We start from the raw sequence: 72,089 nt of genomic DNA on the forward strand, positions 1-72,089 counted from the left end.
CTGCACATACACCAGGGACTACAGACAGATGTAACAGCCACAGCATCACTAGAGGGCAGTATCAGAGACGGGTATAAAGGGTCCAGCCCAAGGGAGGATCTGCCTCTTTCAGAAGCACAGGGCCAGTGAGCAGCAGCAGACAGACAGCTCAGCATAGGCAGTTTACCTTAGCTTCACTGATCATACCTCTTGACTGTATCTAGTTAAGCTCTGGAAACAGAATGAACCCACTGAATAAAGTATTTGTGTTAACTGGAAGTCTACAATCTTTATTCAGACTTAGAGAATAACATAACTACAAATGCCAACTCTAGACTCAAGACATTGTTGTGCCTTGAACAAGCAAATGTCCACCTTGAACAGATCGGATGAACAAGTGAATAGGGACTTTCAGTGAGTCAGTCACCTTCTGCAGTCTGCTTTCCTGACAGTTCAGTGGCAGTGCTAAGCCCTGGCCCCATATCAATGTCAGTGATGCAATGGAATTGGCAAGTGTTGACCACTCAGGAGATCAGTATGTATATTCCCTTGCTGCACTCGATACCCTGTACGGGGCCAAATGGGCAGAAATGCCCAGCAATATAGGAACATAAGAATTAGGAGCAGAAGTAAGCAATTTAGCCCTTTGAGCCTGCTCTGCCATTCAATCCGATCATGGCTGATCATGGCAGCAAACGCTCAAGTAAAGCAAACTGCTGCTGTTCCCTCTCTGCCCGAGCATCCAAGAGTTTCTGTGCTGAAGCCAGATGGGGAGCATCTCATAGGGCCATCGCAGTGAGCAAACATTTTAATCAGAAAAATACCATGGGCGAGATATTCCACTCCAGAGACTAAGTACAGTGGCGACTGGGAAAAGCGGTGTTTTTCCTGTCAAACGCAATGGCGACTTTTCATGCCCGATGGTATACCTCATTAAATATGCATCAACAGGAAATGTGTTGAATTGCGGCCATGCAGCTTGAGATTTTTCCACATTGCCATGACATAAGCAGATCATCGAAGTGGCGCCAAATTTAAACTTACCTGCGCACAGACTCCTCAATGTCTGCAGTCCCCGACTGATGCAACAGAGAGATGACCCCCGAAGGGAAGAAGACGGCAGCCTCCAAGTTTAGCAATAGATCACTGGGGCACCTTCTCGATGCCATTGAGGATTGGTGGTAGGCACGCTACCCCCGTGATGGCAGAAGGTCCATAAATATCTCAACTGTGGCTTGGGAGGAGATGGCCAGGGTGGTGGGTGCCAACCCAGCCCAAAGGCAGATCAGCCATTCAATGCAGGAAGAGATTAAATGATTTCATCCATTCCAGGACCACAGTAAAACAACGATGCCATCACTCGCAACTCAGACTTTCACACACCCATCAGACATTGGCAGGATGAGGTTCCATGGGGATCTCACATGTTGTTAACTCAAGTGACATCAAAATTCAGTTTCTCTCACACATCTAGACATCTCCATCTGGGCTAACATCCTTTGCAGCTCGTTTACTCATCCAAGCACGACTCCACTTAGCACTTACACAAGCCAGGTACCTTATCATCTGCCTTGGCATGCGTTCCTGCTCACACTCTCACAATCTGTCTTTATGCAGGAAAAGTTCATCCACTAGAAGAGGGGGAGATCCCGACCAATGGTGGGATGCCTGAGGTCATGTCCCTCACTCCTATGAGGAACGTGCTGTTGAGCTGGCTGGACAGAATCAGCCGGCGGAAATGGTGAGGCCTGCAACACAGGTTCAAGTGAGGACCCCTCATCGGCTGCTCCTTCAGGCAGCGCACTGTGAGTGCATTGTGTTTTTTATGCTGTCAAACGTATCTCTATTCTCTTTAATAGTCAGCACAGCTAAATGGTGCAAGGACACTGGGAGCCAGCCCCTCATCTCCAGCCCCAGGGACACCTCGGAAGAGGATCATGATAGCATGCTGTTAGAAGACACGTCACAGTGCTCACCCAGTCCAGCGCAAGGCATATACCTTGGTGGAACCTTGATCTGGAGCAGGCCCGCTGTCACAGGCTGGTGAGCACAACACTGATTCTGGTCCACAGCAAGCAGAGGCAGGGATATCCCAGGTCTCCAACACTCAGAGAGGCAAGGCTGGAGGCTACAATTCTGCTGAGTCTAATTCAGATGATGAGCCTGTGAATTCAGTCCTAAATCAGGTGTTGGACCTGCACTGACAGTCATGGGAATACCATGCAGGGTTGCTCGATTCATTCCATTGCAACGTATGATGGAGGAGTCCGTCTGCGTTCAGTCTGATCTCATTGCATCAGCATACCTATGCACTGAGGTCAATACTGATAGGATGGCAGTTCTATGGAGACGTGGTACTTGTGCTGCTGCAGGAGTTGCACTCCATCACTGTCGGCATCGGTAGCAGCTAGCATTGGCTGTGCGAAAGGAGGCCAGAGCACCTTTATCTCATCCCAGCTGTCCCGGCTCCTCAATGAGCCAGCCAGGGGCCCTCGAGCACTCAGAGGGATGAAGACCAGCAGCTGGCCACCCCAGGACCATCTGCTCTGGTGACTCTTGGAGCGTCCAGTTGATCCCAATCCCCTCTGCCTGTGACAACATAAACTGCAGCTCCCCTGAGGAGGACACACCTGCCCCACAGCAGGATGCCTAAAGCAGACCAGGGCCCTCCAGGTCTCTGCCCTCCAGAGGGCGGCCACAAAAGTTATCACAGACAACAGGGCATAGCAGTCAGCAGGCTGCCTCCACCACCATTGTGGATGTCAGCTATGCACCAAGATATAGAGGTAGGGTTAGAAGAATCAATAAATACTAGGAACACAACGGTTGCATAGGTTTTCACCATATGTACAGAATTTCCAACAGCATAAATAGAATTGCACCCATTTTACATCTCTCTCTTGTCTGCCTCCTCTTTCTGCTGAGCTAGGTGGCAGTCAATCAGGTCTCGCACCTTGTTCTCTCCTCCTCACTTAGTGCAAATGTTGCATCATCTCATAATAGTGAGTGTTGATTCTCACTTCACCTGACATCAGTGAAGTGTCACCCTCATTGTAAATTGTGCTTGTACAAAGCTTCCTGCAAGAAGGCTTCTTGCAGATGATACAAAGTTGGGTGGTAATGTAAGCTGTGAGGAGGATGCAGAAATACTTTAGCGGAATTTAGACAGGCTGAGTGAATGGGCACATGCATGGCAGATGCAGTAAAATGTGGATAAATGTGAGGTTATCCACTTCGGTATCAAAAATAGGAAAGCAGATTATTATTCGAATGGGTGTAAACTGAGAGAAGTGGATACTCAGCGAGACCTTGGTGTCCTTGTGAATCAGTCGCTGAAAGTAAGTGTGCAGGTACAGCAGGCAGTAAAGAAGGCAAATGATATGTTGGCCTTCATAGCAAGAGGATTTTAGTATCAGATTAGGGATGTTTACCTGCAATTGTATCGGTCATTGGTGAGGCCACACCTGGAGTATTGTGTGCAGTTTTGGTGTCCTTATCTGATGAAGGATGTTCTTGCTATGGATGGAGTGCAGGCTGATTCTTGCGATGTTGCGACTGTCATATGAGGAGAGACTAAGTCGGTTAGAATTATATTCATTGTAGTTTAAAAGAGTGAGAGGGAATCTTATAGAGACTTATAAAATTCTAACATTGTGCCTAAACCACAGTGTGCCATAACCCGTATGCGGTGGACAAATGATTACAAGTTTGTTTCATGCAATAGTACAGTGTTTATTTGCATTCACACAATGTTAAAGTTATTCAGTCACACACACACAGAAGTTTAACTACAAAGCTAGTACATACAAGACCTTAACTTAACTTTCAAGTGACTAACAAGTACCGGGCAGATATGGCCTTTATCTGGAATCCACAGTCTTCAGTTCTTGGTGGTCAGTTGCTGGTCGTCCTTGTCCATGGCTCTGGTCTTCCTTCCATTGGTGGCGTGGATGGTCTTCTTCTTCTTTGGCCGGTGAAGAGTCACCATTGTTGGTCGCTGTCAAGAGAGCGATTGGGAGGTTGCCCAGCACCTTTCATCCCTGGGACTTCTGCGCTCTTTTGGCCGGTCCCAGATGAACTTTCGATCAATCGATTAGGGCTCGATTATCCTGATCAATTAAGTCCAATCAAGATCCGCCACCTTGATGGTGGGCATGTCCTTACCGGCCATGTGTCCGAGGCACGTAGGCCTTTCCAAATAAGGGAACAGAAACAGATGTCACTGAGTCTGTTACTTTGTAGGTGATTTGCATTTAAGCCCATTGTCCCGGGATGGCCTTTTGATGGCCTTTTTCCTATGTTATTTTGCAAAGCCTGGACTGCAGCCTTTTGTTTATTTAGGAGCTGTAGCCTGCTTGTTCTTGAACTTGGCCACATTTCCCAGCATCCTTTCAGGTGGTCACAAACATGATTAGACAGGGTAGATTCAGAAAGAATGTTCCTGATGGTGGAGGAGTCATGGAACTAGGGGTCATAGTTTGAGGATACGGGGTAAACCTTTTAGGACTGAGGTGAGGAGAAATTTTTTCAGCTAGAGAGTGGTGAATCTGTGAAATTCACTACCACAGAAAATAGTTGAGGCAAAAATGTAATGTGATTTCAAAAAGGAATTAGATATAGCCCTTGGGCGAAAGGGATCAAGGCAGATGGTGGTGGGGAGCAGGACCAGGGTATTGAATTTGATGATCAAAATGAATGGCGGAGGAAGCTCGAAGGGCTGGATGGCTTCCTCCAGCTTATATTATGTTGCTGTGTATGTTTCTCTTTGACATGCTGCGCAAGTTCAAATGATTATCATTGCTGGCTGAGTAAGATGGGAGGTGGTGGTATAGTGGTATTGTCACTGGACTAGTAAACTAGAGACCCAGGGTATGTTATAGGGCCCAAGTTCAAACCTGCCACTGTAGATGGTGAAATTTGAATTCAATAAAAATCTGGATTTAAAAGTCTATTGATGACCATTGTCGATTGTCATAAAAACTCATCTGGTTCACTAATGTCCTTTTTGGGAAGGAAATCTGCCATCCTTGCTTGGTTTGGCCTACATGTGACTCCAGATCCACAGCAATGTGGTTGGCTCTTAACTGCTCCGTCAATGGCAATTAGGGATGGGCAATAAATACTGGCCCAGTCTGCGACACCCACATCTCATGAAGGAATTTTTAAAAAGCTAAGTCCTTTGCGAGTAGCCTTTATCTCATGAGGAGTCAGCCCTGGATGTGGTCTGAGCCCTTGAAGATGTCCAGAATCTGCTATTTACTCAAGATGGAAGAGCCAAAGACAGCCTTTGCAAGCTCAGCAATCTAAACTCATGCACTTCTTTATTCGGCTTCCTGCCCATTCTGGCCTCAAATGATTTTTGGGCTTCAGCCCTGGAGTCACTTCCCATCCTGGCCCTGAGGACGTTCACCACCCTCCACCCAATTGCATGTCGAGGTGCACCCTTCCCCAATATCCCCGTCCTCAGTTAGGCCTATGTCATCCAGCCTCTTCAATTGCCTCCTCTGTCTTGTCTTCCCCCAGCCCTCTTCTCAGTCAAGCCTTTGCTAAACAACCCTCTCCTCAGTCAATCCTTTGCCACCCCACCTCCCCCCCAACTCACCTCCAGCCTTAATGCTGGTTCTGAAACCACCCTGAATTCATGGTGCTGTTTCCTGTACATACTGGTGCAGTCAGAGGAACCACAAACATGCACAATGTAACCTCAAAGTCACAAGTGAAGTGCAGTTCACCAGGTGCACACCCCTTATATCCAATTGTGAATGATGCTGGTCTAATTAGACACCATCGCGGCCTTTAGATCCAGCACGGGGCCTGAATCTAATGAGCTGCCTTCATAATGATATTCAAGGTATTAAAATGTTGTTTTTCACTTGAGACAGCAGGAAATGTGCTCCGCCATTGAAGACTGAACGATCACAACCTCTTTCATGTCAATGGGAAACTGACTTTTACACTTGCCTAATATTTCCCCTTGCCCGGCGCCATTATGCATGTCACTGATGGGAGTGGAAAATGCCGCCAAATAGTTTGAACATTTAGGTGTCAAAAGATGCCTTGAAACGTTTTTGTTCAATCTTCTATTTGCAAATTCCTTGTCCTTTTTTGACATTTAGGAATTTGGGGGACAGTCTTTTTTCATTGCAGCTGGTTAGTGTGCATTGGTCAGATGTCCCCTTTGAAGAATAAAGGGATTAAGGGTTATGGTGTTCGGGCCGGAAAGTGGAGCTGAGTCCACAAAAGATCAGCCATGATCTAATTGAATGGCGGAGCAGGCTCGAGGGGCCAGATGGCCTACTCCTGCTCCTAGTTCTTATGTTCTTATGTTCTTATGTCATTGACATAAAGGTTGACTGAATGGTTTCACTGTTCTTCAAATATATAAAGAAGGGAGTCATGAGGGTGGATGAGTAACAAAGGCTGTTAATGCAGAGGGGTTTCTTACCACGTTTCAGTTGAGTGGATTGAGAAGGCTGATCCCTGGCTGCATCTCTCTTGCTGTGCTGTAACAGGATCAGCTGCTGCTTTACTGCTGCTGCTAGTTTCCCTCCAACTGTCCCTCCAACCAGAGCACATAAGCAACATTGGCACTCATGACAAACTGCTTAATTACGGCAAGTAAAGCCAAATGTGGTAGCTTACCAGTGCCCCCCAGGGTCGGATCCCCCTGCACCCCCATGAGGACCGCACCAGCCAACTTACCTGCCAGGTCCCACCGTGTGGGACTATGTCCATTCCACACTGGTGGGACTGGCCAAAAACAGGCGGGCGCTCATCCCATCAGGGCCCGGAGAATTGCCGGAGGGGCCGCTGCCAACGGCCCCCGACTGACGTGGCGTGATCCTGCCCCCGTCCGAAAACCGGTGCCGGAGAATACGGCAGCCGGCATCAGTGCGGCGGGGCGGGATTCACGCCGCCCCCTGGGGATTCTCCGACCCTGCCGGGGGTTGGAGAATCCCGCCCCTGATTAATCATTAACTTCCCATATAAACCTTTACGTCCTCAGTCCTCTCAAATTCCAAACCTCAGGTCTCCAAGTAACCAATCTCCATGACTTCTCCAAGACTCTAAGGCGGAATTCTAGGGCACAGCCGCAGCGGTGGGGGGATGGAAAATGTGACCAGCCGTCTATGAGACTGAAAAACCTCCTGGCGAGAGAGGCCGTAAACATCCACCCCAAGTCCCAGTGGTCTTTTGTTTGCTCCGTGTAAGACATTAACACTTAACCCTTTGCCCGCTCCTTTCCAATTTATCGCCCTGCTTCATCCCATGCATTCTCTTTCTGACCTCTGCTTTTTTGAGGAACTTCCAGCTGCTCTCTCCCGACCTAACTTTGCTATCCACCTTAAAGCCAAGAGACTTTGGCTGCAACCTGTTGCATATGTGGGATTTTAAAACAATTAAAAACAGGAATTGAGCTCAATTGTAAATGAGAAAATGGGAGATTCATTCATTGGGAAAGACAACGATCAAAACGAAATAAATGAAGAGTTTGAAGGTGCACAATAAAAATATTAATGGCAGAAAGAGACCTTCATTGTGAGAAATGATACAAGAGATAACCTAGTATTGGCAAAAAAACATGTTTAAAATCATTCTGACCTGTCGAGCCACAAAATTTTGAAACCAGGAGATGGGGCTAACGTTAAACTGATTCACATAAGGTAATTGCAATAGATCACAGGTCAGAGTGTGTAAGAACTCAGTAGTGCTGACTCTCTGCTCTATGCTTCCTTACAGTGAGGCTCCCTTGTTAGCGTGTGAGATCTGTGAATTCAGCATTGTTCCTACGTTAATTCAAAATTTTCTTGGAATTGCAACGCCGCTTCCCTCCCCCCCCACTCAGTATCCCTTTTCTCTCATGATCCACAAGCTTTTTCAAACTTAAGTTTGCTGCCATCTAATTCTTATTTCCTAATTAGACTCACCTTTCAATTTTTTTCCAACATTTCCGTCTCCAAGAGAAAGAACCCCTTCACTTCAATTAAATTGAATGTAATAATACGCAGACAGAATACAATGTGTTATGTTCATTCTTAGTGATGTTTCCATTTTTGCAAAAGAGGTGCCTTTTTAATAAAATGACACCAGTAGCTCATTGCTAAAATTGCACAGAGAGCAGTCATTTAACCATTGATTTGTTCACGTCATAATGTAAAGTAAATCCATATGGTTAAGTAAATGGATCCAATGAATAACTGTATGGATTTTACTGCATAGTACAATGATTATATCAGGGTTAAACTTAATCCATAAAATCTAGAAATAAATTGTTGCTGGAATCCGGCCTGTAATTATATTCCCCCCCTTCCCAAAAAAGACTCATACTTAGAATTTGGATTGTGCTCTGCACTGAGTGAGTTTAATTCAGCAGCCAGCTGACAAACCAATAGACTTTATAATGATCATTTGAAAGAATGTGTGATACATACTGGAGCACCCCTGTATAGCACCTTGGATTGCAGGATATGGGTAATTATCCCTGATTTCCTTAAATTAACTTTCTGGAGTACTCCAGACCTCTGCCCTTAATTTGTATGATGAACAATTCGAGTAGCAGTTCTTAAATGCAGCAATTTATGCTGAATAGAAGTCGGAGCTTAATTTTAATATCATAATCAGCCACTTTGACATCACTTTGGCATGCTCTCCTCTTCATTCCTCTCTTTTCAAGGTCTTTCACATTTTTCTTGGCCCTCGAATCACCTGAAATATTAATTCTGTTTTCTTCCACCCCAGATGCTGCCTGATCTGCTGACTATTTCCGGCATTTTGTTATAATTTCTGATTTCCGAAATCTGCAGAATTTTGCTTTAGTGTTAATGCTTTCTCCAAAAATGCTCACCTTGGTAAAGTCTGCTCTTCTGTCGGACTGAGTTTCCCTTTGTCTCTTTCGCCTTGTTCAGCTTAATTTGCATTCTATTTCTGCTCACATCGGATCAGGATCCGTTAAAACATCATTTTCACAGTCACATCTGTCATGTTCTGTGGACTGGCCGAAGTAAATGATAAACTGCAGAACATCAAAGTTAAATCATTTATTGTTGGACAACTATGATTAAGATACCTAAGATAAATAAAATAATAAACTACCAACACTAATTAACTATTGTAGAGCAACTGCAAAATACATCTGTCTCCTAGCACGATCTACTCCTAACTCCCAGAACCAGAATCACGTGGTATGTTAACACTGCCACCTAGTGGTTGGAAGTTGTGCATGACATTATATACATAACTGATTTATTTATGCATATCGTCACAACATCTCCTTCCACAGCAACCCTCTCCTGCCCCAACTTATTGCACGTTAATTCCTTTTGTGTTTCACATTGATCCGGGACTTTTGTCTGTGCGACTTTCAACATTCCTTGAGTGATTGTTCCTGTGAGTTCTGATGGAAGGTCATCAGTCTGAAAAATTAATTCTGTGTTTCTTTCCACAGATGCTGCCTGACCTGATGAGTGCTTCCAACATTTGTTTGTTTTTATTGCTATAATGTTGAGCCAACGTCAACATTTTATTTTTTTAAATATCATTCTGCAATGTGAGCATCACTGGAAAAACCAGCATTCATTGCCCATCCCTGGTTGATCTAAGAAGGTGAAATTCAGCTGCATTCCTGAACCACAGCAGTCCTATATATCTGTGAGTTACAACTGAATGGCTCAGAGACCAGTTAAAAGCCAGCTTACTTAGTCCTTGGTACTGCACTGGGATCACATGGAGGCCTAATGGGGAAACGGCAGCAGATTTCTTTCCAAAACGGACATCAGATAAACAGTTTCCATGACAACCCAAAAGCTTTGCTGTAACTTTCCGATATAATAATAATCATCTTTATTGTCACAAGTAGGCTTACGTTAACACTGCAATGAAGTTACTGTGAAAAGCCCCCAGTCGCCACATTCCGGTGCCTGTTCGGCCACACTGAGGGAGAATTCAAAATGTCCAAATTACCAACAGCGCGTCTTTCGGGACTTATGGGAGGAAACTGGAGCACCCGAAGGAAACCCACGCAGTCACAGGGAGAACATGCAGACTCCGCCCATACAGTGACCCAAGCCGGGAATCGAACCTGGGACCCTGGAGCTGTGAAGCAACTGTGCTAATCACTGTGCTACCATGCCGCCTACATATGAGCTACTTAATATTGTTTAACAGAAGTCAAACTCCCAAACTGCGAGGATAGGATTTGAACATTCTCTGGATTACTGAGCCAGACCTCTGGAATAACTCCTCCATTAAAATGTCACTAATACCCACTTCAATTTGATAAATTTGATTGACTCTGCCACTGCCACCATCTATGGTGTGCACATGCTTTAAAGCTGCTTCACTAAGTATCATTGTGAAACAAATTATTCGTACTAACCTCCTTTGTACAGTTTGGCTCAGAATTTTGCTGTTTCTATTTACACAAAAATTAGAATGAAATGTATGTTAGTTTTTCTGTTCATGAAATCCATAAAAACCATGCAGAGTGGAAGGAGGCCATTCGGCCCATCGAGTCTGCCCTGACCCAACCTAGTCCTACTTCCCCATCCTATGCCCGCAACCTTTGGACACAAAGGGACAATTTATCATGGCCAATCCACTGAACCTGCATATCTTTGGACTGTGGGAGGAAAGCGGAGCACCCGGAGGAAACCCACGCAGGCAAGGGGAGAAAGTGAAAACTCCACACAGACAGTCACCCAAGGCCGGAATCGAAGCCAGATCCCTGGCATCATGAGGCGGCATGGGGTGAAGCCCTTCTATAAATAAACATCCAAGGCTTTTGACAGAGGCAGTGCAGACAAGGAAGAAATTCACATGAAACAAAAACAGCTGTTACAATCTGTATCTCTGTATGGTGCCTTTAATATAGTAAAGCACATGGGCAGCATGAGGCACAGTGGTTAGCACTGGGATTGCGGCACTGAGGACTCGGGTTCGAATCGCAGACCTAGGTCACTGTCCGTGTGGAGTTTGCACATTCCCCCCATGTCTGCATGTGTTTTACCCCCACAAACCAAAGATGTGCTGGTTAGGGTGGATTGGCCATGCTAAATTGACGCGTAATTGATAAAAAAAAATTTGGTACTCTAAATTTAAAAAATATATATAGTAAAGCACAGCAAAGTATTTCACAGGAGTGATTATGAAAGAAAGTTTGACACCAAGTTAGAAAAGAAGATATCAGTGCAGATGACCAAGAGCTTGATCATAAAGGTCTGTTTTAAAAGACTCCAATGCTGAAGCTTTTAAAGTTGGGGATGCGCAAGATGTCAGAATTGGAGGAGCCTAAATATTTTGGACAGGTGTAGGGCTGGAGGATGTCTCAGAGATACAGAGGTGTAATTTAACCAGAAAAGATCTATTTCAGTTTTGGGCGCATTCAGCTGGTGTTTCTCAATGGCTGCAAAGCCGAGAAACACCCAGCTATTCATTGGCACTTTGACGTTGGTTTTGGCCACGGGGAGCTTCTCTCTACCAAGGCTGCACTTAAATAATTTCCTGCTGGTAAGGCTTCTCTCATATCGGGGCGCCATTTTGTCTGGCTCTCCCAATCCCCCCCCCCCCCCCCTTTCAGCCCCACCCCATTTTTAAATGCCACCCCCCTCCCCCAAACTTGGGGAGTCCCCGGGAACACCCATCACCTAGTAAGGGCCCTCTCAGGCCAGATCCCTGGCAGTGCCATCCTGACACCCTGACAGTGCCCCTTCCAGCCTGGAAGTGTCAACTGGGCACCCTGGCGGTGCCAGGGTGGCACTGCCAGGGTGACCAGGTGGGACTTCCAGGGTGCCAGGTTGGTAGTGCCAATGTTCCCAGGTGCCAAGAGGAGTGCAAGGATGCCACACCACACAGCCACTGACTACCCAAAGGTCACTAATGGCCTAAGACCCACCCCCCCCCCACAGATGCCATTATGACTGATCAACATTTGTGGAAACCAGTACTAAATGGCACCCTAACGAGGTCTCCATGTGTGGCTGATAGGACCCAGGCACCGTGAGAATCCCACTAACTCATATTTAACTGAGCCTAATGGATCATTTAAATATGCTGATCCAGATCAGACCAGAGAGGGCGGGATCCAGATCACAATGTCCCATCAGACTCCGTTTAATCTGGCACGGATTTTTCAACGTAGCAAATTCTTCGAACGTTGCAAATCGCCTCTTGTGAGATTCAAGGCCTTGCCCCAACACCTAGTCCGGTGCCACAAGTCCGTTGAACGCATCCAGGGAGGTGTGAATCCATGATGTGATTTGAAAAGAAGGATCCAAATTTGAAGATCGAGCCTTTGCTCAAACAGAAGTCAATAGAGGTCAGTGATCGTAGTGGTGGTGAATGACTGAGACTTGGTATACATGTTTCAGATTAATGTCGCCTAAATCCTGTGCAAAGTTCTTTCCATATAAAATGATCTATGTTGTTCTTATTCTAGTTTAAAGTGAAAAGTTTCACGAAATTTTGGGCCATAGGCATGTGATATTCTGTAGACGATGTTCCCATAATGGGTATTTTTATTGAGGAGAATTACTGTTTATATTCTCTACATGCATGGAAATTTACCAATGGCAGCCTCTTTACAAATAGGATTCATTATCAAAGGTTCCTTAAATATTGGGAGTTGACTGTTGAGAAATGTATTTTCTTGGAAGACTCCTTCCTGTTATTTCGTTTGTTCCCATTTCTTTAATTTAATTTTTGTTATTTTTCGTCCATGGGCCCATAACCGGGGTGTGCTTTTGAACAGAAGCGTGCTTGCCAGGAAAGTATGTTGCAGGGTTAGTATTTTGGAGAGGAGGAACAGACTCTTTGGCACCGAGTGAATCTTAGGAACTGGTTTTGGAGGCATAATGTGGAAGTTCTGTCACATAGACATGCGCGCTTAAACTATCGGTCCGGTTTTTTACACCTGATTTTCATGATGCATTGTGCTAAACCAGCTGACTGAAAATGTAAGGGACAGTGCTAGCGTAGCTGGCTTGCCCCAATGTTAGATAAATTCATAAGCTTTTTTATTTGCACTTTTTCTTTTGGTCCAGAATCATCGAGCAGGGGTGGGAGACATAGCAGACCATTTTTTGGTGGTTCATGTTTTCTAATATTAATGTTTAGTGTTTAAAATGTATAGAAAGTTTAAGAATTATATATTATTTTTGACTTTAGTTTGCTGTGAGGCTGTTAATTCCATTAAGATGTATTTTAATGTATAACGTGAGTTTGGTGTCACAGAAAGTGAAATAAAGATTTATTTAAACTTTAAAGGAACTCGAAAGTATAGAATCTTCGGCGATCACTCACTAACGAGTATGAGTGTCAATCTATGGAACTCCATATTACTGGCCATGGATTCTGTAGGTCCTTACATGACTGATGAGCCCAAGCATCTTTGCCCGTACACTTGGCAGGTGTTTCCAGAAGGTGGTATAGGTCCTTATGCCCTAGATTGCGGGTATTCCTTTCTCAGGGTCATTCTCTAAGCCTCCTCTTGCCATTAGGTGTCCTCGAAGAATTGTATCCCTTCAATCAGGAAGATCTTCCATGTAGGTCTATGATCCATTTCTTGAGGTAAGCCTTCAGGGTGTCTGAGCAGAGCTTTCTTTGTCCTCCTCTTGTTTGGGATCCTTCCTTAAACTGGGCAAAGAGGATTTTTTTTGGCATATCCTTTGCACATGGCCAGCCCAGCGGAGTTGGTTTCAGATAATCATTGCCTCGACAATGGTTGTTTTGACTTCTTCAAGGGCACTAATGTTAATGTGCTTCCGCTGCCAACTGAGGCAGAGCTAAAGTACATTTGGATTTTGCAATGTATTTTAAGCTGTGTTGTTGACCTAAGTCTCCCTGATGTAATGTTGATCCTTACAAGCCTCAGTGATTACTTCAAATGCTTTAGCAAAGTTTATTGCCTTTGTTGACATATACAAGCCTCCTGTAAACTAATGTGAACTATCTCTCTGATAGGTATTGCAGAATCCAGGGTAGATAAAAATCTGTAGTCATGTTCCACCTCCACTGGGGAATCACACTTATAGCTTGGTTTCTTAAAATACTTGAAGTTCTTTTGAGGTTTACATAGGCGCAGAGTCAGGCTACATCGCCACCTGGCTAGGAAGCAAATCAATTAGCCACCCCTAAGAGTGTACAGGAAAAGGACATCATAATTTAATTGTACTTGTGTTGCGATTCATGCTGAAATTGATCACGCACTCGTCCAGCATGTCATGACATAATTTTGGGGGGCCTGGGATCTTTGGAACTGTAGGCAACAATGATTTGGGGGAAAGTACATATTAATGAGGCAGCAGATTTTAATAGCATAACTGGAAGACTTTGGAAGCTGCTAAAGCCTTTCTTCAGACAAAGTCCTTGGCATTGGTTTGGTTGCAAGGACTTCAAAAAGACAACTTTATTGAATTGGCAAGTGAATTAAAAATAGAATTATCAGTTAAAGCTAAGGAGATAGACATGCGATGTAGTATTGAATGCTTGGCTCTGTCAGAAACACAGGAGAGCTCATGAGCATGATGTCCAGAAAGTGTAGCATCAGATGCACTTTTTGGTGGGGAAACTAATCTGGAGAGAATTCAGTTGAAGCTGGAGCATGAGAGGAATTTTTAAAAATGGACATGCTAGGAAGAGAGTTGGAGTTGTGGAAATAAGATGAGGAGTTTCAAAGAGCATTTGAAATGAGAAAACTTGATGTAAGATTAGCACGAGAATAGCAACTTAAAAGATTGCAGTTAAAGTCAAGATGGAGGAGTAATCTTTCCCAGCCAAAATCCGAGTGGGGATATTTTTCAACATCAACAGACCCTACCAAAATTTGAGGAACAGAATGTACAGATATTCTTCACTGCATTTGAGAAAATAGCAAATCAAATGGAGTGGCTGAGGGAAAAGTGGATATTACCCGCAAAGTAAACTGATGGGACAGATGCAGGAAGTTTGTGCTGTTAGAGGGGATGTCTAGGGATTACGACAAGGTTAAAAATAAACTATTCTGGCTGCATGTAAATTAGTTCCGGAGTGACACAGATAAAAGTTTTGGAATTTGAGCAGATTATCAAGAACAAAGGTATGTTGAATTTGAACGGCTTGAGCAGAACAATTTTAATAGATGGGTACAAGCATTTGGAGTTGAAACTATTTATGAGGCTCTAAGAGAAATCATTCTCTTGTGTCATGTGAGAGTACCTTTAAGAAATGGATGTTTAAGCAATGTACCTTTAAGAAATGGGGCAGCACGGTAGCATGGTGGTTAGCATAAATGCTTCACAGCTCCAGGGTCCCAGGTTCGATTCACGGCTGGGTCACTGTCTGTGTGGAGTCTGCACGTCCTCCCCGTGTGTGCGTGGGTTTCCTCCGGGTGCTCCGGTTTCCTCCCACAGTCCAAAGATGTGCGGGTTAGGTGGATTAGCCATGCTAAATTGCCCGTAGTGTCCTAAAAAAGTAAGGTTAAGGGGGGGGGGGGTTGTTGGGTTACGGGTATGGGGTGGATACATGGGTTTGGGTAGGGTGATCATTGCTCGGCACAACATCGAGGGCTGAAGGGCCTGTTCTGTGCTGTACTGTTCTATGTTCTATGTTCTAAATGGAGCAGCTCATATTACTGAAGTGATGTCAGAGGGTGGGGGGAGCTGAGCTCACTTCTGCTTTTAGTTTCAATTTGAGAGAGAGCAGCTGAAAAGTGCCTGGCTGGTTTGCTGAGAGCTGCATGGAGGAAAAGAGCTTGGGTGTGTCTGGGTTTTTGCAGTGAGCTGGATTCTGCTGCGATCTCTGCCATGAAAGACTATCTTTGAATCATTTGGGTGATTTAAACTCATAATAGTAATGTCTTTAATCTGATGGGTTTCTGTTTAAAGATGTTAGGTCTTTTGGAGGTTTGAAGGAACATTTTGAGGGATTATTTAGTGTTGTATAATTTTCTGAGTTATCTTTGAAGTAATGTTTATTTAAAAGGTTAAGTTGAATACATAGAATAAACATTGTTTTGTGTTTAAAAACCCACGTGTTAATAATTGTAATACCACACCTGGAGACAAAGCCGTGTGCTTCAAAAGCAACAATACATTAAAAGGAGAGGTTGGTTGAACTCCATGATACATTTTGGGAATCTGAAAACACCGCTCCCATAACACTTGTAAGAATGTAAGAATTCACTATCTTCTATGATAAGAATCCACGTTAAACACCAATGGGTTATGACTGCGAGACAAACAGAAATAATGGCTGGTGGTTATGACCTGATCCATAAATATAGACCTTTGTTTCGTCAGTCATAACATTGAAAAGAACAGGAAGTGGGAGAGTGAAAGGAAGGGAGGTTGCCAAGGTAAGGAATGGTAGCTGGGATCACTCAGAGATCTCCTCTTCAGACAAGGAAGGAAGGTATTGAGTGTGGAGGTGAGATTTGAAGGCTGAAATGTTCCGGTTGCAAAAAGTGAGACACATTCAGTCAGCATGTTGGAGGTTGCCAGAAAGACTCATGGGACTTGTTGGGGTCGATAAGGAGGATTCTAAAATGGGAATGAAATTGGACAATACTACAGGGCAGACTAGCTCTATCTAGAAGTAGGAGGCATGAGTAAACCTGGGGGGCACGTGTGGCAAATGAGGTAGATATGAAAGATGCAGGGTTTTATTCGAAGGGGAAGATCACTCCATTTTCATCAAATGATGTAGCGAAACTCATAACTATTTTAAGTGATAGGTGCTATGTACTGGAGAAAGAGTAGCTTTACTCTCCAGTGAGATAAATGAAAGCCAAGGTGTTAGTGAATAGGATAAATGGAGATTATATCCCAGTTCCATTATATAAAGTGCAATTGGAGTGTGATTTATTATCAGGTCCAATAGTTACCGGAGTGGTTAAGAAGTTACCAACAGATAGAGTGACATGAGTGAAGGTTATAGATTCACCCTTGATCACAGGGTGTCCGAGCAAAGATAAGGAGATAGAATAGTTACAGGAACAGTTGCCAGACATTTTTCCATCATGTGTGGTGACCAGGGCAATGGCTAAACAAAGTCCATCACCAAAGATGGGAACCATACCACCATCGGGTGGTTGAATAGTCAAAACTATCCTTGAGGATGAGGATAGTTCCAAGGAAGTGTTTGGTAGGACTTCATTAATTGAGGCCCAAGAGGCAGACCCAGAATTACATTGATTAACACAATCAGCTCTAAAGAAGTTGAGACTGAGGGGATTTCAGAGTGCTATTAGGTTAAGAACGGAGTCATGAGAAGCAAGTGGAGATACCCTCATAGACCTGGGTATGAGGAATGGACCATTGTTCATCATTTGTGGTACCACTCAAATATCATATGGAAATGGTTAATAATAATAAGCTTTATTAGTGTCACAAGTAGGCTTACATTAACACTGCAATTAAGTTACTGTGAAAATCCCCTAGTCGCCACTTTCCGGCGCCTGTTTGGGTACACAGAGGGAGTATTCAGAATGTCCAATTCCCGAACAAGCACGACTTTCAGGACTTGTGGGAGGAAACCGGAGCATCCAGAGGAAACCCACGCAGACACGGGAAGAACGTGCAGACTCCGCACAGACAGTGACCCAAGCCGGGAATCGAACCCAGGTCTCTGGCGCTATGAAGCAACAGTGCTAACCACTGTGCTACCATGCTGCCAAAAGAACCATTTAGTCAGTTATTGGTAGATTGTGTAGGACCATAGCCTAAAATGAAGGCAGGGCATCAGTATATTCTTACAGTGTTGGGGATGACCACCCGATTTCCGAAAGCTGTACCTTTAAAAACAATTACAGGTTACAGGTAAGGTAGTAGTGGGAAATCTGATGCAGTTCATCACATGCTATGGCCTACCCTTAGAAGTACAACCTGACCAGGGTTCTATCATTATGTCTAAAATTTTCCAGGACATAATTCACAGTTTAGGTATCAAGCAGCTAAAGTCAACAGCCAATCACAAAGTTACGGAACTTTCGAGAAATATCATCAGACTCTTAAAACCACCATTAAGACGTTTTGCCACGAATATCCAAGAGATTGGGACAAGGGATTGGACTTTTTACTGTTTCCCAACAGTGAGTCTCTGAACGATTCTACTGGGTTTAGGACATGAATTGTCTATGGTGATGAAGTATGGGGGCCATTAAAGTTGATGAGAAAGAGGTTTTTACACAAAAAGTTGATTTCTCAATGTTGGATTACACGTCCATATTCCTGGAAAGATTCACAGGAGTTTGTCAGGTAGTCCAAGTCCATTTAAAGGTTTTGGGAGCAAGAATGAAAATGTGAGCAGACAAACATGCCAGGTCCAAAACATTCCAAGCTGGAGATGAGGTGCTGGTACTGTTGCCTTTGCAGGACTAATCACTGACAATGAAATTCAGCAGCCCCAATAAGGTAGTTAGGAGGGCGAGTAAGGTGACTTACTTAATAGACAAGAAGGACCGATTATGCCATATAGATATGTTGAAGAAATATCATTGTAGGGAAAAAGGTAGGAAGGTACCAGCGTGTCAGATGGCAGAAGTAGTGAAAGAGGACAGAGATTGTAAGGGTGAGGCAGGGGAAGAGGTTACAGAGTGACCCTCCTGTAGTATAACTGGTAAATAAAATAATACAAGAATAGTTAGATATTGAGTTTGCATACCAAACAATCTCATAAGGCTACTGCAAAAGCAGAAGAAAATTTGTAGGGACACACTGAGTTGCACTACATTAACTGAATATGATGCAAACGGAGGTGATTCCAACTCAATAAACAGCACCCATATCGACTAAACCCACAGAAGCAAGCCCAGATAGAAGTGTAATCCAATGCATGTTGGAGAATCATTTAACTGAGCTAAGTATGAGTATCTGTTGGCCGTCCCTGGTATTTCCGAACCCTTTAAAATGGCCACGTGACCTGAGGGTAGGAAGTGTTGTCACAGGATGACAAGTCAGAAATAGAGAGACCGGTGGGATACTTTAAAAAAACTAAACTTCACACCAAATAAAGTACTCCACCATTGAGAAGGAAGCCTTGGCATTGCGACTAGCCCTTCAGGATTTTGACGTTTATGTCCAGCATGATGATAAGCAAAGCCTCGTCCATACCAATCATAACCCACTTGCGTTTGTAGAACAATTAAAAACCCATAAAGCAAGATTGCTCCATTGGAGCTATTACTGCAACTGTTCAATGTAAAAATTATACATATTCCCAGAAGGGAGAATATTACTGTGGATGCATTGTCAGGGATTTAAATGTTGATATTTTGCAGATATAAGAATATGGGAAAATTAGTGGGAAAGGAAGGATGAATGGATGTGCGTTTTGTGTTTTAAGTTTTGTCACATACTTTGTAATAGAACGTCCTTGTAATAATGTTTCATATGTCTAAGGGGGGAAGTATGTAAGAGTCCTTCCTGTTGTTTCCTTTGTTCCCATTCATTTAATGTATTTTTTATTATTTTTGGTCCTTGGACCCATAATCTGCCTTTAAGCTTAAGAATGCTTTCCAGGACAGTGCGTTCCTTAGTTTTGTGTTTTGGAAAAGAGAAACCTGGGGCGGGATTCTCCCCTACACGGAGGGGCGGGGGGTCCCGGCGTGTTGGAGTGGCGTGAACCACTCCGGCGTCGGGCCGCCCCAAAGGTGCGGACGTCTCCGCACCTTTAGGAGCCATGCCCTAACATTGAGGGGCTAGGCCCGCGCCCCGGCCGGCGGCAACAACCTTTGGCGCCATGCAAGCCAGGGCCGAAGGGACTTCGCCGGCCGGCGGAAGTCCGTGCATGCACCAGAGCGTCAGCGGCTGCTGACGTCATCCTCGCGCATGCGCAGGGGAGGGGTTCACTTTCGCCTCCGCCATCGTGTAGACTATGGCGAACGCGGAAGGAAAAGAGTGCCCCCACGGCACAGGCCCGCCCGCCGATCGGTGGGCCCCAATCGCGGGCCAGGCCACCGTGGGGGCACCCCCCGGGGGCCAGGTCGCCCCGCACCTCCCCCAGGACCCCGGAGCCCGCCCACGCTGCCTGGTCCCGCCGGTAAGGTAGGTGGTTTGATCCCCCCCGGCAGAACCGGCATGACAGCGGCAGGACTTCGACCCATCGCGGGCCAGAGAATTGCCGGGGGGTGGGGGGGGGGCGACAAGCGCGGTGCGATTCCCACCCCTGCCGAATCTCTGGTGCCAGAGACTTCGGGACATGGCAGGGGCAGGATTGACGCGGCCCCTGGTGATTCTATGACCCAGCGGGGGATTGGAGAATCCCGCCCCAGATTCTTTGGTGCCAAGTGAATCTAATGAACTAGCTTTAGAGAAATTCAGTTTGATTGGCTAACTGGCAAACAGTGGGTTGGCCAGAGACAATGTTCTGCCTGACAACAGTCAGTGATTTTTTTCCTGCACGATGCTTCCTGAAAGAACTGAGCAGTTTAGACCTTGAAAGGAGAAAGGATGCATGCTCTGTCTCTCTTGCTTGCTGAAGAATATAACTGCTTTATTGTTCTAAAACCAGTGAGTGCCTGGCACATCTTTGCTGGAAACCTAAACTGATCCTTAATCTGCAGAGAAGATAGACATAGATACATATATGCATAGATACATAGAAGATAGGAGCAGGAGGAGGCCTTGTGGCCCTTCGAGCCTGCTCCGCCATTCATCACGACCATGGCTGATCATCCAACTCAATAGCCTAATCCTGCTTTCTCCCCATAGCCTTTGATCCCATTCTCCCCAAGTGCTATATCTAGCTGCCTCTTGAATATATTCAATGTTTTAGCATCAACTACGACCTGTGGTAATGAATTCCGCAGGCTCACCACTCTTTGTGTGAAGAAATGTCTCTTTATCTCTGTCTGAAATGGTTTACTCTGAATCCTCAGGCTGTGACCCCTGGTTATGGACACACCCATCATTGGTAACATCTTCTCTGCATCTACCCTGTCTAGTCCCGTTAGAATTGTATAAGTCTCTATGAGATCCCCCCTCATTCTTCTGAACTCCAGTGAGAACAATCCCAATCTAGTCAATCTCTTCTCATATGACAGTCCTGCCATCCCTGGAATCAGTCTGATAAACCTTTGCGGCACTCCTTCGAGAGCAAGAACATCCTTCCTCAGAGAAGGAGACCAAAACTGCACACAATACTCCAGGTGTGGCCTCACCAAGACCCTCTATAATTGCAGCAACACATCCCTGCTGCTATACTCGAAACCTCTCACACTGAAGGCCAACATACCTTCTTTAGCCTTCTTTACCACCTGCTGCACCTGCATGCTTACCTTCGGTGACTGCTGCACAAGGACACCAAGGTCTCGCTGCACACTCCCCTCATCCAATTTACAATCATTCAGGCAGTAATCTGCCTTCCTGTTTTTGCTTCCAAAGTGAATAACCTCAAACTTACCCAAATTATACTACATCTGCCATTGATTTGCTCACTCGCCCAACCTGTCCAGATCATGCTGTAGAATCCATGCATCCTCGTCACAGTTCACCCCCCCCCCCCCCCCACCCAACTTGGTATCATCTGCAAATGATAACAATCGTGCCAGAGCAAACTATCTCAAGCCTAGAAGGAAAAAGTACTAAAATTAAAGCCTGAGCTTTAGAAAGACTTTAATTAGCAGTCATCCCACTGCATCAAAGATCCTTATCCTTTTATTAATATTTTCTTTACCTTTCAACCACCCTTTCCCCTCTGTGTTGTTTGTCTGTGTGTGTGTGTGTAGAGAGTAGGGTTAGATGGGAAGGGGAGGCTGGGAAAGGGATAATCAGTTACATTCTTCAGGCAGTTTAATTATAATACTGACATAATAAAAGGTTACTTGTGTTAAAGTTACAAACCTAGTGACTGCAGCTTATTGGTCTCAGCCCAGGACCCCGGGTATTTTAAATAGAATCTAATTTTACTTTTGTTGCAACTCCAGGTCAAGTAGGGCTGGATTTGACTGTTCACTCGCCCAGGATGTCGTGAAAATGTATAAAGAGATTCAACACAACTGAATCAATCAGCTCTTTTGTTACTTTGGCAGACTTTGAATAGCCTCCTGCAACATTGAACCATGATCATGAGCAACCTCTGTGTGAGCAAATTATTCATTCAGTCCTGAATGAAGATTTACATTTTGGAGATAATATTTCACAGGACTTCAAAAGTGCAGAATAGCTCGTGGGGGTGGGGATCTCACCTTTGGGAACACTACAGTGTATTTTTTTTAAAAGAAGAACCATCGCTCATTGCAAGTTTGATTCAGAATATTTTTTTCCCTCTCCCACGCCTGTTTTTTCATTCTCATTTATAGTAAATATTTTCAACATGCTATTAGTCAGCGGGAATCAAAATAATGTTATTTGTCCAATTATGGATTGAGCCTAATGAATTGCAATCTTTATTAAATGTATTAGCTGTCAAAAATTACAAAAAGGAAGTCCATTTAGTTCATTAGTGAGCAGTTTCCTTTTAATCACTCATGCTCCTTTTGCTAATTTACAGGGCTAACTTAGAATGTATGAGTGCAAATAAAAGATGGAACATAATTGCAGCATGCAGCCTCGGCGAGAAACATACTGCTGAGTGGATGAATGCTCAGCAGGGGGTTTCAGGCTCTTGCAGGGCTTTGGGAAAGACAATAAAACCGATGACAGCCAGTTGACAACTCGTTTTACATTGTTCCTGATTTTTAACTGCAGTTAAGCTGAAGTTTCAACATTTTTGACTGCCACAGAAATACAAAAATTGGGAAAGATAGAAATTGGGTTGCCAACTTGCTATCAACTGTTTAACGGTCTTCACGGATGTGTTGGCAAAACTCTCCAAAAATGATTTTGAACAAGCTAAATATTAGTTCCAGTGGCACCAAGTGCAGCGAAAATGTAGAACAAAATTGCCAAGTATTGAGAGTGACGTGAGGGACAAAGAACTGAGTGAGTCTTACAAACCGGGCAGTTGTTCTCTTTCGGGACCAACAGATTCTGGAGAGTAAGATCAGACATTTGGTTTGAGGAAGTAGCATTTTCCAACGATACCAACTGCAGTCCACTGCTTTCAATTTCAGCTGTTCTGTTTTTGAGTGTATTGAACAGCTCTATTGCCTTCCCAGGTTTGTTTTCCCTTGTCATTCTTTCAAGGCTACGCATCTCATACTGTCAAGAGGGGAGATAAACAACTTGTTCGCCAGCCTTTCTACCTGTCTATTCTCTCAAGCCATCTGTCAGGAAGTATCTGAGAGCACCTCTCGCTTCTTTTGAAGTTTTGTCCCTCACCACATTCCCATAGTACAATTGCTGAGGTAAAAAAGCTTGCAGAGCCATGGTGCAAATTATTGTGTATTCTAATATACTTCATTTGTATCTTCATCTTTTTACGCGGTTAACTAACGTCAGTGCATAAAGTATTCACGATCTTCTGGAAATGATTTGCCTTCATTTAAACTTATTTTCATCTTAATAACTAAACACTGCATTTCTTTCTCTCTGGAATAATGGGTTATTAAAGCAATGTTCTCCCTTTTGACTTCTTCTGCATTCTGAAGTAACTAAGTACACCAACGCCATTCTATTTTTAAATAAGACATTTAAAAGAATTAGCAGCCAACACAGCAACCTTTGAAGGATTTCAACATAAAATGATGTATGGTTAATGGTGCTGTCAACTTAACAATCTGACTAATGCTGGATGAAACATTGTGTGAGAACAGCTTAACACATTTCCATTTTCAAAACCATTTTGATGAACATATATTTATAGATTCTGATTTGGGACTAATTTACCTCCGGTGATGGTAGAAAATAAGAATTAGGTTGAATCAGAAAATTTTGAATGGGGGTGGGTCATGTGAGGTGGGCAGGGAAGCGGCTGCGTTTTCGCAAGCTCCGCTTCTGCTCATCTTTTTTTTAATTACTTTATGAGAGTTACAAAGCTAGAGCTAAGAGTGTGGACACGGGCAAACCCCGAATCCAGCTCCTTGCCTCTTCCAAAAACCAATGCTAATTGAGTCCAATTCATGATCCACACAAGAGAGAGGTCCAGGCATTACACCTGACCTCACTCTCATCTTAGCCAAAAGGCTGAGAAGCCATCTGCTCATCTTTTAATCTTTTATTTTATCCTAGTGCACATTTCATAATTGTCTTTTTTGGGGGGACGTCTGCTTTATAATATGATGATCCTGACTGGAGTTTTGCGATGAGGAGCTGAGTTTAATAATAAAGAATTCTCGTGTGCTTGGGGTAGTCGGAGGTGGCTGGGGTGGGGCCTAGCTTGCAGTGCGTTGTTGCTGGTGAGCAGGCCTTCGCCTTGGCTGTGCTGTGTGCATCGGGATGATGGGCGCCTCTGAGGATGTTCTGGTTGAGGATCTCGAATCCGTGTTGCAGGCCTTTGGTGCGCACCTCAAGGAACCACGAGGTATCCTTGGGAGAATGGTGGAGGTACAGGAGAGAATCCATGCATTTGGTAGAGTACGTTCCTTGGTAAGGGCTCACCTTCAGTTTTTTGAGAGCCTGCTGAATGGCATGTTGCATATCCTGTTGAATTTAGGAAGCAGCGGTAGGGCAAGGAGTGTCCGTGAGTCTGCTCGAGGGCGGGAAGTGAGTGACGAGTTCCCGATTGAGTTTGAAGGTTGCTTTAGCAATCCCGGATGGGCCGAAGTCCCGCCGCTGGGAGGCCTCTCCCGCCGCCGAGGTTTGAACCACCTCTGGAACGGCGGGATCAGCGGCGCGAGCGGGCCCCGGGGTCTTGGGGGGGTGGGGGGCGATTGAACCCCGGGGGGTGCCCCCACGGTGGCCTGGCCCGCGATCGGGGCCCCCCGCTCAGAGTCCGGGCCAGTGCCCTGGGTGCACTATTTCTCCTCCGCGGCCGCCACGGTCTCCGCCATGGCGGAAGCGGAAGAGAAACCCACATCGCGCATGCGCCGGCAGTGACGTCAGCGGCCAGCCGGTTTTTGGCGCCAGTCTTCTGGTGCCAACCGCTCCGGCGCGGGGCTAGGTGGGGAGAATTCCCCACCTTTGGGGAGGCCTGACCCCTGAGTGGTTGGCGCCACTCCCCTACGCCGGGACCCTCCGTCATGCCGGGTAGGGGAGAATCCCGCCCCTGGCCTCCCAGCGGCGGGACTTCGGCCCATCCGGGCCGGAGAATCACCGCAGGGGCCTATCCGATCGGAGTGGCGAGATTCCTGCCACCGCCACTTCCCGGGTGGCGGAGAATCTCTGCCACGGCGGGGGCGGGATTTTCGGCGGCCCCAGGCGATTCTCCGACCCTGCTGGGGGTCGGAGAATTTCGTCCCAGGTTTGACAGAGCACGATGTTTCTGATCTTTGAGGCCTGTGGTCAGTTGGGCTCCCGACCACTGGCCTTATATCATACTGTTTTCGATGCTCGTATGAGGGGATGGAGTTGGCTGATCGTGTTGAGTCATCAACTCCCCCACCCGGCTGAGGCATAGCCTGTTGGTTATTTGGGCGCTTGGCAACAGCTTAATGGAAGTGAAGGTGCTTAGTTCATTGGAATCCTTACAAAATCCTGAGAAGTGTTTGATGTTCCTGTCATGGCTTTGGCATTTTCAAGCAGCATAGATGGTGTTATTATCCTGACTGGGCATGGGATAATCGCTCATCCTGAGGCCAGCATCTGTTTTTGGGGACTGTGCAGTTTGGCCCCCTGAGAAATGTTCCAGCGAGGTGAAACAATGATCGATGAATATCAGCAAACACTTGGTGACAATCCAGTTCTTCAATATTATTTGAATTCAAACAACATCCCATTCTGTTCCTATAGGCTTCACTGAGCGAGGCAAATAGTACCTTTAAGTATCTTAAGGATAAAGCACTGATATCCATGCACCTGTCCATGTTTAATACTTGCACTTTGCATTTAATGTTCCTTTTAGAGCAGGAAGTTAGCTGGCTGGATGCTTTTCTTTGAATTCTCCTGGGGGGGAGGGAATTGAAACCTCAAATTTTGTTTCAATTTCTTTCTCTTATCAGTTCTTTTCCTCTGCGGAGTTACCTTTTCAAAATTCCTTCAGGCTGATTTACTCAGTCCACTGGGATGATTGAAGAACCTGACTGAAATATTTTATTGGAAAAAATGTTCAGCTTTTGTTCCAATTGTTGTCACTAGGAGTTACCACAAGCTCAGTGTGAAAGGCATTCAAGGGCAGTTTGATGATAAAGCTTTGGCTTATTTCACAACTCAATGTAGAAAGTCACGGAGAAAATTTGACCACAAGGCACGTGGTATATTTGAAACAACTCTCATTTAATGCAAAGTACATCTCTTAACTACCTCGTTAAAATGCAAATTTATATTGGGTGGAATTTTCTCCATAAAATCGTGAAAAACGCATGAAGGTCAGTGCAATTCCGGCCAGCCCCGGCAGCACGATCAGGATTGTAATCTTTAGAGATTTAGAAAAAACATTTTCCCCACAGGAAAAACGCCACGTCTGAGGTGCAAAACGTCTGATTCGCCCCCCCCCCCCCCCCCCCCCAACCCCATCTGAGCTGCATTGAAACAGTTCCACAGCACTCAATCTCATTCCAGCCAGGGCGTTGGCAGCTAGAAGACCAGCTCCTGGATTTTCGGAGGGGGCCTTCACTCGATTGCTGGATACCGTGGAGGATAGGAAGGCCACAATTTACCTGTGCATTGGTAGGAGGCCCTCCAGCAAGGTCAGCAATCCCGCCTGGGAAACCGTGATAGCACTGGTCAGTGCTAGCAGCCTGACAAAGAGGACTGGGACTCAATGTGGGAAAAGATTGAATGATCTTTTACGATCTGCAAGGGCAAGTGCCCCCTGTTTCCCCTTGGCGCTCCACCCTTCCATTAGCCCCTGGAATGTCACCATGAACGCACATGCCACCGCCTCGCAGGTTCCCAGCATCATCCTCAAACCCGCCCGCCCCCCCCCCCCCCCGGCACACCTCACCGGAGCCCCTCCCAACTTGAGCATAATGCCCTCGCATCCCAGTTGTCCTCAGCCTCTGACCCACCAGGTGTCTGGCTCACATTATCCCCTTTTCCGTTCCTGCTGCAAAGATTGTCCATAACCAGAGAGAGAGAAAATGGGCAGTGGAAGGCCTGACCAAAGGATCTTGTCTCTTTTCGAGGAGAGGGTAATGGAGCTCGCAGGGGAGGACAAGGAGCGAGGCCTGCACAGAGAGCGAGGTCGACCTGTGGGAGAAAAGTGAGAAGCCATTGACCAACATTAAGTGAGAGTTTTGTTGTCCAAACCCTTGGCCAGGCCATGTACTAAAACCTGGAAGAGGAAGTTGTCCTATCAAGAGAGACACAAAACAGTCTAGGTCTGTATTCCTTGGAGGTTAGAAGAGTGAGGGGTGACCTTATTCAAACATATAAGATCCTGAGGGGACTTGACAGGGTAGAAAGCGAGATATTTTCACTGGTGGGAGAGTCTCGAACAAGGGGACATAGCTACTAGATAAAAGGCCGGTTATTTAAAACAAAGGTGCGTAGAAATTTCCTCGTGCAGAGGATGGTGAATCTCTGGAATTCTCAGCCCCAGAGGGTGGAGGCTGGATCGTTAGAAGTATTTAAAGTGGAGGTGGATAAATATTTGATAGATCGAGGAATAGAGGCCAATGGGGAAATAACATAGAAGAGGAGTTGAAAAATGAAATGAAAATCGCTTATTGTCACGAGTAGGCTTCAATGAAGTTACTGTGAAAAGCCCCTAGTCGCCACATTCTGGCGCCTGTCCGGGGAGGCTGGTACGGGAGTTGAGGCAGGCTTGGATCAGCCATGATCATGTTAAATAGGCGGGGCAGGTTTGAAGGGCCTGGTGGCCTACTCCTGCTTCCAGATCTTGTGTTCTTGTGCTAGCTCTGCCTTCTTGTCTCTGGCAAGGGTGAACTAAAAATTAAGAAAGTTACTCTATTTCTCACACACACTTTCCCTGAATGTTAAATCAAAGCTTGATGTCTCAATCATATGACTCACCCACACTATCACGCTCACAATTAGATACAGTTGAAGGTAATTATATAAATGGAACTTGACTAAGTTGCTGTTTCATTGCACGTGCTGTTTCGGAGTTGAGTTGGAATTTTGGCTGGAAGTAAAGATCTTGAGAAACAACGATTTCTCTGTGGCTGCAAAGGTTCTTGTAATAGATCTTCCAGAGGTTGAGAACTCAGGTGAGCTTGGTGGACAGCAGGTTAGATGAAGAGTCATTGTTTCTCTTGCAAGGAATTGCAGGTGCATACTCAGGGTGTTTGGTCTTTGCAAGATTCCTTCTTTCTAAGGGAAAATGGTCTTTAAGTCTCTTCAGATGTCTTTCTGAAAGGCAGTTTCAGTTTTCCGCAATATCTTTAACAGGGAGTCAAAATGGCCACTGTGTCATGTGACCTCACATTTATGTTGAGTTGTGGTTCCAAATAAGGGATTGTGACACCTCAGTTCACAGTCTGACGTCTTCCCCCACCTGTAGTTTCAGTCACTCAAAATTATTTGTGCTTGAAAAAGGCCAACTCTGTACTTTTACAATTAAGGTCACAGGTTTTGTTTATCTTTTGGTCTGACAAACAATGAACCAATATCAGAAAGAATGCCCTCTTTGTTCTCCCTGGAGTCAAGATAATTCAATCCACAAGGAATGTCTGCAAGTCCTCAGAAGACATCTTGAACTTCAGTCTTTTCAAGCCGAGCTTTTAAAGTTATTTTTCTTTAGAGTCACATTGTTGCCACAGCAGTATGGACATGACAATAAATAAATTGGAAAATAGACTTTCTGGAAATTGTTTTTAGAGTATAAATATGGGATTGATTCTCTCTCTCTCTCTCTCTCCCCCCCTCCCCCCACCACTCAGCCACGCGTTTCTCGGCAATGGGAGGCGGTGCGCTGTTCGCTGGTGGTGGGATTCTGTGTCCGTGCCGTTGTCAGTGGGACTTCCCATTGTAGCCACCCCTTGCAGCTGCTTGCTCTATCAACAGAACCAGAGAATCCCGGCACCAGCGAATGGCCGGGTAATTTCTACCTATACGTTTTCACAACATATAATAATGTTAAAATGACAAGCATTTTTCAGGATGTTTATTTTGTTCATTGCCATATTATTATAAACGAAAATGGTGATTACTGATTTCCTCACAATGAAGAATTAAAATAATTGAGTACTTTGAAATGAGCAACAAAAACAAAGTTAGTTCACTTCTGCAGATATAAACAAAATCCTATTGCGCGCAAGGCACATTATAAATAATCATAGTTCAAAATGCTTAAGAGAATTGCAGCTCTTGTTTTCTTCAACAAGAAGTAAGCAAAGAAGTAAATTGGCCTTGTTAGTACCTTTGTTGGGGTTGTCTTAGAGTTCTAATATGGTGCTACATGTACGCGCACACTTATGGGGTGAATCGTGCTGGATGTCATAGTGATGTTCTCTGAAAATATGCAGAGCAGGCAGACCATGTATTCCATGCTGATTTAATGCCAGCCTGATATTTTGGAGTTGCTGCTCCAGCTAACGGCCACTCTTAACCTTGTACAACTGAAAATGTGTTCAGCTACAGGAAGAAATCCCACAGGATAAATTAAAGGAACCATCAATTACTTCATGGTTAGTTCCTGGTTGATTTCTTCTGATTATGATTACGACCCTAAAGGGTTTGGTGCATTCTATACCTGTTTCAAGTTGCAAATGTCTACAGGGAGTAGTGAAGCAGATGCTGAAGCACTATTTGCTGACTTCAAGGCTCCTAGATTTGAATACACTGGTAGATATTTACCTTGGAATGCAGCATGACATGGAGAATGAACAAAGGTCAAACAGAGCAGGACAAACTCCTGGAAGAGGAAGGAGAATAAGGGGAAAAAATAAGGGGAACCCAGTTATGTGTAAAACATTTTTGCTTCAGTAAGGATAATAGTTGAAGTCTGTCATTTTCTGCAGCCACAGCTGCAATGACAGAACAAGGCAAGGAACTGCATTGTCGGTAGTTATAAAGGTTGCTCTGATCTAAACTTTCATGATTCCAGTCTGGAGTTGGAGATATCTCACAATTGCAATATCTCATAGTTTGCAATTCATTGCATAGTGAAGGTCGAAGTGAGGCTAGCTGTTCAAACAGAGCTTACATTTAATTCCACAGAATCCAGAAGTGTAAATTTAACAATTGTAAGCTTCAATGAAAGAGACTGTGATGAAGGTGCAGGAAATACTCTACAAGAATTGATTATCTGATTTTCATTACCTTTGAGTGTGCTGCTAGGTTTTTATCTCCTTGTTTATTTGACCCAGGAGGTTTATTGAACATTTCATATCACAACATTGTAATTAAATTCAAATCAAGGGACTGTAAAAACTTCTTTGATTATGTAAAAATAAAAAGATTGCTGAAGACAAATGTAGGTCCCTTACAGTCTGAAATGGGAAAATGTATAAATGTGAACAAGGAGATGCAGAGGAACTAAACAACTGCTTTAGCTCTGTCTTCATAGAGGAAGATACAAATAATTTTCCAGAAATGCTAGGAAACCAAGGGTCTAGTGAGGAGGAATTGAAGAAAATTAGTATTAGTAAAACAAATAGTGGTGGACAAATTAATGTGACTGAAATCCAATAAACCTCCAGGGCTTGACAATTTACATCCCCGGGCACTAAAGAAGGTGGCCATGAAAATAAAGGTTGTCATCTTCCAAAATTCTGTAGTATCTGGAACAGTCCCAGCAGGTTGGGACTCACTATTTACAAAAGGAGGGAGGGGGAAAATTACAAACCAGTTAATCTAACATCCATAATAAGAAAAATGCTGGAAAATATTATAATGTATGTAATAGTGGACAATCAGAAAATATCAATGGGGTTGATATGGGGTCAACAGACATTTCGTAAAGGGAAATCATTTTTGACAAACATACTGGAATTTTTTTGAGGATGTAACCAGCAGCACAGAAAGCTTTTAATAAAGTCCCACATAAGAGGTTAGTGTGCAACATTAAAGCAAATGGGATTGGGGTTATATATTGGCATGGATTGGTTCGCAGACAGGAAACTTACGTTTTAGTTGTTCTGCTCTTCCTTCATCGTGGAAACAAAGGATGAAAAGGTTGCCACACGGAAGGTTACTTAATCAGATCAAAATTTATTAGAGAGGTGTTGCTTGCTCACAGTCTAAGGTGAAAGGAAGGGAAATCTCCAAAATGCCTCGAATGATATTACCACATTCTCATTTGACACAGTTCATAGAGGGCATTGGCTACAATACTTCACAACCCTCCACCTTTACTTGGGTAGTACGACAACTAACATTAACTTTAACTTTTACTCACTATGAACAAAAATGATTTTACCAAGTATCATTATACACAGTTTTTTTTATATATATATATATGTATATATATCAGTTAATAAGTCTTATAGGTGGATGTCGGTTCTGCTTAGGCAGAATCCGTCATTCAGGAGTCTTTGCTTTCACGCTTTCAGCAGTCTGTTCTCCACTTGCCTCAGGCTCATCATCTGATAAAGTTGGTTCTTCTTCAGCTTCTGCAGATGTTGTTATTTCAACTGGTGTAGAATCTAAATTCGACTTAGTCATGATCATATGTTCAAGGATTTCTAAACCTTGAGTGGCAGACATTTGCCTTTCAGATATCGACTGCAAATTCTCTTGTTGAAGCAAAGATTTGATCAGTGTGTCTCCTTCAAAGTCTCTTGTCATTGGTTTGCACCGTATAAGAAATAGTGAGTATTCTTTGTGAGTATTGTGACACGTACCCACTTTTTAAAAATTAATTCATGGGACGTGGCTTTGCCAGCATTTAGTGCCCATCCCTAATTGCCCTTGAAGGGACAGTTAAGAGTCAACCACTCTGCTGTGGGTCTGGAGTCACATATAGGCCAGACCAGGTAAGGATGGCAGATTTCCTTCCCTAAAGGGCATGAGTGAACCAGATGGGTTTTTAAGAACAATCGGCAATGGTTTCATGGTCATCCTTAGACTTCTAATTCCAGATTTATATTGAATTCAAATTTCACCACCTGCAGTGGCGGGACTCGAACCCCAATCCCCAGAGCATTACCCTGGGTTTCTGGTTTACTAGTCCAGCGACAACACCACTACACTACTGCCTTACCAGTTGAAGAGCAGCTTCTCACGAACGCCTTTTCTCCTTGATATAAACATCTTGGCTTTGATGGCTGTTCGTGGCAAGTAACTTGGTGTTGTTGTTGTCTCTCTACAATGGTAGAAGGGTCAAGTGATAAGGCAAATCAATTTTGGTTCTCAACTTCCTTTTTAAAAATAATATTGCTGGCGAGTTTTGGGTTGTACCATGGGCAGTGTTTGTGTAGGATATGAGAAAGTTGTTTACACTTTTAGCTAACGGTCCTTCATCCTTTGATGATTTAACAGCATTCTCCAATGACTGTATCAACCCCTCCCCCAATCTATTGGTGGAAAGATGATAAGGCACAGTTTTTATATGATGTGGTCCAAATAATATTGAACACCGTTCAGGCCACTAAGGCTTTAGTCCATACAATTTTGGAATATGCTAGTGCAGATGCTACTCTGAATCGTAGGCCGTTGTACCTGAATAGTCCTTCGTGTGTTACAATAGTTAGAAGAGGTTGCGACTCAGCTGCTATCCTCATCTGGAGGTATGCTTAGGACAAATCTATCTTACTGAACTGTTGTCCACCCAAAAAACAGCAAATCAGTCCTCTATTAATGGTAAGGAATACTGGTCGGAACATAACACTGGATTTATCGTCATTCGAAAGTCACCACAGATTCTTAGTGAGCAACCTGGCTTGGTAACTAGTACAATTGGGGTTGCCCATTTGCTTGTCGTCACATTCAATCACTCCACCTTTATCAATTTTACAACTTCCATTTCAACTTTTGGTTGGATCACACACGGCACAATTCATGCCTTTAACTATTTAGGGTGCTATTAGGTTTTACCTTAAGTCGTGCCTCGACTCCAGTCATTTCCCAAAAGTATTTTTGAATACCTTCTTGTACGTTCCTAAGAGTTTCTGTAATGTGTTCTTTCCATCAACGAGTTGATTCACAGCTTGCCAATTTAGTTTGATTTTGTTCAACCACACTTCCGAAAATTGCAGGAAAATTTTCTTTTACCACATGTCATGGAAATTTTGCAGATTGACCATTTACTTCTACTTGCACCATGTTATAACCCATCACTGGAACCATCTCGTCCATGTAAGTTCTCAAGATTATGCCAGACAGCTTTAATGGTATGTTCTTGAGCTCTCGTTGATATAAATCTTCAGAGATAAGAGATAGAGCAGTTCCCATTACTACTTCCATTTTAATTTTGTTCCCATTCAGTTTCAGATGGTCGCACCATTTCTGGGCATCAATAATACTCCTAGTTTAAGTTGCTTAATCTCACTAGACGTCATGTCCTCTTGGGAATTTTCACTGTCTTTGGTTATTCAATGTTTTTTTTTGCGGAATTGGGTGCATTCTGTCATTTACCCATCTTCGAGGTTTGAAGATTCTATCTGGCCCAGCACGCCTTTGTTATGTGAACTTTCGTGTCACAATTGCAACATTTGTTTTCTTGACACCAACTTTCCTGTGGAGAATGCCCCACTTGGGCCCACCTTGCATGTTGACAGACCTTCATTTCTCAGGATTCATCTTGTTTATTTTGGCATCAGCTCTGAAGTGGGAAGCTTTTTTCACTGCCAATTCCATAGACACTAATATTTCAACAGCAAGTTTGAGTGTTAGAGAGCTTTCTTAAAACAATCTCCCTGACTCGTCTAAATTTTCAATCCGCATACAAGCCTGTCTCGCCTCGTGTCCTCAAGGGTCAGCCCAATTTCACAATTCTTTGTTAGTTTCTGGAGGATGGCTGCAAATTGTTGAATCTTTTCACCCTCTTCTGGGCAACATCGATGAAATCTGAATCTCTCTGCAATAGTTAATGGTTTGGGCGAGAAGTGTTCTTCAAGGGTCTTAGTCAATTCCTCATAAGTTTCATACCAGGCTTGTCAGATGGACATAACTTTGTTATATGGTGAAGGTTTTCTGTCCTATTACACCCAAGAAAGTTGCTACTTTAATTTTATCTGGTATCCTGTTTTCCATAAGGTGATATTGACATCTCTCTTCATGGGAGCTCCAAGCTCTCACATTCTCATTGAATGGTTCCATAGTAATACCTTTTCCCGCTATTGCAGTTACCTGTCCATAAGTTGCAGTACTTTCTTTAACTTTTCCTCCCCTCTAGTTTCCGTTCTTGGTTGGACTGTGGCTATGAGAAAAAAAATAAAACCATACGATTTCAGCTTTAATGCTGTTTAATCTTGATTATTATCACATTATTATTTTTTTTTCCTTTTGAAAGTTGTTTTTACAAAAGCAGATCTCTCTCTCACTCACTGAGTTTGAGGATCCAACATTGCAACCCATGACGTGCGAAGGCACAGAGCTGGATAAGATTCCCCAGCTTTGGTAAGTAAACTCATTTTTTTTTAACATAGCCGATTTTTCTTTGCTCGTTTTCTAGGAACTGACCAATTGTTTGAATTGACTCATAATACCATCACGTACTGGCTGGGAAAATGTTTTATTTTCCTGCCTTCAACTCCCTGAGTTCTTCCAAGGTTGCAGTTGAGTAAAGAAAATGAAGGAATAGTCAGGAGTGCTTTCTATCAATTTGAAAATGAAGGTACACACTTAGCAAAGGCCAAAATCCCATTCCCAATGAACAGATTTACCAGATTTCAATTGATGGTGGAGTGGTCTCCTGAAAATCGATCCTTGACTTGGGGTCCATGTCTGAACTGCTTCTTCTGTCTATTTTTACTGGAAAATCACCCTCATCGCCAGCCTTGTTTTTATTGTTATGTTTTAGTTGTTCTGCTCTTCACAATAGAAACAAAGGATGAAAAGCTTGCCACATTGTAAGTTACTTAACCAGACCATCAGATTTTATGAGGGAGGTGTTGCTCACTCACAGCCTGAGGGGAAGGGAGGGAAATCTCCCAAATGCCTCCGATGGTGTCACCAAGTAATCATGTGACACACTTCTCAGAGAAGCATTCGTTTACAATACATAACAGTAACAGAGTGTAGGAATCAATGGAACGTTTTTGGAGTGACAGACAGTGATGAGTGGGATACCGCAGGGATAAGTGCCTGGACCCCAACTAGTCACAATATACATTAATGATTGCGATAAGGCAACTAAATGTAATATCTCCAAGTTTGCTGAGAACACAAAACTAGGTTGAAATATGAGTGCTGAGGAGGATATAAAGAGGCTCCAGGATGACCTACTGCTGTTCCTATTTCCTTTGCCTCTGTGTTAATTTTCTTCGAGACTTCAATTGGATTTTTGAGATTTGGCTCGTGCTTCCTGATGGAAATCTCTTAATTTCCCTGATCAGGGTGTTTTCAGAATCACCGACATTTTGAGTAGTATGAACTTTCTTTAATTGAAGAATTTTACAGATCTGGATTTTGCAGTCTCTGTAGCAATGATGGGAAAATTGTTAGGTTACACTGCCCTTACTTCTTTGAAGACCACAACCACTTCTGAAGTCCTCGGGTGGGATTCTCCCATACCCGGCAGGACAGAGTGCTCCGCACCTTCAGGGCTAGGCTGGCTTGCCGCCACGCCAACCGGCACTGCAGGGCCTCTGCCGGCCGGCACTAGTTGGCGCATGCGCGGGAGCACAAGAGAGTGCTGGCATCATCCCAGTGCATGCGCAGACTCTTATTTATTGACTACAGCTCTGCCTTCAACACCATAATCCCAGCCAAGCTCATATCAAAGCTCCAAAACCTAGGACTTGGCTCTCCACTCTGCAACTGGATCCTTGACTTTCTGACCAACAGACCACAGTCAGTAAGAATGAACACCAACACCTCCTCCACAATAGTCCTCAGCACCGGTTCCCCGCAAGGCTGCGTACTTAGCCCCCTACTCTACTCCCTGTACACACACGACTGCATGGCAAAACTTGGTTCCAACTCCATCTACAAGTTTGCTGACGATACGACCATAGTGGGCCGGATCTCGAACAACGACGAGTCTGAATACAGGAGGGAGATAGAGAACTTAGTGGAGTGGTGCAACGACAACAATCTCTCCCTTAATGCCAGCAAAACTAAAGAGCTGGTCATCGACTTCAGGAAGCATAGTACTGTACACACCCCTGTCAGCATCAACGGAGCCGAGGTAGAGATGGTGAGCAGTTTCAAATTCCTAGGGGTGCACATCTCCAAAAATCTATCCTGGTCCACTCATGTTGACGCTATCACCAAGAAAGCACAACAGCGCCTTTACTTCCTCAGGAAACTAAGGAAATTTGGCATGTCCACATTAACCCTTACCAACTTTTACAGATGCACTATAGAGAGCATCCTCTCGGGCTGCATCACAGCCTGGTATGGCAACTGCTCGGCCCAGGACCGCAAGGAACTTCAGAGAGTCGTGAATACCGCCCAGTCCATCACACGAACCTGCCTCCCATCCATTGATTCCATCTACACCTCCCGCTGCCGGGGGAAAGCGGGCAGCATAATCAAGGATCCCTCCCACCCGGCTTACTCACTTTTCCAACTTCTTCCATCGGGCAGGAGATTCAGAAGTCTGAGAACACGGACGAACAGACTCAAAAACAGCTTCTTCCCCACTGTCACCAGACTCCTAAATGACCCTTTTATGGACTGTCCTCATTAGCACTACACCCTGTCTGCTTCATCCGATGCCAATGCTTATGTAGTTACATTGTATATCTTGTGTTGCCCTATTATGTATTCTCATGTATTTTCTTGAATTCTGTTCAATTCCCTTTTCTTCCCATGTACTGAATGATCTGTTGAGCTGCTTGCAGAAAAATACTTTTCACTGTACCTCGGTACACGTGACAATAAACAAATCCAATCCAATCCAATCCAGGGGGGTTCTTCTCCATGCCGGCTATGGCGGAGGTTGACAGCAGCCGGCACGGAGGGAAAGAGTTGCCCCACGGCACAGGCCCACCCGCGGATCAGTGAGCCCCGATCGTGGGTCACGCCACCGTGGGGGCAGCCCCCGGGGCCAGATCCCCCTGCACCCCCTCCCGAGGACTCTGCAGGTCACCTGTAGAGCCAGGTCCCGCTGGTACGGGCCTGGTTTGATTTACGCCGGCGGGTCCGGCCGAAAATACGCGGCCGCTCGGCCCATCACGGGCCGGAGAATCTCGGGGGGGGGGGGCACTGCTAGCAGCCGCCGACCGTCGCGGCGTGATTCCCGCTCCCGCCAAAACCCCAGCGCCGGAGAATACGGCAGCTGATGTCGGGGGGGGGGGATTCATGCCGCCACTCGCGATTCTCCGACCCAGCGGGGGATTGGAAAATGTGTAAATCCAGAAGTTATTATCACCAATTCTTTACTTTTTCAGAGGGAGCCATTCTGATCTCTCCACAAAGCATAATTGAGTAAAAATCATTAAACTGCTAAGAACTTGCACCCAGATAGAAAATGTACTGTAGTCTTGCTGTAAAAACCCTTTAACACTGTTGAATGAGGTGTAACTGGGTTTTTAACAGTATACCAAGTTCACAGTTCCTCATTGGCACTGAAAGCATAATTTTATATTTATTGAATGTCAATTTTCTCCATTCTGAAAAGGAATTTCAGTAATTTCTAAAAGTATATAATTGCATATGTTTATTCGGAACAAATACACTTTTATATGTAGAAAGTGGTGATTCAAGACACTTGCTTTGGAATAAAGCCACAAAATTCCATGGGTTTTGAACAAACAAAAAACTAAATTTACAATACAAGTTCATAAAGATTAAATAATTTGCAATCTATTTTATACTCTAATATTTCAGGTTAAGTATGAGGTACCTGTGAATTAACAAACAAGTTGTTGTTGGACACACCACACTACTGAGTTAATGAAAGGTGCAACTAAAAGACTCCATAGATTTCTCAACAAATCACCCAGATCCTAGTCACCCAATCTCACTGAAACTTCATGGCCCATTCGGGCCAGAGAATCGGTGCGCCGGCCCGAGCCGGAGAGTCAGTGCATAGCCCGACCGGTGCCGCGCTGACCACGCCGGCGCCGATGGCGCCGATTCTCCACACTGCGGGGAATTGCGTCCCGGCAGTGTGACACGATTCGTGTGGAGCAGCACCGCGCCGAATCTCCGACCCGGCAGGGGGTCGGAGAATTCTGCCCCATATTTGTCACAAGGGTTTCCAATTTTCACTTTTCAAGACCTCTCTTTGGAATTCTCACCAAACACCACTGCTCCAAAAGAGTAATTTTCCCCAACAACCCACAATACAGAGTCAGTTTGCTAACTGCAGCACTTGTTTTTATTCTGAGCCTATTTCTTTGCTCCTTTCTTTTAACTTACTTAACGGGGTGTATTCCTATCCCTGTGTCTGCAACACATCTGGCTGAGAGACCCCCCAAAATTGACTATCCCGAAGTTTCCCTGAACTACTGTTTCCCGCTGTACTCAGTTATATGACACTCAGGGCTTCCACTCAACCTTTTTCAATTACCAGGATTACCCCTCGCCCCTCTTTGATTACTAAGTCTTCCCTTGAATCTGTTTCTGATATCCTCAGAGCTAACTTCAGCAGTTTGGCCGCATGGGCCTTCCTCCTGCTGTTCCTAACTCTTCTGAAACAGACTCATTGCCAACTGCTGTTCATTGACCTGTGAACTGATCTGGGCACTTATCAAAACACTCCTAGAGGGTACCATCCTTATTATTAGGAAGGGACCGATGTAACAAGCGTTGCTACATCCTGTACCTTAATCTCCACAGACTTCTAAATTAGCATCCAGGGACCCAAAGATCAATGAATTTCTTGACATCAGGCAGGTCAAATCCGATTGGTGAATGCAGTGCCAGGGAGAATGAACCAGAAAATGGCTGTCCTCCAAGCTCTGCTTAAGATGAAAAGTTTTGGGCGCATGCCTCTATTTTCAGCAATTCCGTATGTATGTCCCAGTCATTCATTTTGTTATCTAAAAAATTAAAATTAAGATTAAAGGGATTCAATGGTTTTCACTTCCTAATTTTCTCCCTATGAGAATACTTCAATGCGATTGGCTGCTTACCGTGCTTGATGACATTGCTGCTGTTGAATGCCTGGAGATCCCTTTGACTTGGCACCTGCCATTAAGAAAGGGGAAATAGTTCACACAGATACTGTTCGATCTTAGTGGGAAGCTTTCTTTGTGATCAGTGGTGAGTGCCATTGCTTCCCCATTGACCATTCAAAAAAACCATTGAATCCCTTTAATCTTAATTTTAATTTTTTAGATAACAAAATGAATGACTGGGACATACATACGGAATTGCTGAAAATAGAGGCATGCGCCCAAAACTTTTCATGTAGTGTTTCAGTACAATCAGGGTAAGTCAGTATGACTGTGTCAGGGGGAGATTATGGCTAACAAATTTGACTGAATTTTTCAAGGAAATGACTTGGTGTGTAGATGCGGACAGTGCAGTGGATGTAGTCTACATGGACTTCAGTAAGGCTTTGAACAAGGTCCCGCATGGGACGCTGATCAAGAACAACCCATGGGATCACGGGCAATTTAGCAAACTGATCCAAATTTTTTTTTCTGGCAGGAGGCACAGGGTGAAGGTCGAAGGTTGTTGTTCTGGTTGGAAGCCTGTGACCAGTGGTGCACTGCAGGGATCCGTGCTTGTCCCTTGCTGTTTGTAGTGTACTTTAGTGATCTAGATGTGGCTGTGGGGGGTATAATCAGTAAATTCACAGATAACACGAAAATTGGTGGTGTAGGAGATAGAGGAGAAAAGCCTTAGATTACAAATTGGTGGTGTAGGAAATAGAGAGGAGAAAAGCCTTAGATTACAAATTGGTGGTGTAGGAAATAGAGAGGAGAAAAGTCTTAGATGGGCTGGTCAGATGGACCGAGGATCCACGTTCTGTGCTGTAAAACCCTATGACTCTATTACTATCATGAATGATGCAGGCCATTGGCTTGCTGGTGGGCAAGTTATAGTCTCCTGTTACCTTCTGAAGTTTTGAAGGCTATCTTTGTCCATTCATGGTAAAAGGTGCATTTGTTATAGTGCCCAGGGTCCCAGGTTCAATTCCCCGCTGGTTCACTGTCTGTGCGGAGTCTGCACGTCCTCCCCGTGTGTGCGTGGGTTTCCTCCGGGTGCTCCGGTTTCCTCCCCCAGTCCAAAGACGTGCAGGTTAGGTGGATTGGCCATGCTAAATGGCCCTTAGTGTCCAAAAAAGGTTAGGATGGGTTATTGGGTTACAGGGATCGGGTGGAAGTGAGGGCTTAAATGGGTCGGTGCAGACTCGATGGGCCGAATGGCCTCCTTCTGCACTGTATGTTCTGTGTTCTATGAAACGGCCACGAAAAGAGCCAACATCATCCATATCATACCTGTAAACATTCATAAGGAAACACAAAGAGCAAAATTAATAATTTTAAAGCTCAGACTGGTCCAGCCAAGAAGTTTCACCTGAGATTAAATATGTATCTCCCAATGCCTGGTTCAAAAATAATCACACTTCATCCACATTAAACTTTTACAATTGTTGGAATGTGTAGTATTAGAAAGTGGACCTGTTTGCTTGTACCAAAAGAGAGATGAGTGTTTGGAATTGCTGTTGGCCACTGGTAATAAGATTGGTGAAATATGAATCTACTTAGAGCTATGACAAGCCCAGGCAGGATAAATTGGATAAAGCTGAAAAACAAGCGGGGGATTGCAATCCCCAATTAAATTACACCCATTCATTGTGATGCAGGATGCACACCGATTTATTTGGCCTGCTAGTTTAAATGACAGGAGCATGCAGTCCAGTGTTAAATATGCTGCTGAGTAGCTGAATACCCTGGCAGGGGGTGCTGAGGGTTGGGGGAGATTTTTGCAAGCAACACAAAGCTAGCCCGAGGGAAGTGTATTCTGCCTGATGCAGGTGCTTCAAGTGGCTGGGATAGACTTTAACCTACAACTGTAAAAGGTAAGAGAACCTGCTCTGTGGTTGTTGCCGAATAATTGTCAGTCCTGATGTAGGATGTAAACAGGGCAACAGGAGGCCGTGCAGACAGATACTCAAAAGGCAGTGGGAACCGTAAGCCATGGATATTAATAGCAGGAGTCCAGACTCAGAGCTTGATGTCGCAAAATGTTTGATGAGCTCACATGAATGTTGAAGGTCAGTGAATGCAATTTAAAATTATCATAGAATTATCATAGAATTTACAGTGCAAGAAGGAGGCCATTCGGCCCATCAGGTCTGCACCGGCCCTTGGAAAGAGCACCCCATTTAAGCCCACAATTCCAGCCTATCCCCGTAACCCAGTAACCCCACCTAACTTTTTTGTGCCCTAAGGGCAATTTATCATGGTCAATCAATCTAACCTGCACGTCTTTGGGCTATGGGAGGAAACCGGAGCACCTGGACGAGACCCACGCAGACACGGGGAGAATGTGCAGACTCGGCACAGACAGTGACCCAAGCCGGGAATCAAACCTGGGAACCTAGAGCTGTGAAGCAACTATGCTAACCACTGTGCTACCATGCTGCCCTTGCTATATGCTATATCCTTACAAGTGAACCTACCTACTCTCACCTACCAATATTCTCTGTCAATTGCGACTCATACCTTAGATTCATAGCTTCCCCTCGCCTCACATACCTGACACTGCTAAATGCCTCATAGCCAAGCCTTCCAGCTTGCACACATGTCTAACTATTCCACTATGACAGGCACATCACCCAAATACATTTCACCACACTTCGCCCTCTCCCAGGACAAGGAGGTAGACCTAATCAGGACTGCGGACACATTATTTCATCCTGCCAGCCATAAATGAGGTCATGATCAGCATCGGTGGTGAATCAATTGAAGATGTGGTTATCTTAGAACCTAAATCTCCTTGTAGTATTCCAGTTCCCAATCATCCCATAAGTTCTTTTGAATTGCAAGCTGCAGTGGTGTAAAATTGCACCCCGTGCTTTGTCCCTCTCCCCTCATTGCAACCCTACCCTTATGTCTTTCTACTTTCAGATACCCAAGAATTGCCACCTGGGCAAGCGCTGGTGCCTGAGCTCAAAGTCCAAGAGGAACAAGAGGTGCATGAAGACAAAATGCCATCTCGCAATCTCTCATTTACAGCCACTAGCTCAGATATTGACATGGCTTGTATTTTAAAGGAAAGCATAGTGGTGAGACATGGTAAGTCACCACGCATGAACAATCTGCAACCACGGTGATGGAAAGGGTTGTGCAGCACCAGCTGCCTGGAAAGTGACATTGCACTGGGTTCTGCTGAGGAGGATGCAGGTAACGATAATTGGTGTTAGATCATTAACTGGTTCAGTGAAAAATCATTATGGTGGCAGGTGCAGATTTGAGGTGATGATTCAGACAATTAATAAAATTAAAATAAAGTGTAAAATAATAAAAAGATTGCACAATTGTGATAATTTTAGTGCAGTAATAATTGCGAGAAGTTGCAAAATGCCAGCCTCCCTAATTTATAGAGCAGAAATGAAAATGCCACGCCGCTCTACATTTGTACTGAAGGTGCAGACCATGGACTGAATTTTCACCGAATCAGGATGATTCAGGAGACCTTTACAAATAGCAGATGGGTCCACATTCCGTGATTCCCAACCCAATTCCTGGACTATCTGATACTCGAAAGTATCTTTAAAGGGTGCAAGCTGTTTTTTTGTCAAAAGCCCTCATCCAGCACTCCCGACCTGGTCAGCTCCTTTGTGGAGACCGGCATGCCTACTCCTCTGCAATTTTCATGGAGGTGGGCTAGATTTTTAAAGAGAGCCCCTCAGAGGAGTTGTGTTTCCTAGTTCGCATGAGGGGAGATTTTGAAAGGTGAGTTCCCCCTATGCCAAGCTCCTAACGTGGCTCATTTAAGCTTGCAAGTAGTGACATACAGTCATAAGCAGGGATCTGTTGTCTGCAAACAAAAGGAATATGTTCAAGCCATGTGCATTTATGAATTACTCAGAAGCTCAGGCAAACTATCGTTCTCCATTTATTTACCGGATTACCGGAGCACCCGGAGGAAACCCACGCACACACGGGGAGGACGTGCAGACTCCGCACTGGGTCACTGTCTGTGCGGAGTTTGCACGTCCTCCCCGTGTGTGCGTGGGTTTCCTCCGGGTGCTCCGGTTTCCTCCCACAGTCCAAAGATGTGCGGGTTAGGTGGATTGGCCAGGCTAAATTGCCCTTAGTGTCCTAAAAAATAATAAAGTTAATGGGGTTGTTGGGTTACTGGTATCGGGTGGATACGCGGCCTTGAGTAGGGTGATCATTGCTCAGCACAACATTGAGGGCCGAAGGGCCTGTTCTGTGCTGTACTGTTCTAATTCTAATTCTAATCATTTCTCCATAGCAATGCCCTGGCCAATCAGTTGATTTACCAACCAAACAGCATCTGATTCTCCTGGAGTTTAAATTGTTGGGATCATTTGTAATTTTGCATTCTTGCATTTATCCTGGTGAATGCAAGACAAAAAGCTTCAGCAAAATGTATCTCTTTAACAATGAAAAGCAACACAGTGGAAACTAAAAGTGGTGGAAATGGCGACCATTTGAGTGGAAATGTAAACCAGAATGAGATATAGAGTCGCAGGCAACAAGATAATAAAGCAACAAGGAGGAAATAGTTCCAGTCTAATCCCATTAGTTTTAATGCTTTCTACTTTATTTGTGTCAGAAAATAAATACTATCAGTTAAAAATACACATTTTTTTCTGAAAGATTCTCATGGTTCACAAAATGTTTGGAATTCATTTCAGGTAAAAGCAAATGTACAAAACAGTAAATTAAGTACCTTTGAAGTGAAAGTCATGGTTAAACTCCACGGTCGAAGCAACACTATACACTTAATTTTTATCTGCTGACTTTCAATTCAAAGATGCATTTGCTTTCTGATTAAATTTGGATTCAAGGTTTGGCTCATACACATGGATTAAACCTCTCCCCAGGCATGATAGCTATAAACATAGAAGTTGCATTGCGAGAATTATTTACGAGGCAGTGTGGCTTTAAGAATAAAAAAAAACAGTGACTAAATTAATTGCACGCCTGTCTTTCTGGCACAGTTGAGACAAATCCTCAACCACTCTCAGGAGACGCTTGCCATTCTGCATCACATTGACATTAAGAGTGCCAATGGATGCTACTTATGCGCCAATCCTTTTTACCCAGTGACTAATGGTGTTTCTAAAGAATACAGGTGGCAACAGTTATCTCCATAAAGTGTTGAGAATATCAGTAGCAGTGGGAAAGCTTGTCATTTGGCAATCATCGCCTTCAATAAAAGCAGGTTGCTAAATCAATAATTGCTCGAGAAAGATTATTTGCACTTTTAATTTATCAATTTGCAATGCAAGCTGTAGATTCTAATCTGAAAGTGACTGATCTTATCACAGGAATACGTAATGTGTTTTTTCGAAGTCCACTGTCTGCTATTTTAGCTGAGAGGTTACAAACATTTCCAGACATAAAGTACAATGTAATTTAAATCAATTTTGAAGTCCGAAATAGATAAGGCATGTTAGTGTGCATGGGGATCATAATTCAGGTGAAGCAGACAGACTTTGTATTGCCATAGTTATTGCATGCAGCCCAGCATTAAATATATATATATTTTTTAATACATTTTAGAGTACCCAATTCATTTTTTCCAATTAAGGGCCAATTTAGCGTGGCTAATCCACCTACCCTGCACATCTTTGGGTGGTGGGGGCGAAACCCTCACAAACACGGGGAGAATGTGCAAACTCCACACGGACAGTGATCCAGAGCCGGGATCGAACCTGGGACCTCGGCGCTGTGAGGCAGCAGTGCTATCCACTGCGCCACCATGCTGCCCCGCCCAGCATTAAATATAATGCTGAGCGGCTGTAGGACAGCAGGGTGTAAGGGTCCTTCCTGTTTGTTCTTGTTTGTTCCCTGTTCATTCCCTTATTTCCCCTTTCTTTTGTTTTTGACGTTACATTTTCAATCAATGGGTGATTTGTGGACATGTGTCTTTCAGGCAGTCTGTGCCTTTAAGTGCAACAGAAGGATCCAGAAGTCCATGATGTTTTACACTGGCTGACATCAGTGATGACTTTGTTTGATTGATTTGGCTAGTGGCCAATGATTTGGCCCAAAGGGCTATGCTCTGCCTGGTAACAGGCGGTGATTGGATCTGATCCCACTGGAATGTTTTTAGAGGCACGGGTTTCCAGATGGTTTCATTATTGATTCTGTGGCATGGATAGAGGTTTACAATTAACTCTCCCACAAAAGATCCAGCAAAACTCTCTTCAGAAGGCCATTGTGAGGGCTGACTTTCTCTTCAGCAAGACTGGGTGTCATTCGTTTAGGACTGCAGAGGCTTGAAGTCAAACCACAAGCTTAACACAAGTTTTGATGTGAAATAAAGTGCTTATAGAGAAAGATATAGGCATGGATGTGAACCACGAGCTGAAGGTCCAGTTTGACAACAAATAAAGCATCTCTTCAGCAAGACTGCTTCCTGTAAATACTGTAATAAAAAAATGAATCTGCAAGGAAGACCATTACCAGTTGTAAACCAAAGATTTAAATCAGCGAGCATGCTGCGAGGAAAGGGTGCTAGAGAACCGCCATTGGAAGCAAAGACACTTATCCTTTGACCTTCATCCGTATTATTTTCGCCACTTTCCCCTCCCCTGACTTTGTCTGTCTTGTGTGTGTGGATTGAGGGTGGGACAGTTAAAGGAGGTCATAGGTTAACTTGTTATCCAGTTGTATTTACTGCATTTTGCAAGATTATTCTTGTAATAAATAAACAGTAATTGTGTTTTTACTAACAAACCTGGTGACTGTATTTATTGGGCTGCTAAGGGCAAAAACTTTGAGTATTTTCATAAGAATTATTGGTTAATTCAGTTTTGGTGGGACTCTGGGACCAATGGGGCTGGAATTGACCACGCATTTGCCCAGGGTGTCATAACAAGGGGTTTAAGGTTTGTGTGAGACTGGCACCACTTAGAATACAACACAAAGGGCGGCATTTACCGACCACACCACCGTCTGTTTTTCAGTGGTGGAGGCGGCCTGCCAGCTGGATCTACCGACCCCACCATTATCAATGAGGTTCCCCGGTTACAGCACCCCTCGTCGCCGGGAAACCCGTGAGCTGGCAGAGGGTACCAGAATTTCCCACCGGCGTGAAAAGCTGCGAAGACCGTGCCGCAAAAATAATAATGCAGATACTGGAAATCTGAAATAAGGAAATGTTGGAAACATTCAACTGGCGTGGCAGCATCTGTGGAGAGAATAAGAGAGTCAATGATGAGGATTGAATGTGGAGGAGGTGACCCCACCATCATCCAGAGGTTTGAGAGTGAGGCTGCATCCGCCGACCCTGGAACCCATGATTGGATTTTACAGCCATCGGCCACACTGCTGCCTCATTTTGAGGTTTTTGCCTCACTGGGCCTGGTTGTCCCGTCTTCAAGATCTGCTGGAGAAACAGAGGGCTGGAAGCAGTCCCGTTTCTGCCCCACAGGGATCTGTGGGCACAGCTGGGATGGCAGTCCAGTCCCTGATCATGGGTTCCAGGGAACGCGGCCGGTCGGGAGCGGAGGATCGCTGGGCTGGCCTCTGTCAATGGGCCCTCAGTCGGGCGGCATACTCCGCGATCACGCCGATTCGCAGGTCCTGGAGAATCGCTGGACCGGCTCCGGGACCGATTTCGGCGTGAAATTGGAATCTTCGCCCCCGCGTCGAATGCTATTTTGGCGTAGGCCTGCAGAGAATCCAGCCCAGGCTGCCTGAAACCTTCTCCACCACAGAATGTTAGTGATGTCTGTGATTGGTCCCCTTCTGGGAGGCCTAGTTTGGCCTTCAGGTCTAAGTAGAATGGGGAGCCAGTCAATGGTGGCCCCAGTAATGGGTAAGTCTGTCTCAGGAGATGAGGGTCAACCTGAGGAGATGGGGGTGAATGGAAGGATTGTGGGCATGTGATTGAAGGAGCTGGAAATGGAGAGGGTTCCAAAAATCAAGGCCTGGAGAAGTCTGGTGATGTTTGGAGACTTTGAGGGGGCAGATTGGACCTTAATGGTGGTGAGGAAACTGGGCATTGGTTGTCTCTGGGGATCCGGGCCTTGTTGTTGGCGGGGATGTCAGGATTGTGAGGAGTTTACAGTGCCTCTTTGGCGCTTATCACAATATGTTCTGAGGCATGACCCTATAAGGGTCCTTCCTGTTTGTTCCCTCTATTTCCCTTTTCTTTTATTTCACTGTTCTTATTTTGATCCATGGATGGTGAATGGAATGTCTCTTTAAGGTAAGCAGCCTGTATCTTTAATTCAAGAAGAACTATAGAGGCCTGAATACAAACCATGAACTGAAAGCAAGTTTTGAAGAGAAATAAAGTGCCTGGCAGTAAAGTTGTGAAGACTGAATTTCTAAACTACAGAGAAGACTGCAAACCAAAGACTTTAATCTGCAAGCTTAATGTGAAGAAAGTCTGCTTAAAAAACATAATTTACAATTTTTGCCCCTTTCCAACCTTCTGTTTTTGTCTGTCTAGTCTGTGTGTGTGTAGAGGGTACGGGGTGTGGGGGGAGATAGCATGGGAGTTAGGTATTACTTAATCACTAACCAACAGTATCTGCTACGTATTTCATTATAGTTCTTGTTATAAATACGCAGTAATTGTGTTGACATTTATTTTAAAAAATTTTTAAGCATGGCCAATTGACCCACCCTGCACATTTTTGGGTTGTGGGGGTGAAACCCACGCAAACACAGGGAGAATGTGCAAACTCCACACGGACAGTAACCCAGAGCCGGGATAGAACCTGGAACCTCGGTGCCGTGAGTCAGCAGTGCTAATCACTGCTCCACTGTGCTGCCCCCGTATTTACATTTATATACCTACTAATTGTAATTATTGGGCAGCCAAGGCCAAAGAATTTGAGTAGTTTTATATGAATTAGTGGTTAATTTGTGTGACTGCGGGGTATGTGAGGCTGGAATTGATCGTGAAGTAGCCCAGGCTGGCATAACAACCCAGATCCAGGGAAGGCACTTACCTGAACCTAGAAAGTTTGAGCCCCAGTGAAGCATTCCATATGACTTGGAAAAACCCAGCCGGGAGCAATTAAACTTCACAAGCTGCATGACAACAGCCTCACATTCAAGTTTAATGTTGCCCCCTACCTCTATAGGTCAGTCACCTGCCACCCTCCAGCTTCAGTTAAAGCTAGAAGTGGGAGAGATGGAGACATGTTAGAGACAGGATGTTGTTTTAACATTTTGACAAAACCAAATGCAAGATCAGACCATCCCACATCTAGATTGGCCAACAAAGATTCACTGTATCACAGGAGAAAGTAACTTCTGTTCATTGCGATTGGAAATGATCATCAGTCAGGCTAGTTAGATATAAGCAATACAGTTCATGAGAAAGAATTAATTAGACATGGTGCATGGAGCCGGAGGATGTAGGTATGGATCCAAATGAATACCCTGTGGCGATGTTCACTCATGAGAGGGACAATGTGGGTCCAGCAATCAGGGAGAAGGACTGCAATTAAATGAAAGAGATTAACATAGGCAAAAAGGAGGAGCTGAGTGGTCTGGCAGGCTTAATAGGAGACAAATATCCAGGCCTAGATGAAATGTATGGAAATGTATATGGCACGGTAGCATAGTGGTTACCTGCTGCCGCACAGTCACAGGGACCTGGATTCAATTCTGGCCTTGGGTGACTGTCTATGAGGAGTTTGCACTTTCCCCCCGTGTCTGTGTGGGTTTCCTCCGGGTGCTCCGGTTTGCTCCCCACAGACCAAAAGATGTGCAGGTTAGATGGATTAGCCATGCTAAATTACCTCTTAGTGCCACAAGATGTGCAGGTTAGATGGGGTTAGGGGAATAGGACGGGGGAATGGGCCAAGGTAGGGTGGGTTCAGTGCAGACTCAATGGGCCGAATCACCTTTGTAGAGTCTAGTTTTATTCAGAGTTTTATTCATATAGTGCTAGTTGAATGCATGTTGCTAAGAGGCAAAAATATTAAAAGTGTCTTGACTTTGGGAATCCAGTCATTGTCTCTGTCTAATCAATTCTTACGGTCTCTGCCAAGCTGTGAAACATAGCGAAGTGTGAGGAAACATATCTAGTAATTTTCCTAAGACTATGCATGCAGACCCTAAGCTAGTTTTGATAGGCATCAGTCAATGTTGAGTAATGTCCAATGTTTGATTAACAAATCATCCTCCAAGTAAAAGACATTCATTTAAACAAACCAGGAGGTATCAGTTGAGAATTAGAAGCCAATGAAAGTAAATGAGAGGTTAACCAGAGATAAGAATTCCCTTAGAGGTAGGACATCGTGGTTGAGGTCTTTGTTCCTGAATTCTTGAATCAGCTATCTGTTTGTGTTTAAAGTGATTTACTTTTGTCCTTAATGCTTTTGCCATGTGCTTGACCTTTGTATGTAATGTTTAATATTTTCTTTCTGAGTTTTTATTCAGTGAGTAATTAAATGAGTTGGGGCCCTTACAGTTTGTGGTTTATATAAATGATTATAGATATGAATGTAGGAGGGTTGATCAGTAAGTTATTGGATGATACGAAAATTGGGAGTGTGGTAAATAGTGAGGAGGATAGCCTTCGATTACAGGAGGTATGGTTGGGCTGGTCAGATGAGTTGATTAGTGGCAAATGGAATTCAATTTTGTTAAATGTGAGGTGATACACTCGGGCAGGACAAACAAGGCAAGAGAATACATGATAGACGGCAAGACTCTGGGGAGCACCAAGGATCAGAGGGACCTTGGTATGCATGTACAAGGTAGTAGAGCAGGTGGGTGCAGTGTTTCTGAAGGCATATGATATACTTGCCTTTACTAGCCAAGGCATGGAGTTTAGGAGCAGGGAAGCTGTGCTGGAACTGTATAAAATGTTGGTTCGGCCACAGCTAGAGTATTACGTGAAGTTCTGGAATCTACATTACAGGAGGAATGTGATAGCACTGGAAAGGGTGCAGAGGAGATTTAGTTATGAAGAGAGATTGGATAGACTGGAAGTGTTTTCCTTGGAGCAGGGGAGACTGGGTGGGGGGGAATTATTGAGTTGTATAAAATTATATGGGGCATAGATAAACAGGAAGAAACCTCTCTCCTTGATGGAGGGTCAATGACCAGGGGCATAGATTTAAAGTAAGGGGCAGGTTGTTTAGAAGGGATGTGAGAAAAAACTTTTTTGCTGAGAGGGTAATGGGAGTTTGGCACTCGCTGCCTGAAAGGGTGGTGAAGACAGAGAACCTCTTAACATTTAAGAAGCAAGTATTTAGATATGCACTTACGATCCCAGGCCATGCAAGGCTATGAGTCAAGTGATGGGAAATGGGAGTAGAATAATTAGGTGGAGGTTGATCGGCACAGACTTGATGGGCTGAATGGCCTTTTCTGAGTTGTATGACTTATGCTCTGTGACCTTCCTTTTGTCACAGATGGTCGCCAACAAATTTGAGAAGGTAAAGCTTTCTAGATAACCTAATGAGAATCATATTTATTCTTTTTTACTTGTTTGGTGTCTTGTTTTTCATTTTTTTTATTTTCTCAAAAGGAACATTCAGGACATGTCCAATTTTCTCCAAACCCAGATAAAGATACTTGATGAGGTAAGGAGACTGTTTCCATGTTGTCAGTGCATTAATTGGCTTTTCTTAATTATTCTGGTCACTGCTGTTGCAGAATGCCAGGAATTAGAGAGGAAAAAGTCAGTGTGACCTTTCCACAAAACCCATTTCCATCTTTGCTTCAATGAGATTCTTATTTTCCCTCTTAAAATAAAAAATCAGTCTCTGGACGTGAGCATCTGAGGCAAGGCCCGCATTTATTGACCATCCCTCATTGTCCTTGAAAGGGCGCCTTGAACTGTTGCATGCCGCATGGTGTAGATACAACTGCAATGCTGATAGCTCGGGGATTCAAGTATTTTAACCTTGAAACTACCAAAATTAGAAATTTATTACTTAAAATGGCACAACGAGCATGCTCTAAATCTGGACAATGCATGAATGTCTTTAAATGTCCAGGGCAAGAGAAAGTGTTTTTCCATGTGAATGTGGAAGGCACGACTCGCTGAGATTATTGTAGATATGTCTCGTTGGAGATTGCAGTTCACACATTAGCATAATATATTTGATCGTATATTACCAATGGAAGGAGTCCTGTCCATTTGTATTAAAGTCCATATCCCACTTTAATTTGTTTAACTAATCTGTATCTTTTTTGGATAAATTATATTTGGTTTGACAGTAGAATTACAAGATGTTGCTAATGCCAGAAATTATATGATAATATTGATTTAATAGCATGAGTAATCAAATTCAAAATAGGTTTGTGAACCAGAAAATGAGTTGGGTTAATGGCTAAGCATATTATAATTAATTGCATTGTTGATTCGTGACATTTGGAAATATTAATAATATTTTTCGTTGAGATGTTTGCCTTGTTACACAATTTGTTTTGGAATGAGTTCCATTGTGCAGAATCATGATGGAAACTTCAGAAACGTTCATGAAATCTAGTCCAAATGAATGTTGTTCCATGGCACTCTGTGTTCCATGAAATATTGGGTGCCTGGGTAACTGCATCATGCACCACTCTAATATTTTTAGGTGAGTATCATATTCTGAAGGGAATTGGTTTTCATGCCTCATCTTGGTCCACAACAGCACTAAAATATTTTTATCAACTATTTTCTTAAATTTATAAAAATGTATTTATGTGATGTGGGCAGTGCTGATTAGCCAAGTATTTATTGCCCATCCCGAGTTGCCCTTGAGAAGGTGATGGTGGGCTGTCTTCTTCAACTGCTGCAGTCCATGTGCTGTAGGTACATCCACACTGCAGTTAGGGAGAAAGTTCCAGGAGTTTGACCCAGAACAGTGATATATTTCCAAGTCGGGATAGCGAGTGACATGGCGGGCAACTTCCAGGTGATGGTGTTCCCATGTGTCTGCAGCCCTTGTCCTTCTAGATGGTAGTGGTTATGGGTTTGGAAGGAGCCTTGGTGAATTCCTGCAGTGCATCTTGTAGATGGTAAACACAGCTGCTACTGTGTGTCAGTGATGGGGGGAGTGGATGTTTGTGGATCGGGTGTCAATCAAGTGGGTTGCTTTGTCCTCAATGCTTTTGTGCTTCTTGAATATTGTTGGAGCTGCACATGTTTTAACCAAGTCTGTAATGAGGTCAGGAACTGAATAACCCTGGCAGAATCCAAACTGAGCATCAGTGAGCAGATTATTGCTGAGTAAGGTCACTTGATGACGTTGGTGATGACCATTTCCATCATTTTTCTGATGATTGACAGTAGACTGGTGGGGCGGTTGGATGAAGGGACCAACTATATTGTGGTCACATTTTCTGATGATACAAAGATAGGTAGGAAAGCAAGTTATGAGGAGGATATAAAAAGTCTGCAAAAGCTTAAGTGAAGGGGCAAAAATCTTGATGCAGTATAATGTAGAAAAATGTGAGGTTGTCCACCTTGCCAGGAAGAATAGAAAAGCAGAACATTATTTAAATGCATTGATACTGCAGAATTCTGCAACACAGAGGGGTGTGAATCCTTGTACATGAATCACAAAACGTTAGCATGCAGGTAAAGCAGTTAATTAGGAAGGCAAATGAAATGTTGGTGTTTACTGCAAGGGATTGGAATATGAAAGTAGGGAAGTCCTGGTGCAACTGTGCAGGGCAGTGGTGAGACTGCATCTGGAGTACTGAGTACAGTTCTGGTCTTCTTATTTAAAAAGGGATACATTTGCATGGAAAGCAGTTAAGTGAAGGTTTACTCAGCACATTACTCAGCACATGAAGGAGTTACCTTATGAGGAAAGCTTGAGCCGATTTGGGCATATATTAATTTGAATTTATAAGAATGGGAGGTTATCTTATTCAAACAATTAAGATTCTGAGAGGGCATGACTGGGTAGATGCTGAGTGCATGTTTCCTTTAGTGGGAGAATCTACAACTAGGGGGCACATGGTAAAATAATGCATTTTTCAATTACGGCAGAGAGGAGTTTGTTAGGGCAGATTTCTCCTTTTATGTGTCTAAGTGCAGTGGAGGGCAGTTCCAGCAACAATATTCCTGCTGGCCAGAATGGTGTGAACTAGCGCCCTATTCCACATTTGCAGCCTAATTAATTATGCATAGCGAGTATCTGTCTGAATCTCCTGGCTGATTCATGGGAACTGATTTGTCCGCCTGCCATCAAAGGTTCAAAGGTCCCGACGCCATATTTAAACACCAGTCTCTTATGGATGCCTGGTCAGCCCTTAACAATGGCTCAGAGACTGGACCAGATGTTATAACCTTTTTAAGTTTTAATGCAGTGCGGAAATATTGATTCGTTCCAAGAGTGATAATAAAAGAAATAAGGTTTGGTTATTTTTTTTTTTAAATTTCATTAAAACAAAAGAAAAGAAAACAATATTTGAACAATACATCACTTCAGCTCCAACACTAACATTTTACATGCAGTTTCTTCAGCTTAACATACTAGTTCCCATCAAACAATATCTTACATGAACAAGCAGCTCTTGTTTCATTTACACAAACAGGCAAAAGCAATACTTGCATTTATGAAGTAAGTTTTCTTGTTAGGGACATTTGTTTGCAACCCTTTTCCAAAGCCTGCCTCGGTGGCAACTTTCATGACCTCTCTGGTTGATTTCCACAACCTTCTCCTGTAACTGTTCAAAACGACAATTTCTCTCTCTCTGTCTGAGCTCCACCCAGCTCCTCACACAAAGGTTATCTAGGGTTTCCTATCTTGAGCCTATTATCATTATCTTGGCTGATTTCCCACTCCGTTTGTACAAAAGAACAGAACTATGCCATTCGAACAAATAGGTCATCAGACTATGTGATGGGCTGATGACTGGCCAAAAAATGTTGTTCCAGATGACTAGGGATCTTTAGTGGATCATCCTGGCTGAACTGGGGCATCCTGTGTATTCCCACTAATGAGGTTAAGTCTGAATGGGACAAGGTAACTCAGGCTGTGGGTGTTCCTCTCTGCCTTTGACCCCCCTTGTTTTTTAATCATTCATGTATTCTTGCCAGGGATCAGCTTCCCAGCGCTCGATCTGCCCTCCGCCTCCACTGTTTCTTATTCTCATCCACCTCCTTGCACCTCTGCCTGTCATCATGAGCCCTCCCCAGCCCTTTCACAGTCCGCATTCCCATTGATCCCTCCCTACCTTTGCCAGCCACACCCTCACCTTGCAACCCACCCCCAGTCGAACCCTTGCCTGTAGAATTGGAGGCAGCATGAGTCCCATAGTGTAGTGCTGTCCAGACAGACAACTGTACCAGTAATGATCCCAGTCAGTGAATTGCAATAAAGACAAGCTCGGCATGGAGCTGGAGGGCATGAACCCCGGTCTGACCCAGCAGAGCGGCATTCAGCGCAACAGGAGCAGTGAAGCACTATGGCAGGTGGGCTATGTCTGATGCATTCACCTCGAAGTCTCAAGTGAGCAGAGGTCCTGACTGTGAACATCGCTCATTTTTTAACAGGTTTGAGACGAAAGTAAGTTCCCACCAGTGTGACACAAGATTTGATGGCGTTTTGATATTCCAGCGAGCAGCTGCTTTAATGAGCAGGAAAAGTGTGCCGCCATTAACCTGCCATTGGGAGAATTACAACTTGTTTTTATGTAGGCATGTTTCCAACATTTTGGCTCCCACTAGTATTCTCTTCCACACCGAAATGTGGAGACTGCATTATTGAATATATTCAAGGCTGAGTTAGACAGATTATTAGTCAACAAGGGTTCTGAGGGAAAGGCAGCAAAGTGGAATTTGGGCCACAATCTGATCACCCATAATTTTACTGAATGGCAGAGCAGGCTCGATGGGCCAAATGGCCTCCCCCTGCTCCTATTGATTCTGATCTTATGATCTTATGTTTCTCTCAATGCTGCCTGACTCGCTGAACATTCCCAGAATTTTCTGTTTTTGTTTCAGATTTTCCTCATCTCCAGCATTTTATTTTCATGTTGCGAAGATTTTGTGGCGATTTCGATGCAGCTCTTAGTGGGCACAATTTTACAACATAAAACTGTTCAAATTGGACTTACACTGTGAGATAATATTGGTAGATGGTATGGGAACACGGCTAAAATTGCTGCAATGTTCTGAGATAAAGGTTAAGAGACATTGTTGATGCTGAGTAGAGAGAGATTCAGTCAGCGTGTGATCATACTGTACCTGCCACGGGAGTGTTTGATCCTGACACTCAGTAATAAAAAAATAAATATGTTTTATTCCCCACACTGAAATATTTCACCTCGAGAATTTCATTGAAAGCAACATTTAATAAAGCTGTACTGAAGTGTATTTAAGGACAATGCAATTGGTCAACCTTCACTTAAGTGAAATTAAAAATTAACATTCAAAAGTGGAAAGGGAAGACCGGAGGATGGAATATGGCTAGTTTTAATATTTTTACACAATGGTTTCCATTTGATGCTTTCTGCCTCCGCTAACCCACCTTGAGAAGTGAAGAAAAAATAAGATGGAGCTGCTTTTTGTTGTCACTTTAGGAATACAGTTTTTACATCCACTGGCATTTCTCCACACAGATGTGATTCATATACTGATGCCAAAATAACATTTAGTTAGCAGTAACTTCCTTTCTGAATTGTTGGTTCCACTTGCAATGTTTTATATTTTTTTTAAATAGTTACAGATTTCGGAGAGTACAGGATAGACGTTTCAAGGCAAATGCATTTTTTTCCCAAAATAATGCAACACCTGTACTTATTGAAGAAAATAAGGTCAAACTTGAAATATCTATTGAGAGAATGGGTGAATGATTTTCTTTTTTATCTTACATGTTTCCAGGCTTGCCGTACTGTGGGAAATGGTATCGTGTTTCTGCTCAATATTGATTAAAACATTTCACCTGAAATCCTTGTCAAAATATACAAGACAAGATCTATATGAGAAAACCAGACAGGCAACCTACTCTGTCAGTAAAGACCATAAGACAAAGGAACAGAATTAGGCCATTTGGCCCATCGAGTCTGCTCTGCCATTCAATCATAAGACCATAAGACATAAGACCATAAGACATAGGAGTGGAAGTAAGGCCATTCGGCCCATCGAGTCCACTCCGCCATTCAATCATGGCTGATGGGCATTTCAACTCCACCTACCAGCATTCTCACCGTAGCCCTTAATTCCTCGCGACATCAAGAATTTATCTATCTCTGCCTTGAAGCCATTTAGCGTCCCGGCCTCCACTGCACTCCGCGGCAATGAATTCCACAGGCCCACCACTCTCTGGCTGAAGAAATGTCTCCGCATTTCTGTTCTGAATTTACCCCCTCTAATTCTAAGGCTGTGCCCACGGGTCCTCGTCTCCTCGCCTAACGGAAACAGTTTCTTTGCGTCCACCCTTTCTAAGCCATGTATTATCTTGTAAGTTTCTATTAGATCTCCCCTTAACCTTCTAAACTCCAATGAATACAATCCCAGGATCCTCAGCTGTTCATCATATGTTAGACCCGCCATTCCAGGGATCATCCGTGTGAATCTCCGCTGGACACGCTCCAGTGCCAGTATGTCCTTCCTGAGATGTGGGGCCCAAAACTGGACACAGTACTCCAAATGGGGCCTAACCAGAGCCTTATAAAGGCCCAGTAGCACATCACTGCTTTTATATTCCAACCCTCTTGAGATAAATGACAACATTGCATTCGCTTTCTTAATCACAGATTCAACCTGCATGTTTACCTTTAGGGAATCCTCGACTAGCACTCCCAGATCCCTTTGTACTTTGGCATTATGAATTTTCTCACCGTTTAGAAAGTAGTCTATGCTTGGATTCTTTTTTCCAAAGTGCAAGACCTCACATTTTCTCACGTTGAATTGCATCAGCCATTTCCTGCACCACTCTCCCAAACTGTCTAGATCCTTCTGCAGCCTCCCCACTTCCTCAGCACTACCTGCCTGACCACCTAACTTTGTATCATCGGCAAACTTCGCTAGAATGCCCCCAGTCCCTTCATCCAGATCATTAATATATATGGTGAACAGCTGCGGCCCCAACACTGAACCCTGTGGGACACCGCTGGTCACTGGCTGCCATTCCGAAAAAGAACCTTTTATCCCAACTCTCTGCCTTCTGTCAGACAGCCAATCCTCAACCCATGCCAGTAGCTCACCTCGAACACCATGGGCCCTCACCTTACTCAGCAGCCTCCTGTGTGGCACCTTATCAAAGGCCCCTGATCCACTGGGTTTCCCTGGTCTAACCTACTTGTCACCTCCTCAAAGAATTCTAACAGGTTCGTCAGGCACGACCTCCCCTTACTAAATCCATGTTGACTTGTTCTAATCCGACCCTGCTCTTCCAAGAATTTAGAAATCTCATCCTTAACGATCGATTCTAGAATTTTACCAACAACCGAGGTTAGGCTAATTGGCCTATAATTTTCCATCTTTTGTCTTGATCCTTTCTTGAACAAGGGGGTTACAACAGCGATTTTCCAATCGTCCGGGACTTTCCCTGACTCCAGTGATTTTTGAAAGATCTCAACCAACGCTTCCGCTATTTCTTCAGCCACCTCCCTCAGAACTCTAGGGTGTAGCCCATCAGGGCCAGGAGATTTGTCAATTTTAAGACCTTTTAGCTTTTTTAGCACCATCTCTTTTGTAATGGCAACCATACTCATGGCTGATATTTTCCCATCCCCATTCTCCTGCCTTCTCCCCATAACCCCTGATCCCCTTATTAATCAAGAACCTATTTATCTCTGCCTTAAAGACACTCAGTGAATTGGCCTCCACAAACTTCTGCGGCAAAGAGTTCCACAGATTCACCGCCTCTGGCTGAAAAGAATCGAGCCTCGCCTTAAATCACAGCTTCAGTTTGCATGCACACTTTAGGCAGCTGAATATCCTTAAAGGTAACTTGATTCCTTTGAATCAAGTCATAAAGCAGCTCATCTGGGGATTGAGAGGAGTAATCGAGAGGATTTTCTGGTTTTTTTTCGAAGTGTCGATTCTAGCGAGAAAAGCAGAGAGAGACCAGCCAGCCACGGCGGTGATAAAAATCGTTAAATCTTCAGCCACTCTGTGTTTACGCGACTTTCATACAACACTCATGGCGGCCTGCCTCTGATTCACTCACCCTGGAATTAATTAATCTCAGCAATCGGAGGAGGGGGGGTGCTCCTTTTAAACACCTCTCCAGCACTCCCCAACACTCAATCCATGGCCATTCAGAGAAATGGCTGCCAGGAAAACAGCAGTTTCACTGAAGGAACCCTCACCAAAATGCGAGATGGGATGGAGCAGAGGCGTGACATCCTCAACCCTCACTCGGGCAGACGGCCAACAAGCAAGGTGACCAATCTTGACTGGGAGGCAGTGGCTGTGATAGCGAGCTGCACCCCGCTCTATAAGAGGACAGGGATACAGTACTGATAGAAGATGAAAGGCCTTCTTTGTGCAACCAGGCTAAGCCTGCCTCCTCATGTGTTCAGCTGCACCGTTCAACACACCCATCACACTTGCACAATGATCTCACTCCCAGCCACCTAACGGGGTCCCAACATTCATCCTGCTGCCTTTCCACCGCTCCACATTTTCTCAGGAGAAGCTCCTCTCCTCCTCACATCCCCACTCCCACTCACCCCCCACACAAGACAGACATTATGACTATCTGACCTGGCACAAGTACTGCCTACATTCTCCTCATCTGTCTTGTTACAGGGCAAACTCGAACACAGCCGGCGTGAGCGACCATAGCTAGCTAGTGTGATGCCCGAGCTGAAGACCCTCACCCAGTTTGAGGAGAGAGCCCTTGAGCTGGCTGGGGAGGAGCACGATCACACCTGTGCCGAGGGCGAGGTGGGGGAAAAAGACAAAAGTGAGAAAGCTCAACAGATCCAGCCATGGTGCAAGTCTCACGTGAACTAACTGTCTTCTATCAGTCTGTGCCTGCCATGCACCAAACCCATTTCTTGTAGGTCAGTCAAGCGGCCAGCCCAGACCATCCTTGTGCCCTTTGGAGGCCACAGAACTGAGCAGCTCTGAGAGAGATATCTCAGGGATGAACATCGAACATCGAAGAGGAGTCACAGCTGTGACCCGCACCCTCCACCAGGACAGATACTCACACCTCGGTGGGAATAACTAGTAGGCAGGCTTCTGGGTCACCCCTAGTGACCACCACACAGCTGATGATCCACAGCAGGTGGAGGCAGGAATGTCCCAGGGATCTGGCACTCCTTGGATGGCGAGGCCAACTGAACGAGTGGCATCGCCTTCTGTCTGAGGAGATGGTGCCATCACTCTGAGGCAACGAGACCAGCATTGCGAGGGTGGTGTCCGCAGTGGAGACCTTGGCGCAGGATGTGCACTCCATGGCAGGAGATATCCACTCCTTGGTTCAGCTCATGGCCTTCATGGCTGAGGGCCTGAGCTCCTTGGTGTTGGGCCTGAACAGCATGGTGCAGGCAGTCACTTGTGGGAATCCATGGGTGTCAGCACTAGAGGATGTTGGGACTTCTGGTTCACACTCATGGAGGAGCACAGTGGATCCTGGGAACCTACAGTGAAGAGGATCCGGAGGTGTACAGCCTTCCACGTAGGAGACCCGGGGGAGGGGGGGGGGGGGGGCAGTGAGGGGGGGGGGGGGGGGGGGAACCAGCTCATCTGACTCCTGTTTTCTTGTGACCAACACACCTCTAGCTGCACACCGAGGAGGGTAACACGACAACAGGCGTGCTGCCCGAAAGCAGATCTGGACAATCAAGATCCCGGCTTGCCAAGGTCATCTCAGGCAACAGGGCATGGAAGTCAGCAGGCCAACTCAACCTCAGCTGTAGATCCTGGGGAGTCACCTAGATGTAGCGGGAGGATGAAAATGAAGACGAAAAGATAGTGACATAGTGGGCACGGGTGAACTTAGACACAAGTAGAGATTCGTCATCAATGTTAGCAACATTAAATTTAATAAATATCACAGTGATCAATGTGACATTTATTACATTTAATAGCACTTGTACCTAAGTGCCTCCCCGCTCTCATTTCCCTCTGCCAACACTCGCGCAATGCAGGCACATCCTCCATTTTCCCTGACAACATAGCAGCTCACTGGTTCTCCCCCCTCCACCCCCCCCCCCCCCCCCCCCCACTGCGACAATACAGTCATGCTGATGTGATCCTGGTGGTGCCCCCACCCACCACAGGGCACGTCCGCCCCCCCCATCCAGGGCAGCATTCCCCCCCAATCAGGCTTCTCCATTGTAGCAGCATTCTTTCATCATGAGGAAGCCAGTGGCAGAAAGGTTGAGAGTCTGTCCACTCCTCAATAGGTGAGGACCCCTGATCTTGGAGGAGGCAGTAGCAGTTGTGATGGGTAAGTTGGCATCTCATCGCCCCCAAGATCACTCTCTTCAGTGGAGGTCACACTCAGGCTTTTGTCAGACAGGAGCCAGACATTTCAAGAAGTTAAGTGGAGCGTTACTGTGTCCTCACTGCAAGTCATCATCATTCTCCTGCATTATCCGATCATACCGCTTTTGCACCCTATCCATGAAAAGAGCGATCAACACAATTACCTTCCGCTGGTAGGACACCCTATCGGGAAACATATCTGGCCACTCTAGTCCCAGTCGTCCCAAAATCGGGAGGCAATTAGCGGATCCCTAGCCTTGCACCCTATTTTGATGCTGGATATCACCCAAAGTCTTTCATTTGCCTCCACCTAGTGTTGCCCCTCACTGCCCTCCTCAACTTCCTCCGCATCTGAGGAAATGTGACACTTCTGCATCTCCTCCTCATCCAGCTCCTCGCCCCTTTGCAGTGCAGATTGTGCAGAGCGCCATGATGATGCGGGTCTCCCTCCTGGGGCTGTACTGGATGGCTGCCCCCAACTGGTCTAGGCATCAGAACAGAATCTTTAGCAGCCGTATCACCTGCTTGACTAGCACATGTGTAGATGCAGGAACCTCATTGTATCAACTTCCAGTGGATGTTTGGGGTCTCCGCATTGGTCTCATCAGCCACCTCTGGATTGGGTACCCATTGTGCCCAAGGAGCCAACCCTCTGGCTGCTGGTCTCCCTCAAATTGGACTGGGATCTGTGTGGGTCCATGAATGTAGATGTTGCGGATGCTACCCAGGAAGCAGGCACACAGCTGCATAATGGGCATGGCATGGTCGCAGATGGGCTGCACGTTGAGGGAGTGGTATTCCTTGCAGTACATAAACATCACTCCATGCCACCATGGGGAACACGGAGCTATGTGCATGCAATCTATGAGACCCGGCACTTGTGGCAAGCTAGCCATGTGGGCAAAGCCCATTGCCCTGGTGTCCTAGCTTGCCTGGTCCCGGTCAAAGCTGATGTACTGGTGAGCCCTCGCAAATAACACATCTGGCACTTCCCACTTCTGCGAGATATTGCACAGGTCACCCATACAGCTCTGAAATGATCCACTGGCGTAAAAGTACAGGGAGGCTGGAACTTTCAGGGGCATAGGCAATGGATGACCTCCCAGTCCATGGGGCGGCAACTTCTACATCATCTGGCAAGGTGATCCACCGTTCTCTGGGACAGATGCAGTCGCCTTCGGCATCAGGTCTCTGACACTTGGAGGTATGATGCTCTCCTCTAGTAGATCCATGGCCTCCTCCGAGCCACGTGCATTTGTGGCTCTGCACCCGGTAAATCAGTGGGCCCTGCCAGTCCCTCCTCTGCAGGGCACTGTTCCAGTACATGTGCAGCCGCATATTGACATCATTGCTATTGGTCCACTACAATCAACAGCACTGTGCAAACTCCATACTTGGTGCCAGACCCCTTCATGACCTAGAGGTCAACAAGAATGAAGGCTGGCTAAGGCCTGCGAGTAGCAAAGCCCTCTCTCGCAATGCCAATATGCCTGAGCGGGAACCTCATCATGTCACGGGCGAGGGGCGTGTGAAATCGGGAAACGGATTCTCGCCGGCGAGATTCTCTTGTCCTGACTCTCTCAACATTTCGCGTCACCGTTGACGCTGATGGCTACCATGGGCTCAAAATTCCACCCATCATCTGAAGTGAATTTTCTTCCCACAAAACAGTGATACACAATGACTATGTCCTGTGGGTCAGAATGGTTCTCGCAAAGGACAGTGCATGTTCTGCATTCAGCAAAGGAATTGTATGAGATAATGCAGGTCACGAGTGAATGTAGTTTTTAAATAAACACTTCCTATACCTCTGGAAATAAACCCCTGTCTGTCATATCTGCTTGGACATTTTATCTGGCCTCTGGAGTCTAGTTGCAGATTGTAGCTATTAAGAGGACACATTATGGACTCGACTAATTATCAGTATGATTTCTGGAGGTGTCTAGCAGACCATGTATTGACAGTCAAACTTTAAGTAAATATTATGGCTATTTAAAGTAAAATTACACCTCTGGAAGAAAGAATTGTTGAGCTCACTTTGATCCGATAGTTTTTTCTGCTCATTGAGCTATGGGGTGCAATTTAATGGAAGTAGAACAGAAACCCGTGTCGGGCACGTTTAGCCGGGTGTTTCCTGGCACAGGCAGTGCTGAAAACGATCCCACTATTAAATGGGACTCTGCTTCATTTCTGGGCCTCGACAAGGGCGCATTTACGCTCTTTTCTTGTACTAACGAGTTTCGCTTGCTAGTGTAAGAAGAGATTGACGTGCCATTTAAAAATGGCACCAGGATCTCTGGACCCCCACCACATTCTCCGGACCCCCAAAATGCCCCAACTTACCAATGAAGGGGTCATCTAGCACCCCGCAACCAGCCTCTTAAGGGTAGGGCACCGCCCGGGGCCCGATCCACAGCATAGGCAACCTGCCACCCAGTTAACTTGGCACTGACAGCCTTTCACCTGGCAGTGAACCTACCAGCCTGATAGTGCCAGCTGGGCACCCTGGCATTTCCAAGGTCTGGGTGGCACTGCCAGGCTGGCAATTCCACAGTGCCGGATGGCATTGGGGGTGTCCGGTTACCACTCTGTACAGAGCCTGGCCACCCAGAGGCCCCCGATCGCCTGGGAGACCCACCGCCAAGTGCCGGTACGCCCATTCGGGGTCTCTGAGGTGAGGCCGTTTGATCCCGGACACTGGGTGGAGCCGGCGTATACATATTAAAGTGAGACAGTATGCAAACCTGGATCCCGACCTCAGTGGGTGGGATCCAGATCGTGATGCCATGCGAGATCTCGTTCAATCTTGCGAGGTGTGACGGTAAATTTCGCAGGAGGCCCATCATAAGATTTACCGGCGTTGCTGCGCCCAAGTTGGGCACGATGAGGCAGATAGTCTGGGCCCGTAATTTCACCATCAAAGCAATTAGCCAAGTGAAAGTACTAGTTTCATTCAATTCCTCGAGGTACTTGTGACATTTTACTAACACTTACCTCAGTGTTTGACTGAAATAAAAACAGTTCTTCATTTTTAGTTGTTTCTCTTTTGGTTTCAAATTGCTAAAGAACATATGACGCTTTGAAAAATAAATATATCCAAGTTGGAATTGGAAAAAAATATTAACATTGCCTCATGTTTGAGGTGAAGAGATAGCCAACATGTAATATTATGGCATTCAAAATAAATGCCTTTTACCTGCACTACTGCAACATTCAAACAGACGGGCTTTGTCCATTTAGGTCACAAACATTAATTTCTAAATTTAGTCTTTTAAAGTTTTAATGTACTTTATTCCCTTTTTTTGTCACATAGAATCACGGAATCACATGTCATAGAATTTAGGTGACAGTAATATTTTCATAATGATAGGGGAATTAAAGCAAATGCGACACATAGCACACCAGATGGCACAGCTATGCACGAAGGTTTAAATCTCATGAGAGTCACAAACATCACAAGAAATTGAGAAGTCGTGAGTTGGTTTATTTGGCAGCGTTCAAGTGAAGATTCACGAAAGTTGATTAGCAATGACTTTGTAATTCTGCCCACTTATCAGAAAACATTGAAAAGCCAAGAATTGAAAAGAAAGCTATGTTGAATTTTTACAGGTATCCTGATCTTTGCTGAATGTCTAATTTCTGCAGGATGATTACATTTTGGGGTTGTTGGAAATGTTATATAGAGCACAATAAGCAATTTTCATTTCATTTCATACTTGGCCCAATGGTATAACATTCTGACGGGGCTGAACAGACTGGATACAGTCCCTTAGCTGGGGAGTCATCTCGGACAGGCGCTTTCAAAGTGGAGGTCGCGACCCGTGGGTGGGTGTCAGGAAGGTCACAGAGCCATCCATCGCAGCGTTCCCGATTGTATGAATTCAGGCACAATGGTCGCAGCAACCTGCCTTTAAAAATGCCGGCTGTGAGCCGCTTTAAAAATGACAGCCGCGACCGGCTTTAAAAATGCGGGCGCACTGCGCATGCCTGGAGCCCAGAGAGAAACATCGCTTCTTCCTGACGTCAGAGCCCTGACCCAGGAGAAGATTTTTTAAAAATTCAATTCACTAACTTGATCAAGTTTTTCGAGGAGGTCACAAAGCTGATTGATGCAGGTAGGGCAGTGGATGTTGTCCATATGGACTTCAGTAAGGCCTTTGACAAGGTCCCTCATGGCAGACTGGTACAAAAGGTGAAGTCACATGGGATCATGGGTGAGCTGGCAAGGTGGATACAGAGCTGGCTATGTCATAGAAGGCAGAGAGTATCAATGGAAGGGTGCTTTTCTGATTGGAGGGCTGTGACTAGTGGTGTTCTGCAGGGATCAGTGCTGGGACCTTTGCTGTTCGTAGTATGATTTGGAGGAAAATATAACTGGTCTGATTAGTAAGTTTGCAGACGACACAAAGGTTGGTGGAATTGCGGATAGCGATGAGGACTGTCAGAGGATACAGCAGGATTTAGATCGTTTGGATACTCCGGCGGAGAGATGGCAGATGGAGTTCAATCTGAACAAATGTGAGGTAATGCAGGTAGGGAATATACAGTGAATGGTAGAACCCTCAAAAGTATTGACAGTCAGAGAGATCTAGGTGTACAGGTCCACATGTCACGGAAAGGGGCAACACAGGTGGAGAAGGTAGTGAAGAAGGCATACGGCATGCTTGCCTTCATTGGCCGGGGCATTGAGTATAAGAATTGGCAAGTCATGTTGCAGCTGTATAGAACCTTAGTTAGGCCACACTTGGAGTATAGTGTTCAATTCTGGTCACCACACTACCAGAAGGATGTGGAGGCTTTAGAGAGGGTGCAGAAGCGATTTACCAGGATGTTGCCTGGTATGGAGGGCATTAGCTATGAGGAGCGGTTGAATAAACTCAGTTTGTTCTCACTGAACGACGAAGGTTGAGGGGCGACCTGATAGAGATCAACAAAATTATGAGAGGCAGAGACAGAGTGGATAGTCAGAGGCTTTTTAAGGTGTGAGGGCCAAGGTTTAGATGAGATGTACAAGGCAGGTTTTTTTACGCAGAGGGTAGTGGGTGCCTGGAACTCGCTGCCGAAGGAGGTGGTGGAATCAGGGACGATAGTGACATTTAAGGGGAATCTTGATAAATACATGAATAGGATGTAAATAGAGGGATACGGACCCAGGAAGTATAGAAGATTTTAGTTTAGACGGGCAGCATGGTCTGCACAGGCTTGGAGGGCCAAAGAGCCTTTTCCTGTGTTGTACCTTTCTTTGTTCTTTGTTCTTTGTTCAGTCTTCCTGCATCTGTCTTGAATATGTTCAATGGCTGAGCCTGCAGAACTCTCTTTGATAGTGAATTTTAGAGATTAAAAAGATTCACAGTACTTTGAGTTGAATAATTCCTCCTCATCTATGTCTAAAATCGTTGCATTGTAATTTACAGACTATATCCCTAGCCTGTAAACCACCCATCTGAGGAAAATTTACATTCTGCATCTGCTCTGTAGAGTCCTGAGAGAATAATATCTGTTTCAATTAGGCCATTTCTCATTCTTCGTTCCTCCAGACTATAGAATATAAGCTCAGGTTCATTTCTCGCATTAAAGATAAGAGAAAATGGTGGGTCGTGAAGGTTGGCCGGCGTGAGTCACGAAGGTCGGCAGGCGTGGATCGTGAAGGTCGGCTGCCATGGGTCCCGAAGGATGGCCGGTTGGTAAAAATGGTTCCCGGGGAAAAAAGTTTGAAAAAAAAATGATCTAGAACAAGGTTGGGCGGGGGGTGGGGGGGGGGGGGGGGGGGGGGGCATGGGGTCAGGATAAGGGTAGGCCATTTAGGAGAAATTTCTTCACTCAGTGCATGGTGTAGCTGTGGAATTCTTTACCACAAGAGGCTGTCGAGGCTAAGTCACTGAATATATTTAAGAAAGAAATAGATAGATTTCTAGACTCTAAAGGAGACAAGGGCTATGAGGAGAACACGGGATCATAGCAGTGAGATGGAGGATTAGCTATGATCACGTTGAATGGCGGAGCAGGCTCGATGGGCCGAATGGCATTTCATGCTCCTATTTTCTATGTTTCTATGAAACATTTAAAACAGTGTTCAATAGAGTTCAAGAATAATGCATCCTAATAAAAAAAAACAAGAACAAACTGCATATTAATAGTACACCAGGGATGAATAACTACAGAAGGGAAAAATTAAGAGCAAGGAAGAAGGCATACACTTAATATATGGACAGCAGAGGAGAATATGACAAGGCAGAATACAAAGAAGTAAAAAAAACAATTAAGAAGACAAAGGAGCGAAGAAACTAAATTACCAAGCAACATAAAACAAAACAATAAAAACATTCTGCAGGTACATAAATAAAAAGAAGGGTTGCTTTGGGAATAGAACCTCGAAGGAATATCATAGGCAGCAAAAGCAAAATATGAGGAAAAGTAAAGATTTACTTTGCTTTAATATTTATCAGGGAGCCCCATTAGGCGGACATGGCATCAGAAGATGAGATCCAAAATTATAGAACTGTAAGCAAATAAAAAGAGTGATATCAAATAAACTAATCAAACTCAAAGAGGATAAGAACTTGGTCTGAACAGATTACATCTGTACATTTTACAATAATCTAGGGAAGAGATGGGAAAAGCATTGTTACACATGCTTAATAATTTGTTAGGAAATGGTTTAATGTCTGGGGACTTGATGAGAGCTCAGGAGATGCCTATGTTAAAGAAGGAAACATGTCCAGGATCCGTAGATTGCTCAGCTTAAACATAGTGGTCGGAAATTAATGGAATTCTTCTGAAAGGAGAAAATCGAAAAAGAACCAGTTGATCAAAAATGTAACAATAAATAGCATGGATTTTAAAAGGAAAAGTCATGCTTCCACATCTTATTCAATTATTTGAAGGGATAACAGAGTAGACTAGAGTAATGCAGCAGATGTAACAGATTTCCAAAAAGCCTTCAATAATAAACGAGAGAACAGATTAAGGAATAATAGAGAGCATGCGGAGGCAAAGGATAATGAAAATGAAATGAAAATCGCATATTGTCATAGATATATTGTCACAAGTAGGCTTCAATGAAGTTACTGTGAAAAGCCCCTAGTCACCACATTCCGGCGCCTGTTCGAGGAGGCTGGTACAGGAATTGAACAGGCTTCTGGCCTGCTCTGGTCTGCTTTAAAAGCCAGCGATTTAGCCCAGTGTGCTAAACCATCCCCTGCTGGCTATGTATTAGAAAGGACAGTTATCTGGCTTCAAAACTGTCAGTAGAAAGTAGCGTTAAAGGGTAGCTAGAATGGCAGTAGTTAGGCAGTAATGTCCCACACGAATCAGTACTAGGACCACTGTCATTCACAATTAATGTTGACAATTTAGACATTGGAATAAAAAGCTCTAAATTTCTAAATTCATTTTTTCCAATTAAGGGGCAATTTAGCGTGGCCAATCCGCCTACCCTGCACATCTTTGGGTTATGGGTGCGAAACCCACGTGAACAAGGGGAGAATGTGAAAACTCCACACGGACAGTGACCCAGAGCCGGGATCGAACCTCGCACCTCGTCTCTATGAGGCAGCAGTGCTGACCACTGCGCCACCGTGCCGCACTAAATTTCTAAATATGTGAATGACAGCAAAATGGGGAGTGGTGTGGTGGGTGCAGGATTGTAAACACTACAACAGATTGCAAGGAGACTTGAATAAATTTGTAGGATGGGTATATAATTGGTAAATGAATTTCAGCGCAGAATTGTGAGTTTTTTGCATTTTGGTGAGAATAGTAAAAAGGGTTCATGTTACTTGGAAAATAAGAATCAAAATAAGCAAGGCAGCAAAGGGAACTCAGAATACAGATTCATGAATTACTAAAAGTAGCGACGTTGGTAAATCTTTTCGTAGTTACAGCACAGGAAGAGTTCATTTGGCACATTGTCTCCATGCCAGGTTACTGCAAGAGAAACCTTTTTAGTTCCATTCCCTCACTCTTTCCCCTTAGCCCTGAAGATTTCTTCCTTTCTGATGCTTATCCAATTCCCTTTTGAAAGTTCCAGTAGAATCTGCGGCCAAGGAATTCTCAGGCAGTGTATTCCAGATTGTCCACACACACACTGCCGAAAAATTAATTCTGCTTATGCTGCTGTTGCTTCCTTTACGAATCATCTTAAACTGTAAACCAAAGGGTCTTGACCTTTCTGCCGACAATGGGTGGGATTCTCCGTTCCCCCAGCTGCGTGTTTCTCGGCGAGGCGCCGATTGCTGGTGGCGGGATTCCCTACTCCCGCTGCTTGTCAATGGGATTTCCCGTTGAAGCCACCCCATGCTGCCGGGAAAGCCATGGGTGAGGGTGAGCCAGAGAATTGCGGCAATTTCTCCCTATCTTATCTGTTCATATTGCTCCTGATTTGAACACCTCAAACAAATCATTTTTATAACGAGAACGACCTAGCTTCTCCAACCTATCAATGTAACTCAAATTCCTCATCCCTGAAAGCATTCTCATAGATATTCTCTGCACCTTATCTAAAACCTTCACGTCCCTTCTGAAGTACAGTACCACAAATTATGCACAATACCTCAGTTGATACAAAACCAGTGTTTTATAAAAACTCATCATGACCTCATTGCTTTTGTAGTCTTATGGCTTGAATTTTCACAGAGTTGGGCCGAGTTGTAAGGCCTTGAAAAATGACAGGCAAATTCAATTCTGAGATTCCTGCCCCAATCCTGTTTTCAGCAATTATCGCTGGCATGGGATAAAGGTGTGGGTAGTCCGCCCGCAAGCACCATTCCTGCCCTTACTGGCTCCATTGTGAAGGTAGGTGCTGCAGACACCACCAGCCACCCAGTAATTTTGATGGTGTCGGGTGTGCTTGTTAGAAGATGTGGTACACACCTTCTCAGATGACTCATGAACGATAGGAGAACCCTGATCCCAAGTCATGAACCAAAAAATAGCCATTTAACATTTTCTGTGAACAATATTGCCCCTCTTACTTTCTCATAAAGCTGTCCATCACCAAAGCATTTATCCACCACACACCTCTTAATCTCGTGCCATTGAAAAAAATGTTCTCAGGAAGAATAACTTATTATAAGTTAATAAAAATGTCATACAAACACAGCTTTCTCTTCCCTACAAACAGTATAATTGTTGCCTGATGAGAACAAAGTAGTTCAGTCATTATTGGAGCTCAGCCAAGCATCCATACTGAGTCCATCTGGGAAAAACAGATGCCATGGACATCTGCTCTAATTGCTTTTGTAAATATAGTTTTCCAGGTCTACTCTGCTGACCTCGCCATACACCCAGCTCCATTGCCCCTCAGGCTTGCATCCAGAGGTAGCGGGATGCCTCCATTTCAATCTCCTGACTCCTGATACCCATCTGATTGATGAAACTCAGGCTCTCTGTCTGCATTGAGAAAGCCCAGGAGATGATATGCCTTTTCAACCATTTTTTCAACCTGTCCTGCCACGATCAACAATTTGTGTCCATATAGTTCCCCACGGCCCTGTTCCTGCAGTCGTTTAGAACTGTATGCTTTATTTTAAATCGCCTCCTGATCTTCCTTCCAACCAAAATGTATCACTTCCTTTGCATTACATTTCACCTGTCATATGTCTGCTGACCAGTCCTTCATTAGTCCTTAATGCTACGATTAACACCCCTGCAATTGTATAGGGTGTTAGTGAGACCACATCTGGAGTACTGTGTCCAGTTTTGATCTCCTTATTTGAGGAAGGATGTGGTGACATTGGAGGCAGTTCAGATGAGGTTCATCAGATTGATTCCGGGGATGAAAGGGTTGACATATGAGGCGAGATTAAACGGTTTGGCCTTATACTCACTGGAGTTTAGGATGACAGGTGATCTGATCAAAGTATATAAATACTAAAAGGGATTGATCAAGTAAACATAGACCAAATGTTCCCCCTTGTGGGGAAATCTCGAACGAGAGGTCACGGATGTAGGTTGAGAGGTGGTAGATTTAGAACTGAGATGAGGAGGAACTACTTCTCACAGAGGGTGATGAATGTGTGTAAATCGCTGCCCCATAGTGCGTGGAACCTGCGTCATTAAATGGTTTCAGTAAAGAGAGAGATATACTTTTGATTAAAAAACAGGTTAAAGCAGTGCATCTCAAACTATCTGATGTGGTGTACTGGCGGCTTTTTTTCCCAATGTGCCAGGGACCGGTAAGCGAAACAAGCCAATCCAGGATTACTGTCTCTTTCTTTTCTGGAAACACTCCAAGTACCGGCAGACGATGGCTCGAGTACCGGCACCGGTATGCGTACCACACTTTGAGAAGCACTGGGTTAAAGGGTTATGGGCAACAGGTAGGGAGGTGCTTTTGAGACCAGGAAGAGATCAGCCATGATCTGACTGAGTGGCAGAGTAGGCTTGAAGGGCTGAATTGCCTACTTCTGCTCCTAATTCCTATCTTCCTATGTTTATCTTGAGTCCATGACATCTTTGTCAATCTCTCTTTAGCTCTGACCTTTTTCAGACCTTCTATTCTGCCCCACCTCCTCTGCCCCCATTCCAAACTTATAATTCATTACATCTCTATCCCTCTTCAGTTCTGACGAAGAGTCATAGGACTCAAAACATTAACTCTGCTCTTCGCTTCACAGATGCTGCCAGACCCACTGAGTTTATCCAGCATTTTCTGTTTTTAATGCCTGAGTTCCAGGCTTTCTATGTACCCTTGAAGTCTATTACTATCCTCTTTGCAGTTCACAACATGTCCAAGTTATCTCCCATCTGCAAATTTTGAAATTTTGTGCACCCAAATTGAGATTAGTAGCATGTGTGAAAAGCATTAATCCTTGTTTCATTCACTTGGGAACCCCACTGTACACCTTCCTCCAGTCTGAAATTGTCACCACTACCCCCTGTCTTCTGTCACTCATCTTTGTGTCCATGTCGCCACTACTTGTTTTCTTCTGTGGGTTTCAAATTTTCCAGCAAGCTATTATGTGGCACTTTATCAAACACCTTTTGGAAGTCCATACACATCAATTGCATTTATCCTCATTGGTACTCTCTTCTACCTCATCACAAAATCCAATAAAGTTTGACTTTAACAAATCTGTGCTGGGTTCACTTAGTTAATACACATTAATTGAAGTGACTGTTAGTTTTTTTCTTATTCGTTGATGAGATGTGATCACCCCAATGTTGAGCAATTTAGCCCATGCTTACAAGATATTTTTTCTGCAATTTGTAATTATTTCTTTATGCAATTATTGTCCTTACACTGCTGTATGCATAGACAGGTGCCCACACGTATTCTGTATGGACCAATGGAACAAGAAATCTTTGCATAGTCAGCGTTATTCATAACAAGGAAATGAGAGGCACAGAAGGTGACAGCATTAGCTGCAGTAATAATAGTCAATTGTGGGTAGCCAGCAGTTAAGAGAAGGAAAGAAATAGCACTGTCAGACGTTTTTTTCACTGCCACAACTACATCAGTTCAGGATCCTCAGTTACACTTCATTCATACATGCTGGTTAATGAGAGATTGATGCTGCTTTGTTAATCACTGCTCTTTATTATATATTCTGGAACAGTAGGATCTCTTTTCCCATGGACAAGTCAGAGGCGGTTACAACTGCTTGTCAAAGGCCCACTATCCATTTCCATGGCAACGACAATACCTCAGTATCTGGTTTAACACCTTCCTAATTATATTTC

At 44.5% G+C, this 72,089-nt stretch overlaps 1 long non-coding RNA gene across 1 annotated transcript; it reads right to left on the reverse strand.

The window, feature by feature from the left end:
- Positions 1-31,964: 31,964 nt before the first annotated feature.
- LOC119964190 lies at positions 31,965-40,074 on the reverse strand. Its single transcript, XR_005460278.1, has 3 exons — positions 39,949-40,074; positions 39,020-39,074; positions 31,965-34,191 (listed from the first exon to the last, which is right to left on the reverse strand). It is a non-coding gene; the product is annotated as an uncharacterized LOC119964190 (long non-coding RNA).
- Positions 40,075-72,089: the final 32,015 nt, after the last annotated feature.

Source organism: Scyliorhinus canicula, chromosome 4 (assembly GCF_902713615.1).
Source record: "Scyliorhinus canicula chromosome 4, sScyCan1.1, whole genome shotgun sequence".
NCBI classification, from domain to species: Eukaryota; Metazoa; Chordata; class Chondrichthyes; order Carcharhiniformes; family Scyliorhinidae; genus Scyliorhinus; species Scyliorhinus canicula.